This window comes from Garra rufa, chromosome 20, assembly GCF_049309525.1.
Source record: "Garra rufa chromosome 20, GarRuf1.0, whole genome shotgun sequence".
In the NCBI taxonomy this organism is placed as follows: domain Eukaryota; kingdom Metazoa; phylum Chordata; class Actinopteri; order Cypriniformes; family Cyprinidae; genus Garra; species Garra rufa.
Genome location: NC_133380.1, coordinates 20031996 through 20104084, shown reverse-complemented (window position 1 = coordinate 20104084; position 72089 = coordinate 20031996).

Below are 72089 nucleotides of genomic sequence, written 5' to 3'. Positions count from 1 at the left end.
GCAGCATAACTGTTTTCAACATTGATAATACTTCAGCATATTAGAATTATTTCTGAAGGATCGTGCAACACTGAATACTGGAGTAATGGCTTAAGAAATAAATTAGATTTTTAATGTATATTAAAATAAAAGAACATTATTTTACATCGTAATAGTATTTCACAATATTACATTTATTTCTGTATTTTGATCAAATAAACGCAGCCTTTATGATCATAAGAAAATCTTACTAATCACAAACTTTTGACCAGCAGTGTCTTTGCTATCACTTTTTTATCAATTTAACACATCCTTGGTGAATAAAAGTAATAACTTCTATCAAAAAAAAAAACAAAAAAAGAAAAAAAATTTTTTTAAATAAATGCTGTTATTTTTAACGTTTTATTCCTAAAAGAATCCTGAAAAAAAGTTCACAGGTTCCAAATAAATGTAAAGCAGCAGAACTGTTTTCATAATTGATAATCAGGGGCGCCGCTCGCAATTTTGTGCCCTATGACAAAATATGAGGTTGGGCCCCCCTACCACACCAAAGCAGATATCTGGGGGCCCCTAAAGGCCGTGGGCCCTTAGAATTGTCCTAACTCCAACCCCCCCCCCCCCCCCCACCACTTAGCGGCGCCCCTGTTGATAATAAATCAGCATATTAGAATGCTTTCTGAAGGAAATCCAGCTTTGCATCAAAGAAATTAATTATATTTTAAAGTATATTAAAATAGAAAACCATTATTTTAACTTGCAATAATATTTCACAATATTACTGTTTTTTCAGTATTTTTTAACAAATAAATGCAGCCTTGACGGTCCTTAAAAAAAGTAAAATAATATTTATTTTTCTTAAAATGTGTAATAACCCTTTGTGGCCCTGTAAGGGTCCACGGGCCCCAAACTTAAAACCCCTGTACTAACGTGCATACAAAAATTACCACAGTCTAAGGAAATGACACCAAAGGTTTTGAATTTAATTCTACGTTCGTTTTATTTGATCTGTTTTTGACCTGTGCGTCAAGACCACCTTATTGAGTCCCGAAATTATAGGTAGACCTACATTTAATGAATTACAAATCAAGTTCTCTTTCCGCCAGCAACAGGGCCAAAAGATCAATCGGATTGTCTTTTGTTTTTTAAATAACTTCAATATCTTGAGACTTTCCCATCCCAAGTTTTTTTCTTCAACTTGATTAACCTCTCTAATCAAGTAGTGTGTTTCTGGTTTAGCATGTGATTATCAGGGTTTTTGTTTTATTTATTTATTATTTTTAACACACTTTAAATAGATCGGCCTGGTTTTAGACACTGTCCTGCTATCAGTGCCTGCAGTGAGACAGGAGCGCTGGACGCGTTCTCATCCAGAAGCCCTCCCCTCTCATCCCGCCCTCAGCTATCCCAGAACCCCCTCAGGAGCGGTGGACTCACAAGTACCCCATATCCAAATAATTAATCCAAAGCAATTACTCACTGCCTTCATCCGTCTCTTAGCCTGCTAACAAAACATTTCTACGTATGTCCTCATCAGTTAACTTTAATTACGCCGACTACAATTTATCAGCCTCACATTAATGAAACATGCTGCACCAAGATACTCACAAAAATGTCCTATTTTCTCTCTTTTTTCTGTAATGGAGGAAAAAAATAATAATTAAGAAACCCAACAGTGAGGAGCCTCATGAGAGAGCCAGCAGGAGTTGGGAGATATCACTTTTTTTTCTCCTCTACTTTGTTCTAATCAGGGAACATAGTTACCGTCACCAACGTGTCTTCTTTATTCAGCACAAATGAAAACAAGCACATGAGACACTTTGCACAATTTTGCAAAGATTTAAAGGACCTGTTTTGTAATGCTATGTTTCTTTACCTGGGAGTTAAAGATAATGTAAAATCTGAATTACTTTCATGATGTAAGTTTTGTTGCAAGTTTTGTTGTTGAATGCAGTGGAAGAACTTTACATGCACTCAGTGTTTTGTGATTCCTAAGGCAGCGTTAGAATAAGTTTGAGATAAAATGTTACTTACAGAGAGATTGATGACAAATGTAAAAGAATGCTCACTAATCACATTTCATTATGCAAATATTATAATGATGTCATTGCTTTTGGTTCAATTTTGAACGGCGAACATTTTAACAGTCAAAGTCAATAGGAAATTTTCAAACTTACAGGTACACTACAGAACTCTGTTTTATATCTAAAATAACATTGCAGGTTATTTGATATGGAACATTTTTACATCAACACACCTGACTAAGCCAAGCTAAGATCACTGATAGTAGGATATCTCTATCTACTATAATAGCTAGACCTTACTTTCTTAACAGATGTGATGTGAACATGGAAGAACGAATGATGTAAGCCTGAAATTTGTCACTAATTTGAACCCAACAGCTTTAAAACATATGTTTTATAAAACATAATTGAACACTTATCGTACTGTCAGCAATTGTGGTTTTGATCATAGATTTTTTCAACATAGGCTCATTGGAAATACGTGCCTCTATATACTTTTCTGCAAAACTGAAAAAAAATTTACCTATGTGTACGAATCACTAGAGGCAGTAAAACTCAGTAAAATGGGGCTAAATGCACACTCTAAGAAAGGGCACACAGTATTGATACAAATACTTAAATACTTAAAACAATCACTTTAGCAAAGTTTGTACTATTTTTTGCTTATTTTGATAAATAAAATAATTATTTTTTGTTCAATAAATATGTTAATATAAAACATATTTTAAAAAACAGAAACAAAATAATTTTAAAATGCAAATATTCTGAAAGCATTGACTGATATCTCATAGTAATTTAATATAGATTTACATTAGTAACAACAAATTATATTTTATTATATGATATGATTAATAGCATGTTTTTAAATATGATGGTTTCATTCTAAACATGGTGATTATCTCTAAGATGGACACCCAACATAATATATGATATTTACCATCTGATTCTAACAATGTCATGTCAACAAATGGAAAAATCAGCCTTCTATTAATTATAATGTTAATTATTGTGCCTTTTAGCCCCAACAGCAGGGGTGCTTTATACCCCAAATACCATACTTTTACATATTCTTTCGTTATTTAAAAACTGTTGCTGTAATTATCTTAAACAAAACTGAAAATCATTAAAAATACCTTTGTCTCAAGATATATTCAATAATTTTAGTGATTCTCATTTGCTACTTAAATCTACAACATTTTTAAAAACATCAAATTAGATCAAGTAAGCACAGAATCGACTCTGCGCTTTCGCCCTCGTTCTCGTCAAGCATCAGCCAAATTTTCACGTGTATTTTGAAAAGCGGATGTTTTGGAAAGTGCTACGCCACATTAGTGGTTTAGAGGGAAATAATATCAAAGGAGCCCCGGGACGCTTTTAGCCCCATTGTGCCCTATTTTGATTAATAAAGCCTAATTTTCACACAATTACTTGCAGAATATTATGTTATGACTTAAAAATTTTAACATTCTGCACAATTTGAAAACTGGTACAGCTTCGTTGCTGAGTTTTATAATTCAGTAGATTCGTTTGGTAGCTCACACGATACAGCGCTGTACTTGAGTGTTGAAGAGCTCCGGTATGAACTCCGTGAAACTACGGTTCGACAAATAGGCTCAAATCTGCATAGGGAAGTTAAAATAGCATGTCTTCATCAACAAATCCATTTTTATAGCACTTTTGCACTTGTCAACACTATTGCGTTTGGTGTAGGGGATATTTCCAACGCGATAGAAATGGGACACCTATAACTGAGACAGAGTGTGCCATTCACAAGCAGTTGGAGCAATTAAATAATAAACCGTCTATTTTTTTTTTTTTATGCCATTATAACATCCTCCGTTTTATACCGTTCTGCATCCCCCATCAGCCAGAGAGGAGCAGAGCATGATGACAGAGCGGTAAGACTCCTATGCTGGGATGCTGCAGCCAACCATTCTTGTTTGAGGGGGAGCTAGTGTTTGGAGGGGGCTCATCCTTGCTTTCTCGGCCAAGGGCAGCCTGGGAGCAATTTGGCAGTGTAAATTGTTGCCACACATGGGGCCGGTTGCTGGCAGGGTCAGAAGCCCTTGATGTCACACCCTGTCATTTCAAATTAAGTTATGCAAAGCGAGGCAGCCGCTTAATTTTCTTGTAAGTTGGACCACGGGGCCCCTTGGGCATAATGAGCAGGAAGTTATAATTGGACCGAGCTGTTGATTGCGATAATTGCTACTGTCTGTACGAGGTAGCCTGGCCTGCTCTGATCAGCTTGTTACCAAGGCATGACAGCATGCTGCAATTCTGCCTGGACCAAACGAAGGAACACGGGAGGTGAGGAGGGGGTAGAAGTGGTGCTTTTGGAAGCATCTGTGTTGTGTGGGTTTAGATGGGAGTGTTGGCCGTTCCTGGACCGGTCTTTTTTTTTTTTCTTTGCAACAATGCTCTTCATCCTCCCCCCGCTGACCCTTTGACATCTGCCCACTTGTTGACCTTAATTCTGTGGTCTTTGAGGAGGGGAACGCAATAAGGTCACTGGTCTTTGTTCTCTGCTGAAAGGTAGGAAAGGGCCATTAGTGTCCACAAATCCTCTGACATAACTATGGATTCACAATGCCTGAGATCCTAAAAAGCAGGATATATATTGCAGACTGCTTAGACTGGCATGAGTCAGTAAGATTTTGTTTTTTAAAAGAATTACATTATTTTGGAGGAAAATTTTGTAGGATTTCTTTCTATATAGTGGACTTCAATTGGGATCAACGGGTTAAAGGTCAAATTGCAGTTTCAGTGCAGCTTTAAAGTGCTCTACATAATCCCAACAGAGGAATAAGGGTCTTATCTAGTGAAACAATTGGACATTTTCTTACAAAAAAAAAAAAAATTAAATTAAATATTATATACTTTTTGCACTAGCTTGACTTCACGCATTACGTAGTCATGTTGAAAAGGTCACATGTGACATAGGCAAAAGTGTAAAGAAAATCATACGCCCTTCACAAAAAAAGGTAAAACAACGTTAAAACATCAATGTCGGGCAATTTTAAAACGGAAGGAGAAAACGATCTCATGACGAAAACATACCTGTGGGAACTTATTAGTAAAAAAACACGTGAAATACGTGAAATACACACCGCCATGTACGTTTTGTGACATATTCAATGTGAAATGTCCACTGGGTGGTGCTAAAAGAGTGTTCGTTTTCTGTTTGTCTGTTCCCGGAACAGACAAACATACATATGGTATGCAGTATGCAGTGATATTTACTTATTGATATGTATTTCGCGTCTTGTGAAAAAGTTCCCACTGGTACAGTTTCGTCATGAGATCAGGTCGAGTTTTTCACTCTTCCACCCGCTGAGCCCCACTGAAGTCCACTATATGGAGAAAAATCCTAGAATGTTTTCCTCAAAAACCTTAATTTCTTTTCGACTGAAGAAAGAAAGACATCTTGGATGACAAGGGGGTGAGTAAATTATCAGGAAATTTCCACAGTTCCACAAAAATATTAAGCAGCACTGTTTAACTGCTTGTGGTGAAAGGGCAGGTCGTGGTGAATGGGGGAACTGGTTGATGAAAAGTCTGGTTCTCCCATTCTTGAGGAGCTATCTGTGATGCCTGGAGTGTGCTTGTACGTCTTGGTGCCATTCAGTAGATCACACTATTCAAAGGGCCTTCAATTAACATGGCAGACATAAAACATGAAGTTTCTTGCTCATGTGGAGTTGAAAAATACCACAACTGCATGCACTGTGTGAAAGATTTATCGTGTTTATAACTCTGAAAATCTTCAAACAAGCCATTATTTATTTACCTGAGTGATAATTCAAAATAATAATGAAAGCTGATAAATGATAATAATCATGCTTCTTGAGCACGAAATCAGGATATTAGAATGATTTCTAAAAAAATCATGTGACACTGAAAACTTAAGTAATGCCTGCTGACAATTTACAATAGGATGAAGAATATCTAAGCAATACATTCAAAAAGGTTAGGGTGAGTACATAAATAAAACTGTTCATATTTAGGTGAACTACTGCTTCAATGCTTCACTGAATATAACATCCTTCAGAATCTCCTTCAGCATGGGTCTCACGGCTCGCACTACAACACATCAGTGAATCAAACTCTCATTACTTTCCTTGGATACTAAACAGCATTAGCCATTCTAGGTCATTAGACTTCAAAGGCAAGGGGTGGATTATTTACTAAACTTCTGAAATCACATGGCATGGCTGCCTTGTCGTTCCAGATGAGCCTCTAATGAGATAAACACTAATTCAATCTGAACAAAATAGCAGAATCTTAAATATTTACTGTTCCTGTCTGTGAACCACGATTAATCCTGAGAACAATATTAGAAGGCACGTATCTGAGTCAACGGCAAAAGGATTTGCTTTCATTATTGTTTTGAATTATCACTCAGGTAAATTAATAATGGCTTGTTTGAAGATTTTCAGAGTTATAAACACGAGAAATCTTTCACAAAGTGCATGCAGTTGTGGTATTTTTCAACTCTACATGAGCAAGAAACTTCATGTTTTATGTCTGCCATGTTAATTGAAGGCCCTTTGAATAGTGTGATCTACTGAATGGCACCAAGACGTACAAGCACACTCCAGGCATCACAGATAGTTCCTCAAGAATGGGAGAACCAAACTTTTCATCAACCAGTTCCCCCATTCACCACGACCTGCCCTTTCACCACAAACCCATTTCAAAGGTCACTACGGGTTGTGCTGAAGGGGTTTTTGAGAACCCGTTCCTATTATTGCATTTTCAGGTACCAGCATCTCACTTCCATTCAGGTTTCTCTGAATGCAGCACTCGACACTATTCCTGCAGGGTCACGCGAAAGCAAGAAATCAGTGGGGAAATGTTTTCAGGTATTTATTTATTAACATTTTTAGCTCGCTCATCCCCGCTTTCATATGTCAGGAGTAAACACGTACCCGATGACCCATAGCGATTAGGCCTATTCATGCCCATCTTGACAGTCTCGAGTGGTGCTGAAGCATCAGGGGCAAGGGCTTCCTGTAAAAGCCAAATGTTGCTTTTCATGGAAAGGCAGCGGTGATGAAGTAAAAAAAGAAAACAAGATGATTACCGCATATAGACATGTGCACCCTTGTCTTTTTGTTTAACTTTCCTCTATAATGTGTTTAAGACTGTTCCACTCGTGGATCTGAACAAGCACATACTCCGAGTTCTAATTGCCAGCGTTCGTCAGGTTTTCCCCTTCGAGATGCGACTGCGGAGCGGCTAACGATGCACAGCTACAAAGGGAGAGCAGCGGCGGGGTTAACATGTCTCAGTGCTCTCCCTGGAAGCGGGATTTTTGGGGTTTAGACACCCACTGAGAGAGAATAATGAGTATATGTTTCTAATCTGGGCCCCTAGGAGATTGCAGCTCCCTTGTCTTTTCACACTGGTGGAAATCGGCAGGCTTCTCTTCTGTGTTTTTTTTATTTTTTTTCACAGGCTAATTTAGAGCTGTCTTTGATGCTTTCTCTCCGGAGCTTCTGTTTCAAATATCCAAATGCAAGGATTAGTGGGCTTTTGTGCCGTAAACCCCAATTTATCCTGTTTTCTTTCCCGTTTTTTGTGTTTTTTGCAGTCTTCCGACCTTAGAAACTGCAAACAACGACAGGCTGGCAACCTCTGCGCTGTTTGCTATGTTTGTATATTTATTTGCACGTTTGTCTGCATGTCTATTCTAGCCATTTCTGTGCTCTCGCACAAGAGACGCAAGCGATGCAACTAGAGCAATTTAGGCGCCATATCTTGTTTTAAGATTCATTACCAGGAATAATGTGAAATAATAAGGACTGAAGCGTATTCTCTCGGTGATATTACAAATCCCTTTGTCAAGCAAAGCACTGTCACTTCTAAGTCTGGGTCTGATGAAAGAGAGGAATAAGGAGAAGACACATGCAGCATGCACCCGTCTTCTGCTAACTGAGCCGCCTTTGACGACTTTCAGGATCCCGCCACAGATCCTCGGATGAAGCTTTCACTGGAGCTGGCAGCTTATATGGCACTTTGCCCGTGCTTGCATCCCTCTGCCGACTTGTTGCATTGTCACATATTATGTATTTAAATCCCCTTGTGTCGTTCTGTCACAACACACCCTCGTTCTCAGTGTCTCTGAGGTGACTTTACTGCAACAGGCGATAAGATGCTCTCCGTGACTTCAGGAGGACCCAACTCAGATTAATCTTAGAGAGAGAGGAGCAATTATTTAGATACCAGTCATGCTGGAGACCTGAAGGGTCAGATGACAAATGCAGAATGGCCTCACCTAACAGCTGCTTGTGATTTAATACAAACTACACATTCAATGTGCATAAAATGAAGGCAGTTTTTATTATATATATATATATATATATATATATATATATATATTATGCCATAAAGTCTGCCTTAATTGTAACTAGTGCTGTCAAAATCAGCATGTTAACGTAGGCGATTAATTTTTCCAGTTTAATGGCGTTAAAAATGTTTAACGCAGTTAATGCTGGGGCGGGCCTAGGTTGGCCACCTCACTCACAACTGCTGTTTCTGTCTTTTTTTCTTGACAAGAATTGTGTTTATGTAGATGCAGAATGTCTTTACGACCACATCAAACTTTTCAGACGCTTCCTCAGCAACAGGCTCTAGTCAAATGAGCATGGAGACAGTAGAGGTGACGAGGGAGCTTCAGTAGAACAACAGTAAACTGTGGTTGGATGAGATGTTGTCAGGCCATATGTCAGTAAAAACAAATTTACCTTTCCTGTCAGCTGTTATACTGTGCTCATAGCGTGTACACTTCAATTGCACGCACAAAAACAGCGGCACGCACTGTTGCCTGTATCATTTTATTAAAGCGCGAATGAGACTACAAGCATGTGTGTCAGATCCGTGTTACATTCAGCAGCGGCAGCTCTTAAAGTAATAGCAGCCAAATAATCTAATAATCCAGCTGCTGTGATGTCTGTTAATGAAAGAACAAAAAAAGAGGAAATAAATAACTTTTGTAGATTTAAGGATTCATCTATATTTAATTTAGAACATTTATACATCAGTAATATTGGTACAGTGATACTCCACTTCAGTCATAAAAAAGAATGCCATTAAACAAATATTATAAATGCACTGTCTTTATGTTGTTTCTACATTAATTTGAAGATTGAATGTGAAAATATTTAAATATAAAAGAACTTATTGTAACCCTCCATTATTTTCCATATGTTTTGCCATTGTACTCTCTGTTATTGATGCTGACCTTTGATCTTGGGTTGATGTGTTCAGATGTGTTAATGTTTGTGGTACCTGGTAACCTGGCAGTGCTGGATGTCTTTATTTGGTGTGATTATCTTCGTAATGTTTTGCTGTACTGACTGAAAAGGTCAGAGTATGGCATGTATTTGGAGATGAAGGCTATAGCGTGCCAGCAATGTCACCATTCTCACTTTGATAAAAAGCACTCACTTACCTCTGCGTCACACAGTAACAGTAATGTACCTGACAGCTGTACAAAATAGGTCATCATTGTATGCCAAAGTATCAAAAATTAACATTTAGTTAGTGTTTTTAAAGAGTGCTGTTATAGAGACCTTTCACCCTGAATTATGTGGTTATGATAGTGGATTTTCCCTGGAACTGAGTGCTTCTAAGGTGTCTAATTAGTCTGAAATGCAGATTACATGATTCCAACTTATATTTAGCAATAGGTATGCACAGATATCAAAAGTCTGGCAAATACCAATGGACTAATAAACCACATTATAGCTGATAATCAGTAATTGGCAGATTATTAAATTCTGCTCTATTTTATACAAATAACTAATAAATGAAACACTAAACATGACTAGCGGGTCAAAAGTAGTGGTCACTAGCTCTTTTTAAAGAAATTTTAATTTATTGAAGATGCATTAAATTGATCAAAAGTGACAATAAAGACATTTATTATGCTTCAGAATATTTATATTTCAAATAAATGCTGTTTCTTTGAACTTTTTATTAATTAGAGATCCTTGAAAAGAGAATTAAAGGGACCCAAAAATTAAAATTCTATCATTAATCACTCATCCTCATGTCATTTCAAACCCATAAAAAACATCTTCAGAATTTTTTTTTTTAATAAAATCCAAGCACTTTCTGAACCTGCATAGATAGCAACACAACTGACATGTTTAAGGCCCAGAAAGATAGTAAGGACATCTTTAAAGTCCTTTATCCCCATTATTCAAAAACAGTGAAAAATCTTACCGACCCAAAATTTCATTAGTAGTGGATAAAACATTATACTCAAATTTCAATCAGCTTTGTTTGTAATTAGTATTTTTATTTTAAAAACTGCACTCTTTAGTGTTATATAAGTAAAACTTTTCCATAAGTTCCACTTCATGTGTCATATAAATGTACTTTCTGGATGACGTTCCTGCTCTGGCTTTTGGATGTCGTTGGTTGACAGTGTTCTGCTCTTCAGCCTGACTGATCAAGGACATCTCCCTCTCTATGGCCTATAAGGAGATCTCCCGCACCTGGCAGACCATGTCACATGAGTGTTATATGCTGACAGGTAAGGGAGATCAGGGCCGTTTTCTCTGTTCTTATGATGGCAGGTATAAGGAGCAGGTGACAGGTTACATGAAGAAAGGGGGACTAGTAGATCCATCATGACCTTACCGCTTCTCCGGCAGCTAACCAAACCAAGAAAGACCTTTTAGAATTAGCGAAAAACATCCGAGTCGCTCTCACTCCCTCCCCTGCTTACCCTTCCAACCAACAACTGTGTGCTTGTGTTTGCTGTTGCCTTGCTACCCGGATTAATTTTAGAGGCAGAAGGAAGGGGCAGGAGGAAAAAAATACAAAACTGTCATGCAAGTCGACAGGCAGTGATTAAGGTTTTAACTGATCATCCTCTCCCTGACAGCTAACCAGCTATTATCTTAAAAGAATCAAACGAATGTTCAAAGCCCTCGCCGGGCATGGAACATGAAAGGAGACGTCAGCCTCTGGCAGCTGACAAGCCAGGAGGAGAGCCAAGGAGTGCACGAGGAAGAGTGAGAAACCGAGAGAGAGAAGGAAAGACAAAGGAGGGAAGAGAGATCTTTATTTTCATTCTACTACAGGGAGTTTTGACAAACTGATCCCTGAGCACGAACGCTGATGTACTAGAACAACACAACACAATGGCTTGTTTATATTGTGGGAAATGGCATGGATGAAAGCAAAGGATGTGCAAAACTGCATGTTTTTTCTTCACATCGTGAGTTGCCTGAACGAAGAGTCGACTAGTTGGTCTAAAGGAAGCCATGTATAATTAGGTTGCTTTAGGTCCCTGAGGACCCTCAGAGTAACAATAATTAGTAAAAAATTAACACCCGTTTCTATTTCTATTCTAAGTGCTTGTTTTCTGTTTATTTATATAAAAAACTTGATCCTCTAACACTTGCACTCTGTATTCTATTTCTATTTTATTTACCTGTTTTCTAACTTGCGCTCTCTGTTCTACTTCTATTCTATCTGTGTTTTTTATTTATTAAAAAAATGTGACCCTCTAACGCTTGAAGTCTCTATTCTATTTCTATTCTAACTGCTTGTTTTATTTTTATTTAAGAAAAAACTTGACCCTCTAATGCTTGCAGTCTCTATTCTATTTCTATTCTAACTGCTTGTTTTATTTTTATTTTTATTTAAAAAAGACCCTCTAACACTTACACTCTCTATTCTATTCTATTTCTTTTCTATCTAAATGTTTTATTTTTATTTATGAAAAACCTAAAAAAACAATGACCATCTAACGCCAGCACTCTCTATTCTATTTCTATTCTACCTGCTTGTTTTATTTTTATTTAAGAAAAAACTTGACCCTCTAACACTTGCAGTCTCTATTCTATTTCTATTATTTTTATTTAAGAAATACTTGACTCTCTAACACTTGCAGTCTCTATTCTATTTCGATTATTTTTATTTAAGAAAAAACTTGACCCTCTAACACTTGCATTCTCTATTCTATTTCTATTCTACCTGCTTGTTTTATTTTTATTTTTTTAAAAGTTGACCCTCTAACACTTACACTCTCTATTGTACTCTATTTCTATTCTCTTTATTTTTATTTATTTAAAAAGCTAAAAAAGCTTAACCCTCTAACACATGCACTCTCTATTCTATTTCTATTCTAAATGTTTGTTTTATTTTTTGTAAAAATTGACCCTCTAACACTTACACTGTATTGTACTCTATTCTATTTCTATTCTATCTTTATTTTTTTATTTAAAAAAGCTAAAAAACCCTGACTCTCTAACACATGCACTCTCTATTCTATTTCTATTCTAAATGTTTGTTTTATTTTTATTTATTAAAAAAATTGACCCTCTAACACTTACACTCTATTGTAATCTATTCTATTTCTATTCTATCTTTATTTTTATTTATTTGAAAAAGCTAAAAAAAACTTGACCATCTAACACATGCACTCTCTATTCTATTTCTATTCTGTTTGTTTTATTTTTATTTCTTTAAAAAAGTGACCCTCTAACACTTACACTCTATTGTACTCTATTTCTATTTTATCTATTTATTTTCTTCTTATTTATTTAAAATGTGACCCTCCAACACTAGCACTCTCTATTCTATTCTATTTCTTTATCTAAATGTTTTTTAATAAAAAAGCTAAAAAAGTGACCCTCTAACACCAGCACTCTCTATTCTATTTCTATTCTAACTCCTTGTTTTCTTTTCATTTAAGAAAAATTGACCATCTAACACTTGCACTCTTTATTCTATTTCTATTCTACTTGTTTTTTTATTTGTTTTAAATAAATTGACCCCTAACACTTACACTCTGTTGTACTCTATTCTATTTCTATTCTATACTTTTCTTTTTATTTATTTTAAAAAATGTGACCCTTCAACACTATCACTCTCTATTCTATTCTATTTCTTTTTTATCTAAATGTTTTATTTTTATTTACTAAAAAAAGCTAAAAAAAAAAAAACATTGACCCTCTAACACCAGCACTCTCTATACTATTTCTATTTTAACAGCTTGTTTTATTTTTATTTATTTAAAAAAAAAATGTACCCTCTTACACTTGCACTCTCTATTGTACTGTATTCTATTTCTATTCTACTTGGTTTCTTTTTATTTATTTAAAAAAATGTGACCCTCAAACACTAGCACTCTCTATTCCATTTCCAAATATTTTATTTTTGTTTATTAAAAAAGATAAAAACACTTGACCATTTAACACTTGCACTCTCTATTCTTTTTCTATTTTAACTTCTTGTTTTATTATAATTTATTTAAGAAAAAACTTGACCATTTAACACTTGCACCCTCTATTCTTTTTATATTCTAACTGCTTGTTTTCTTTTTATTTATTACAAAAAAGTGCCTCTAACACCAGCACTCTGTATTTTATTTCTATTCTAATTGCTTGTTTTATTTTTATTCATTTAAAACAATGTACCCTCTAACACTTGCACTCTCTATTGTACTGTATTCTATTTCTTTTCTACTTGTTTTCTTTTTATTTATTTTAAAAAAACTTGTCCCTCCAACACTAACACTCTCTATTCTATTCCATTTCTTTTCTAAATATTTTATTTTTATTTATTAAAAAAGCTAAAAACACTTGACCCTCTAACACTTGCATTTTCTGTTCTATTTCTAACTGCTTGTTTTCTATTTATTTAAGAAAAAAACTTGACCCTCTAACACTTGCACCCTCTATTCTTTTTCGATTCTAACTGCTTGTTTTATTTTTATTTATTAAAAAACTGACCTATTCTATTCACTTGTTTTTCTTTTTATTTATTATCCAAAAAACATTGCTATGTGTACTGCATTAGACTAACCACGACTTGTCACAGCACTTACATATTGTTCCTCTTTTGTTGGTTTTGATTGCTTCTATTGTCCTCATTTGAAGCTCGCTTTGGATAAAAGCATCTGCTAAATGATTAAATGTAACATAAATGTTATTCTGTAGAATATATAGTAAGCACTTTTTAAAACGTTTGTCTCTGTCTATCACTAATATAGATTAATAGACATTGTGGTTCATTCACAGTGCATCATATTTGAATTTGATCCATTTATTAGTAGATTAATAAAAAGTAACATTATAAATATGTTTGCTGTAATTCTTCTGCTTCTATTAATGGTGCTGTAACTATTTAAATCATTAACTGCTTTATCTACTAATTCTGCGTACCTCTAACACTCTTTCTCTGAGTCGCCATGCTCGACCCACATGTTTATACTATAATTGAGATTAAAATTGGCTCCACTTTCCCAAAACTTTTTTTTGATGTGCTGCAATGACAATCATGCCACCAAACCTGGGGGAAATGAGCCCGGAGGGTATCCAGCGGTCCACTGATGCGTTTGAAGTGTTGAGAGGGGATTTAAGAAAGAGACCAAGTCGCTATTTGTGGGAAGGAACAATCTAGAGAACATAAATATGGAAAATAGTTCATTATAAGTTTGTGGAAGAGCCGTAGATTGCGCCATGTCCTCGCTTTAAGTTTGTGTTCTTAGACCCACTTTACTCAAACTTTTAAGAAAACTTCCTGAATTTTTTTCAAGTGAAATAACACAATAATAAGAAAGAAAAGGAGTTTTTGTTGTTCACTGCTTTGCTTTCGCAATAAAGCACTTTGAATTTGGGAGCGAACACGCTCACAAGGTTAAAACGCCCACTGAACTAGCATAGAAATCACCTGTGAAAGAACACAGCTACAGTAGTTCTGAAAGCCAGGTCTTTTACAGTTCCTGTTCATCTGCTTGCAGCGATCACAGTGACCGCAGGGTCGAGCTTATTGTGGAGTATGCAGAGTGACTCATCATAACAGACCTGTTCATACAGATGGAGAGCAGGCCTATTAGATTAGCACCAGGTTCAGCTCTCATAGCCTGCGGGTGCGATAGGATCAGCCTCAGCTGTGGCATTTACTGTTGTTCTCCGTTAACCACTATTGTGTAATGAGAGACTCTCAACTCGCGCTAATGACATTTTAGCCGACACATCCGGAGCTTAATGTCCTTCACTTTCCCTGCGTCAACTTTGTTTCCATGCCAGGCACCAGATTGACACTTTGATATTTGCTTTGATGGAATCATTACGGAATAGTCTGCTTGGGCCCGTGAGCGCGTGTGTTTCAGTTTAGGATTTTACAAATGCGACAATCTAATTGCTCAGAAGTAGAAAACAGCTGGCAAACTTAGAAAGTCTCATTAACTTAGAAAGGAAGAGACCACCTAAAATGAAAATTCTGTCATTAATTACTCACCCTCATGTTGTTCCAAACCAGTGAGACCTTCATTCATCTTAGGTACCCAAATTAAGATATTTTTTGATGAAATCTGAGAGCTTTCTGACCCTGCATAGACAGCGAAACAACTACCACATTCAAGGCTTAGAAAGTTAGTAAGAACATTAAAATAGTCCATGTGGCATCAGTGCTTCAACCGTAAGGTTATAAAGCCACGAGAATACTTTTTGTGTGCAAAGAAAACAAATATAATGACTTCATTCAACAGTTTCTTATCTTCTGTGTTAGTCTTTTACGCACATTCACAAGAGTACCATGACACATGTTGTTGCAATGCTGAATATGCAGGGTCAGAAAGCTCTCAGACTTCATTAAAAATATTTGAATCTGTGTTCTGAAGATGAATGAAGGTCTTACGGATTTGGAAGCAGATTGACACTTTGATATTTGCTCTGATGGAATTATTACGGAATAGTGTTGACACGAATCCAACATTTTGAATTCGATACGATACCTGACTAAATATCTCACTACTACTAATAAACCGATACTATGACAAAAACATAGAACAACAGGAAAAGTAACTGAATAGTAGATGATCTAAATGTGAATACAGTTATTTTACGTATTAAAAAAGCATTTAATCCTGCTTTTAAAAAAAAGTCACATGCCAGTGCCACTACGCAGGACTACGGTAAGCAACTGAGCTTACAGGTACAGTATGTAGAGATCTGTGCTACAGGTCAGTTAGCTAAAGGGATAAAGCCAAATCTTTTTTCATAATAACAGTTTATATCACGATATAGTCATTTTTGATATTTTATCTTTGTTATTAATAAAAAGGACATAAATGCTAGTAACAAACTAAAGGATAAATACAATAAAACAAAGGCACAAATCTGTTTTATTTTTTTCCAAATTCCATTTTTTTCTGGTTTCCGTTTGTTTCTTCTTCCCCGTTTTAATTTTTCTCAACTCTATTTTAATGGTTAGATTAAAAATATTAATCAAAAAGTATGTCTAACTGAAAGTATGTGTAATAAATCATGTAACTTACACAATTTAACAGCAATTTATTGAAATAAATTTTATGAAATACATTTTATTATTTTCCTCATATTCAGTTTTATTTTGATCGAATTTTGAATGTTTTCCATTGATTTTCTGGATTACATTTGAATAGTTTCATTAAGTTTATATATAATAATAATCAAAAGCATGTCTAATTAATTTATAAAGATGAATTAGATTTTAATTATATTATTTATTTCCTTATTTCATAAATACTGTGTAGTATGTGTTCTGGTAATTCTGGTAAATATTCCTTAAATATTGTTTTTATAGTAGTAGCACTATCTTTACAGTAATATTTCTGCCTCGTTAAACCAAACTTTTATTTTGACGGGTTGCTGTAAAGACCTTTACGTTTCATTTCTATGTTGAATGTTATACAGTAAATTCTAGTTTTATTAATGGATCCCGTGATTGCATCTGCGTTTTACACTTCGCAGTAATCATATAGGGCCCTAAATAAACTGTTTTACTTAGCAAAATGCATTCTTAAAGTACCAGTACTAGTAAAATGCGGAATTGTACCGTTTTTAAAAACAGGGTATCGCAAATACCGTTTTAGTATCAGTATATTGTGCAACACTACTACGGAATAGTCTGCTTGGGCACGTAAGCATGTGTGGTTCAGTTTAGGATTTTACAAATGTGACAACCTAATTGCTCAGAATTAGAAAAACTGGCAAACTTTTTTTTTTACTTTAAGATTGTTAAATCACATTATGTCAAACAAAAGTCTCATCCTTATTGCTGGTTATTCTGGCCAAGAAATTTAAAAGGCAATCTAAAATGAAAATTCTTTCATTATTTACTCACCCACAAGTCATTCTAAACATCTAAGACCTTCGTCCATCTTCAGAACACAAATTAAAATATTTTTGACGAAATCCAAGAGCTTTCTGACTCTGCATAGACAGCAACGCAACAACATGGTTCTCTCATAAATGTGCGTCAAAGACTGAGACGGAAGAGAAGAAGTTGCAAAATAAAGTCATTATTTTTGTTTTATTTGTGCACAGAAAGTGTTCTTGTAGCTTCACATGTCACATGGACTATTTTAACGTTGTCCTTACTACCTTTCTGGGCCTTGAACGTGTCAGTTGCATTGCTGTCTGTGCAGGGTCAGAAAGCTCTCAGATTTAAAACATCTTAATTTGTAAAAAAAAAAAAAAAACTTCTTAATTTGTGTTCTGAAGATTAACAAAGGCCTTACAGGTTTGGAACGACATGAGGATGAGCAATTAATGACAGAATTTAAATTTTTGAGTGAACTATCTCTTTAAAGCTGTGCCTTTAAAGGAATAATGATTATAAATGGCTGAGTAAATATTCTTACTTGAAACATTGTAAAGGCTTGGACTTGAAAATAGTGTTACGTCATGACTTAACAATAGGATAAGGAAATCAGGTAGTGACTGGTTTTCCTTAATGATTTTTGTGTACAACTGCGGATGGGCTGTGGATGTGCTGAGACAGATAACCTAAAGGTTTTGCATTTGAACTGTACAAATGAATAGCCCGTAGGACTGCGGATATATATAGCCTATATATAGCCTTAAGAAATCATTTTCACCTCAACTTGCTCCTTCTAAAGCTTTTTTTGGCCATTACACTACTCGGAGTGAGAAACATTAGTGCAGGGATGTTGGCATTTAATCCAGCACACATCCGTAAATCAGTGTGGGGACAGGAGCCATGCCTTCTAATTGTCCTGTTAAGTGCTCCAGAGTGTGACATGTTAAACACCCGGTGTCCTTTACAACTCTGGATAACCTTGCAAGAGCTCTCGGTAGTAGCCACTGTTTCATTGTCCACTACCTGTACAGAGATTTTGCCTTTGTCCTATTTGTTCTTTTGTAAGTATTAGATTGTGTCTCGTATGTGTGTACCCTATTTTCCTCTACTTTTAATCTCACTGGAACATGTGCTCCCTTGGCGTGCAGTTTTTAACACGTTTTGTGCGTCTAAAGAACTGTGGTTGTCCCCAGGTTAATGCTGGGAGAAGTGAGGGCTAATAATGGAGACTAGTTCATCAGGCTCCTCTGAGCCTCTGAGTCGGAGAACCAGCGACCCACTTACCCAACACACAGAGCCAGGTACTTTCAGCCTTATTTAGCTACAACTTGCACAATGTCAATGTAATGCCAGTGTAATGCCAATGTAGCAATAATTTAAAATTCTAACATGTACTGTATTAGTAGAAATACTGGGGTTGTAAGCTGGCCTCACAGTATTATTGCTTGTAGGTCTATAAAATCTATCATCTTCTACATTTGCATTTTAATTGCTCCACTGTTTGGACCAATTTTGATTTTGACATGTCTCAGTATAACCCGTGCGTTTGAACAAACAGTAGCGTCTGATGTGTCACATGTTGTCATTAATAGTAAACCCTTACAGCAACTCAGGAGATGTTGATAGCGTGATAATATTAATTGATGAAGCCTTGTATTTGATCATCTGGTTTTACTAGCAGTAGCGCATTTGATAGAAACCCAACAATAAACTTTTATTGTTCTGGTTCTATTAAAAGTGTGTTCGGTGTAAATAGAAGCTCCAGTCACCCATTACATTACATTTTTCCATTTGGCAGACACATACAGTTGAAGTCAAAGGTTTACATACAAAATGTTAATTATTTTACCAAAATAAGAGGGATTATACAAAATGCATGTTATTTTTTATTTAGTACTGACCTTTACATACACGCTCAATGATGCTTTAGAAGGAAACAAAATGCCTTAAGAGCTTTTGAAGATCAGGGTAAATTTAACCTATTTTGTCTTCTGGGAAACATGTAAGTATCTTCTGTAGTTTCTGAAGGGCAGTACTAAATGAAAAAAAGATTTTATATGTAGGGAAAATAAGAAAAATGTACACATCTTTATTCTGTTCAAAAGTTTTCACTCCCCGGCTCTTAATGCATCATGTTTCCTTCTGAAGCATCAGTAAATGTTTGAACCTTCTGTAATAGTTGCATATGAGTCCCTCAGTTGTCCTCAGTGTGAAAAGATGGATCTCAAAATCATACAGTCATTGTTGGAAAGGGTTCAAATACAGAAAAATGCTGGAAAACCAAAGAATTTGTGGGACCTGAAGGATTTTTATGAAGAACAGCGGGCAGTTTAACTGTTTAGGACAAACAAAGGACTCATTAACAACTATCACTAAACAAAAACAAAACAAAACAAAAAAAACAGCTGTGGATCAATTTAAGTAACAACACAGTTTTAAGAAATAAGTGTATGTCAACTTTTGAACAGGGTAATTTTTATAAATTCAAGTATTATTTTCTCTTATTGACTATATGTAAATGTCTTTTATGTGAAATATCTTATTCTGGTCAGTACTAATTTAAAAAACACTTGCATTTTGTATAACATTTGCAGATTCTGCAAGGTGTATGTAAATGTTTGACTTCAGCTGTACTTTCTATTACTATATACACTTTCTCAGTTCTTGCATTTTCTCTAAAACCAAAGCATGAATTTGATGCCATACCAAATTTAGTGTGACTGGTCATTAATACTGGCAAAAAAAGAGGTTTAAATGAGTCTCCAGGTAGTACTTTGCCTTTCTTTCATTTACTTCAGCATCACTGGTATCACTTTGACTCTTAGCAGTGACTAAAAATTCTTTAGCACTTACTGTCCAGGCTTTTTTTTTAAAACTCCACTGTTCTTCACAAATTTATGAGGCTTAGTTGAATTATTTCCAGCATATTCTGAACATCTTGTGTGTGTTGAATAGAGTAACTTTGGCACAAACGTTAACTGATCTGATCAATTATTTGCCCTAATTTTAACACAAAAACACATGTCGAATGGTGTCTGTCACCCGATCTAAAGCAGATTTATGAAGCAGTTAAGCTTGTGCTGCTGTGCTTTGTCCTTGACTGTGGAAACAATTGAGGCATGAAACATTAGTTATTCTCCATGTATTTTAATCAGGGTGGTTTCAAATCCAGTGTCAAAGAGGAGCTGCGTAGCTCCAAGGCAGTTTGTCCCCCTCGTTATGTGGTTTTGGGCTTTGTATGGTTGACGTTTGTGTGGCATATATATATATATTAACACAGTTAACGCACTGGGCCCACCACCAGACCTGTACATCGTCTTATATTTCATATAGTTGACTGTTGACTAATATGATGCAAGGCAATAACTCCATAAATGCAGTTATGCCCTAAAATTCAAGACTTGCACAAAATGCCCTTGAATGAGTTTTTGTCTCATATTTATATCATATGAGAAGCGATATCACACGAGCAGGGAGGGCAGTATTACACAAGTGCTGATTTCTTTTCTGATTAGCACAAGTTTAAATGTGATTTTATTTAACAGTTCAGTAAATAATTTAATATTGTGTTCTATTTTAAACACAATATTATGTTTTGCTCAGAACAAAATTACCTTTAAAGCGAAAGCAGAATTTTTGCTCGTCTCCGAGTGAATGTATAGATCCGAAATGAATTGTGCGTTTTAAACGATTGAGCTGATGCAGTGATAGGTTCGCCGTTCTCTCCAACATTACATAACCATTTAAAATTACCTTTATTGAAGCTCCGCTGAACTAGGAACCGGGCTTTTTTTTTATATATATCAACCAACCTTTGTTCCTCTCAGTGGCCGAGTTCCACTCACGCAGGGGCGTAATTTCCACTGGGGACACGATTTTCAAAGTCCTGTTTGTGTCCTCCGACTTTCAAAAGGTTTTGTTAAAGTAATCTCTTGTATTGTAGAATGCACGCACAGCGCCGCCGAAAGTTTCGCGCAATCGTTAAAACGAAAGCAAAAGTAAAACGCGCACCCGCATTCAAAAGCAATTTTAATACCCCACGTTTAGAGAGCGACTCCTCAATGCGCGCAAATTAGGCTACATAAAATATCTAGGCTGTCATTAGTATGTGGGCTGTAATAAGTTGTTTATAACTCTGAATCATACTTAAAAAAAATTTGCACTTGAGACTTGAAAGAGCTGACTACTTTGATTATGGTTGCATTTATTGTCTACACGTCTAAGAAAGAACTGTGTCGTTTATTTTTTTGTTATTTCTACTGTAGATTGTTTTAAAATGCAGTGGTTGTCTCTACTTTAAATGGCTGTACCTATAATAGAGAAAATAAACATCTTGTTCATGTACTCATATTTTCATTCATTCTTGTCCCTTGCTTAAGGCGTAAAATAAATATATAAAAAAGGCTTTCAGAATCAGCCCATTTGATTTGCTTGGCAATCAGAATCAGCCATGACGAATCAAGATCGGTGCATTATTAAAAAGAAATTGGGTGCTCCTAATTTTTTTTTTTTTGATGCTCCTATACCTTTTTGAAGTTTAATAGTAAACTTTTTGTCTAATAGTATTTTTTTTAATTTAATTTGTGAAATAATATTTATTTTTATTTTAAAAAAGGCAAAAAGGGAAATATTTTGTTTAAAAGATACTCTTGAGTGTACATGCTACATGTAAATAAAAAGTAATGTCAGAATATCTGCCGAGGTTAAGTCATTCATAGTGTTTTAAAGTCAAAATTTTTGCAACTTCATTGACTTTTTTTGTTGTTGCCTGAATTACATTTAATTTGGATGACAGACGAATATATATTACCTGTTTTTCATTTTATTATGATCATTTTTTTTTCATTTTATTATGATCATTACATATGTAAATGATAAAAAAAAAATAATAATAATAATTATTATTATTATTATTAATACAATTATTTAAAAAAGCATTTCTCTAGGGAAATGTTATATCGCAAGAAATATCGTTATCGCAATATTCAACACCAATATTGCATATTTTCCCAATATCGTGCAGCCCTAGTGCTGTTCTTCAGAAATGTCCTTCAAGTCTCGCAGATTCTTTGGTTTTTTAGCTTTTTTGTGTATTTGAACCTTTTCCAACATTGGCTGTATGATTTTGAGATCCATCTTTTTACACTGAGAACAACTGAGGGACTTCATTCAGTTAACAACACAGTATTAAGAATCAAGTGTATGTAAACTTTTGAACAGGGTAATTTTTAAAAAATTCAACTATTATTTTCTCTTGTGAACTATAAACGTCTTTTATGTGAAATATCTTATTTAGCTCAGTTCTAAAAAAAAAAAAAATAACTTGCATTTTGTATGATCCCTCTTATTTTGGTCAAATAATTAACATTTTGCAGATTCTGCACGGTGTATGTAAACTTTTGATTTTGAACTGTAATATCAATATATAATGTTTTTGAGTTAAAAGATTTTTTAATAACACAGCTATGTCATAATTATTCAACCCTATTCAGCATTGCTGTTTTTATGTCAAACCTCTTATATTTAGCTCACAATCTTACCCACTAAGCTGCCACCACCATCAAACTATCAGGTTGTATTATTACACAAGTTACATGTCAATGCATATCTCTGACTTGCAGTAATCAGACAGCATTTGCAAATAAATGCCCCACCCCACTAGCCTCGACGTAATCCCTCAATACCCTCAAAAAGAATAACACAGCCTCATTTATCATTATTTGTTTCCCCCCATCGCTTCCCGCAATTGATTGACAAGGGCACCGCCGGGGTAAGGGGTATGAATTACCTCACATTGAAGTTATGGATAGTAAATTATGGGTGGCTAATCCCCCATAGGGAAACTCAACCCTTCTATTCAACCCTATTATTCTGTAATGGATGTCTGATTTGAGAATAAGACACTCTGCCTGTCGGGCAAGAGTTGATATAGCGCCGGGCCTGCGGACAGGGAGGGGTCTCCGGCTATAACTCACCCGCAACTTGATCAACGGCATATAAATCTGCCGCCGGCTTCCTGCAAGATGCGCTCGGGCCCCCTCCTCCTGCAGAGTTCTCCCTGAGGCTATGGGGAAAGGGTATACCGTATCCCCCCGGACCCCCGGCTTCCTGTCACTATCTGATGTATAGATACTGTATGGCCACTGTCACTCCTTGGAATCCTGTAATCTTACTTGGGCTGCCTTAGGGCGGAGGGCTATGTTGGCTCCTTGGTTATACCTTTGAATATCTGGACATCTCTTTTATATTTAGCATTTTGTAGAATATCCTAATCAATGTTTTTCTAATAAAAGCATTTACCTGGTAATTTTGAGCTGTCCTCTTGCTTTACGCCTTTCCAAAGGGTCAAGTTTCATTTTCTGTTGCAGAAAGTGGAAGATTATTTTTATGGAAGTAGGGCACAACGCCATGTTCAAGTTGGAATCACACATCATTATTTAATTAGCTAAAATTCTTGATCTTATGCACCGTAGCTCAAGCACACTACTTTGCGGTTGGACATTGCAAGAGCACAAACCATTTAGATGAAGTGAACCTCTAGAATATAATAGGTCATTCTCTTTTTCTTCATTTGAAGGATAATTGAATACTTGCATAGCTCAAGTTTGCCTAAGATATCACTCTTAAAAATGCTCTTAAGTGTAATAAATAAAGCTTCCTTTGAGGAACAACTTTATTCTAGTCAATGATGCTTACTTGAAAATCCTGTGCTGTGTATTGATGAAGGCCGTTTGAAAGATTATGCTCTTGAAAAATGCTCTTGAATTTCTTAGGAATACAAGAACAAGCACACACATAGTATGATTAAGACTGCGGACAAAGTCATCTGGGAATACATGAGATATTGAGACCGTAGTTATTGGCAATTCAATTTTTTTTTTCTTATTTTTATTTATTTATTTTTGTTACGTTTAATTTATTGATGTATTTAATTGTTGGAAAATTTTTGTTTACTATGGAAGCCCATTTCCACCACTGAATAAGAAAGAAAAAAAAGGAATTGGAAAAAGGAAATGTTTTATCTCATAATCCTGACTTATTTGCTCAGAATTGTGATATAAACTCACAATTTTGACAGTTTTTCTCAGAATTGTGTGATATAAACTCGAAATAAAAAAAAACTTAGAATTGCGTGAAATAAACTCACAATTGTGACTTTTTTTCTCAGAATTCCAAGTTTATAAACTCGCAATTGCAAGAAAAAGTTATCTTGTAATTCTGACTTTTTTTCTCAGAATTGTAAGATACAAACTTGCAATTCTGACTTTTTTCTCGCAACTGCAAGTTTATATCTCACTATTCTGACTTTTTTTCTAAGAAATTGTAATATAAAATCGCAATTGTCTCGCAATTTGGACTTTTTTTCAGCAGAATTGAGTTTATGTCTCACAATTCTGCTGAAAAAAGTCCAAATTGCGAGACATAAAATCAATTTTGAGAGGAAAAAAAAGTCAGAATTTTATATCACAATTTCTTAGAAAAAAACTCAGAATTGTGAGATATAAACTTGCAATTTCGAGAAAAAAGTCAGAATTGCAAGATATAAACCTTGCAATTGTAAGAAAAGGTCAGAATTGCGTATTGATATCTCAATATTTTGAGAAAAAAAGAATTGCGAGATGTAAACTAACAAAGTTCTGAGGAAAATAAAGTCAGAATTTCAAGTTAATATATCTCAATATTTTGAGAAAAAAAGTTTGAATTTCTCACAATTCTTAGAAAAAAAGTCAGAATACCAAAATCTAAACTCGCAATTCTGTTGCGAACAAAAATTCAGTTTAAATCTCAGAATTCTGAGAAAAAAAGTCAGAATTGCAAGTTTATATCACAATTCTGAGGAAAAAAGTCAGAATAGTGAGATTTAAAATTAATTCTGACTTTTTTGCTCACAGAATTGTGAGTTTAAATCTCGCTATTCTGACTTTTTTAAAATTTCACAATTCTGAGAAAAAAGCCAGAATACCGAGATATAAACTCACAATTGTTGATATCAATATTTTGAGAAAAAAGTCTAAATTTTGAGTTTGTCAGAAAAAAGTCTGAATAGCGAGGTAAATCTCAGAATTCTGAGGAAAAAAAATGAGAATTTAGAATTTATGTCTCACAATTCTGAGAAAAAAAAGTCATAATTGTGAGATGTAGACTTGCAATTCCCTTTTTTATTCTTTATTCAGTGGCGGAAATGGGCTCCCATAGTTTACCCTTTTTTTAATGTAAAGTTAATCTTTTAACTCTCTCAAATATAATCTTTAGCAAATCTCATAAGGAATATCCAATTTTTATATTGTACAGTACATTATAATGTTCACTTGTAGTATTTAAATGGATAGTTATTAATGTTTTATTACTTGTTCATTAAAAAAATATATGTATTAAAAAAATTAAAAAATAGTATAGATTAGTGGATAGCAGAATTTTAGTATTCCCAGTATCATCTTATATTTACTGCCAGTCACATTTTTGTGTCTTTGGATGAAGCAGCCTGACTGGACAAGCCAATCTAAGTATGTTTACCTGATTTAGAAAGTTGAATACATTCTGTACACTGATATATCACTGTAAGTCCTGGAGAAGTGAATCAGGACGCCTTGGTGGGTAATTGACAGGCTGATTCACAGCACCAGTGTTCTGTCAGTTTCAAAGCCCTGGTCTTACCTGTGGATTAACTCAGATCAAGTAATGATTGACATGGACTCAGACAGGAGGTAAGAGCGGGGTGGGGATGTTCATGCGCCGTGTTTGGGGCTGGCGGTGAAACGCTGGCGTGAAACCATGGCTACAGAGCGCTGAGTGAACAGACAGAGACGAAGATGAAAGATTTGGCCTGTCTGTCTCTGTCATGTTTTACAAGGCAGCTCTGCCCATACTGTTATTACGTATTGATTCTGACTGCAGTTTGCCAAAATGTAGGGCTCTATAATTTTGCGGACAGAATTGCCAAATCTGGTCATAAAACCAGAATGTACTGTATGACGCGGAATGTCACGGGACTTGCCAAATTTTGGATGAATAAATCAAAACTAGGTCATTAAGGAGGTTGCAATAGACTTAAACTTTTTGACGGACAGGGTCGTAAGAATTCCATCATAATCTGTTATTACCCATCATTTTAGTTTTTAATGACAGCAAAGCCTACTAAGAACAACAAAACATGCTAGGGATGGTTTAAAAAAAAAAAAGATATTTCAATTTTAATAGATTTTCATTTTTATGAACCAATATCATTTTCTAAATCGATCTTTTGGTCTATGCTGTTTTCAGTTGATGAATGAACAGTACATAGTGCATCTCCCATCCGATAAATTGCAATAGGCTAAGCTCTGTGCATTGATACTTTTGATATGAAACAAAGTCTCAGATCTCAAATTCTGTCCATTTCATTAGAAAATTCAAGCAGTAAATACCATTTTGGCGCTCTTTAATGTGGCGTGATAGATCGATGTAGCGTGCAATCAAATGCATAGCAAAAGATTCGTGACAGTTTCATTTTTGTTCTGGATCCCGTCCGTGCTCTGTTGCCACACTGGAGCGCACTCGCAAAAAAAATTACTCTCACTCGTGGAAATTAGTTACAAATTACAATATATTACATACAGTGTGCTCTGTCAAAGTGACGGATAACCTTCAGATTTTTCCGTCACTGATAAAAAAAATCCTGTAAATGACGGACAATTCTCGGTTAACCTGACCTCTGGTCAGTACACTTAAATTAAAACATTAGTGTATGTAATATTAACCCTTTCAGTGGTGAGTTTAAAATATTCTAGCAGACCCCCGAGAGTGAGTTTTTTTTTAAGTGACCGTTATTTTAGAATGTTCGTCCTTATTGTTTCCATGGCGACGCGTCAATCTTGTCATTGACACAACACAGACACAATAACACTGTATGACCGATAGATTGCTTTTATTTCGTTTTTCCTTTTTTATTCAGAATACTCACACACTTGCTTACCTTGTCATGAACTGTCTGATATTCCGATTTACAAATATGTGTGAATTAGTATGTTTCGTCGTTTAAAACCCTATATAAATGCTCTGGATCGTGATCGGTAATGTGAGATGGGCGGCGCCATGTTTGTTCGCGCTGCGGTTCAGAGAGTCCTGTCAGCCGGCTTTACAGCAAGTAAATTAATCCGTTTCTCCCGAAATACATGCAAGTAAGTGGCTGGTGAACTAGGAGAGGTATAGAGTGAACTTTTTAGTTACTTAGCCTATGTGTATGTGATATGAATAAAACACATCGGCAAATCATATTTGAATAGATTGTTATTTGCTGCTTCCATAGACATATGTGTGTATTTTACAAACTCTAAATGTCTCCTTTTACTAGTACTTATGTGTATTTAAATGTCTGAAATCTAAAATAAGCGTTGTGTGGTTAAAAACACTGCATAGTTGTGATGTCACCGAACGTTCTAAATCCCATATGTGGGACCAGAAATTAGAATCCCATATGTGGGACCGTACCGCTCAAAGGGTTAAGCCACAAAAGGGTATTCAAATATGAATCCTGCATGTTCTGTATGTCTCTGTGTGAATGAATGGCGCAGATGCGCTGTTTAGTTTACTACACATATTGAAGCGCATGTGACGCTTGTGGTGTTTTTAGCCTTTGTCGCCTCAATATATGAGTACAGTCGTGGCCAAAAGTTTTGAGAATGACACAAATATTAGTTTTCACAAAGTTTGCTGCCAAACTGCTTTTAGATCATTGTTTCAGTTGTTTCTGTGATGTACTGAAATATAATTACAAGCACTTCATACGTTTCAAAGGCTTTTATCGACAATTACATGACATTTATGCAAAGAGTCAGTATTTGCAGTGTTGGCCCTTCTTTTTCAGGACCTCTGGGCATGCTCTCAATCAACTTCTGGGCCAAATCCTGACTGATAGCAACCCATTCTTTCATAATCACTTCTTGGAGTTTGTCAGAATTAGTGGGTTTTTGTTTGTCCACCCGCCTCTTGAGGATTGACCACAAGTTCTCAATGGGATTAAGATCTGGGGAGTTTCCAGGCCATGGACCCAAAATTTCAACGTTTTGGTCCCCGAGCCACTTAGTTATCACTTTTGCCTTATGGCACGGTGCTCCATCGTGCTGGAAAATGCATTGTTCTTCACCAAACTGTTGTTGGATTGTCGGAAGTTGTTGCTGTTGGTGAGTGTTTTGGTACCATTCTTTATTCATGGCTGTGTTTTTGGGCAAAATTGTGAGTGAGCCCACTCCCTTGGATGAGAAGCAACCCCACACATGAATGGTCTCAGGATGCTTTACTGTTGGCATGACACAGGACTGATGGTAGCGCTCACCTTTTCTTCTCCGGACAAGACTTTTTCCAGATGCCCCAAACAATCGGAAAGAGGCTTCATCTGAGAATATGACTTTGCCCCAGTCCTCAGCAGTCCATTCGCCATACTTTTTGCAGAAGATCAATCTGTCCCTGATGTTTTTTGTTGGAGAGAAGTGACTTCTTTGCTGCCCTTCTTGACACCAAGCCATCTTCCAAAAGTCTTGGCCTCACTGTGCGTGCAGATGCGCTCACACCTGCCTGCTGCCATTTCTGAGCAAGCTCTGCACTGGTGGCACTCCGATCCCACAGCTGAATCCTCTTTAGGAGACGATCCTGGCGCTTGCTGGACTTTCTTGGATGCCCTGAAGCCTTCTTAATAAGAATTGAACCTCTTTCCTTGAAGTTCTTGATGATCCTATAAATTGTTGTTTTAGGTGCAATCTTAGTAGCCACAATATCCTTGCCTGTGAAGCCATTTTTATGCAATGCAATAATGGCTTCACGCATTTCTTTGCAGGTCACCATGGTTAACAATGGAAGAACAATGATTTCAAGCTTCACCCTCCTTTTAACATGTCAAGTCTGCCAATCTAACCCAATCAGCCTGATATAATGATCTCCAGCCTTGTGCTCGTCAACATTCTCACCTTAACAAGACGATTACTGAAATGATCTCAGCAGGTCCTTTAATGACAGTAATGAAATGCAGTGGAAAGTTTTTTTCGGGATTAAGTTAATTTTCATGGCAAAGAAGGACTATGCAATTCATCTGATCACTCTTCATAACATTCTGGAGTATATGCAAATTGCTATTATAAAAACTTAAGCAGCAACTTTTCCAATTTCCAATATTTATGTAATTCTCAAATCTTTTGGCCACGACTGTACGTTCATCTGTTCCAGGGAGAAAAACCGAACAATCTTTTAGTGCCACTCTGTGAACATTTCAGATTGATTATGTCACAAAAAGTACATGGCGGTACGTATTTAAAATCTTGATCGGGTTGTGCATTTCAGTTCTCACAAAGTCAATTTAACAAAGTCAGTTGAAGCCCCAAGAAGCATCTTTGACCTGTTCACGTAGTGTGTCTCTAAACTCCAACTGAGAACTATCCATGTAGCTGATCTGAGGTTAGTGCTTGATGCTAATGCACTGGAAATGAAGGGTGTGCCTGGATACTGATCATCTCTATTCATAATCAGCTCATGTGTTTCCCTAATGATGCATGCAGCAGCAATCACTACAGTCTCTCAGTTCTTTTAGCCAGCTCAATGCTACCTTGAGTCTGACATTTAAAGTCATGTGTGACTCAAGTTTCCAATTGGTTTCCTTCAGTTCCGCCCAACAGGCCAGAGGACGTGCTTGCCTCCAAACACTCAAATTAATTGCTTTTCAGCAATGGGCATATCTCTTTTACCCAGCATTTAACACTGTAATCAATCAGCATTCAGAGTTAGACTGTCGTTAAACTTTTTTTTAGACCAAATAATTGATTGTCCTTAGGTTTTTTTTTTCTTTTAAAGTGAAAGACATACAACAACATTTTAAAATATATACAATGTTTAATGACTAATTATGAAAATTTTTAGAGTCACGTATCTAATATATGCTTGGTTTGTATTCACGTAGTCTATATACTGTGTTATTGCTTTTGTTCATAACAAGCAGCGGACGTGCAAATCTGAAAGAACTAGCTATATTTCATTTGAAAACTCCTACAGTAAAACCGCAAGCTCCCATAATGCCTTTCACTTTTCGAGCATTCCCCTCAACATGTGTTCTCTATCCCGAGTCAGAGTGAAACATTTTCAGCCATATTAGCTTAGAATCACAGAGCAGCTGAGGTGTGCACTTGCAAACACAGAGATGTTTATTTTCTTAAATTAAAAGGGGAATAGACGCTTAACCCAAATAGTTCCCAATCTTTCTGTCCTTGTCCTGTTGTATTGTTATTATTATTGTGGCCTTAATAGGGGCCAGATGGCTAATATTAGATGTAATCTGTTGAAATAGTTTTGTTTATGTAATTCTATTTTTCTAGGCAGTTGTTTCCAGTTAGGATATTTGAAAGTTTTAATTGAATTAAATTGCAGATTTCTATATGCAATGGAATGGTATAGAAAAACACTGCGGGTTGGCCATATGTGTGGTGATGTAGTCGAGTATGTAATCGGACTCTGCTGCCTATGTTTTATTAAGCATCTACAGTCTGTCTGGCAGATGTGTTAATCTGTTTGGTATTGTATCCAACAAGCTGATTGTGTACATTAAAGAATGAGAGAGAGAAAAAAGAAATACACAGTGTGAGAGTATAATTTTTAAGATTTTAATAAATATATTTAGTAAAGATAGATAGAGATTAATTGGGTTGCAGTGACATGGCATTTTTGGGTTTTGGCCGAAAGAGAAAAACGGATAAAAAATATGAGCTAATATTTATTAAATACAAATAGTAATGTTTTTAGTATGATTTGAAATATTTGAATAAATGAATAAACTTGAAATAACTTTAACATGAAAAATAACTTAATACAATGAAATAACTTTATTTGTATATTAATATACACTGCTGTTCATAAGTTTGCGATCAGTATTTTTTAAAAGAAGTTTCTCCTGCTTATCAAGGCTGCATTATTTGTTTTAAAAACCCAGAGTGAAACGGTAATATTGTGAATATATGTAAATATATTTTAAAATGTAATTTATTTCTGTGACGCAAAGTTGAATTTTCAGCATCATTACTCAGTTTTCAGTGTCACATTATGGTTCAGAAATCATTCTAATATGCTGATTTATTATCAGTGTTGATAAGTGCCGCTTAATATTTAGTTGGAACCTGTGATACTTTTTTCAGGATTCTTTAATACATAAAAAGAACTGCATTTATTTAAATAGAATTCTTTTGTAACAATATAAACTACCATTTAAAAGTTTGTGGCCGGTAAATTATTATTTCTTCCTTTTTTGAAAGAAATCTGTACTTTTTTTTCACCAAGGATGTGTTAAAAATTTATAAAAAAAAGTGATAGCAAAGACTTATGTTGTTAGAAAAGATTTCGATTTTGATTAAATGTTGTTCTTTTTAACTTTTTATTCATTAAAAAATCGTGAAAAAAGTACCACAGGTTCCAAAAAATATTAAGTAGCACAACTGTTTCCAACATTGATAATAAAAGTAATAAATCAGCAAATTAGAATGTTTCTGAAGGACTATGTGACACTGAAGATCAGAGCAATGGCTGATGAAAAGTCATCCTTGCTTCACAGGAATACGTTATTATTTTTTTAATATAATAAAATAGAAAACCATTATTTTAAACTGTAAAAAATATTTCAGAATATTACATCTTCTTTGTATTTTTCATCAAAATTTGAGCAAAATAAAATTTCATGGTCATTAGGAAGTATTTATATGCAAAGTTTTGACATCAAAAAATTTAACATATTAAAAAAGTTTAATACAGAATGTATCCCTGTACAATAGAATGTGTCTTGTTTAATTTCTTTCTTTTTAAAAAAAAATAATGTCTGTCATACATTTTTTACCATGATTTACAAAAGGCACCCACTAAAATGTCATTCAGTCAACAGTAGTTCATATAGCAAAAAACTTGTCATTCATATTTAGAATGAGAATCAATAGATTTAATTAAATTCTCTATTTAAGGATCACAATACAGAGCCCAAAAACGAATTCATTTTTAATTTTTCATCTTAACAAATCTTTTCTACTATCATCATACCACCAGATTTATTTATTTATTTATTTTTCTCATTTAAAATATAAAAAGATTTATAATGATTTAAAATGTTCTTTTATATTTTGACAAGTACAGGTCAGAATAAATATGTTGTTTGATTTTAAACACTTTATTAAAGTAAACACTATTTGCATGGGACATCTCTTACATAATGATTTGAATAAGTTTTGCAATTTAACCATCATATGTAGTAGTGTTTACCACTCTGTCCACCAGAGGCACACAATGACAGGTGCAATAGACCCCCACTCAGTGATGCCTTTACTAGTTCAGCTTGTAACCACTTAAAATTGCACTAGCATCAACTTTCAGTTTTAAGCTAACATCGCATCGGTTTACTTCAAAGAATTAAGTCAGCAAAACAACAACTGCTTCCACCATCTTCGCTCTCTCTCACTTTTATTTTTTTCTCGACAGTCTGCACATTCTTTTCAGTGCAGCTCATACTGGGGTTGGCTTCTGGTCGTTTGCACAATAAAAGAATTGACAGTACACAGAGGGAAAACCAGGGGCCTTTGGCCTGAGGAGGGGAGAGGAGGAGCCTGCGGGTTGCTTTGACAGCAGCCAAGCGAATATTGAAAAGGAACTTTGTTGTTGGTAATGTTCATCCCTGTTTGTTTTGGACTTCACAGGGAAAGCAAGAAATTCGCAGTGAGTTGCCAGGTTACTGTCAGAGGGGAACATGGTATCAGGTACTGGTTATAGCTCAGCGAGATTGTTTACAAAGGCAGCGACCTGTCAGATGTCCTGGAGAAAACGAGAGCACGTTCGACAGCATTCCATAAGAAAAGAAAGTGGGGAAAAAAAACAATATAGGAAGGAATAACAAGTATCCCCATTGCGGGCATGGAAATGACTCGCGTTGCATAAACACATGTGGAGATCTTTGCGAGAAGCTGAATGCTGTGCAGTAATTTGTTTTCTCACTCTGCTAACTTTAATATGGATGATTTAACGCTTAAATGCAATCAGTGTTAAAACGTTCCCAAAAATCCTCATGCAGTCATAACAAGTTTGGGGGCTGTTTATAGAGAGAGGCACAATGCGGAAGACAGATGTGGAAAACTTGCGCCCACCAGACAAGGGCCTCCTTCAGTCCGCTGTGCTCTTTTTCAAGATGGAGGGCTTAAGTTACAGAACTAACTTCCTGGATTACATCAAACAGAGCCTTTCCCTCCTCCTAGTGCTTTACCCTCCTCTTCTCTTCTCTTCTCTTCTCTTCTCTTCTCTTCTCTTCTCTTCTCTTCTCTTCTCTTCTCTTCTCTTCTCTTCTCTTCTCTTCTCTTCTCTTCTCTTCTCTTCTCTTCTCTTCTCTTCTCTTCTCTTCTCTCATCTGTTCTCTTATTGCCTGTCCTGGTCTGGTCTGGTCTCTTTGCAACCCAGGCTCATGAAAATACGTGCCTCATATATATATTATATTATGTATACAGTGGTGTGAAAAAGTGTTGGCCCCCTTCCTGATTTTTTATTTTTTTGCATGTGTGTCACATTTTAATGTTTCAGATCATCAAACAAATTTAAATATTAATCAAAGATAACACAAGTAAACACAGTTTTTTTTTTATTATGAAGGGAAAACAAAATCCAAACCCACATGGCCCTGTGTGAAAAAGTGTTTGCCCCCTAAACTTAATAACTGGTTGGGCCACCCTTACCGCATTTGCGATAACTTGCAGTGAGTCTGTTACAGCGCTGTGCAGGAATTTTGGCCCATTAATCTTGGCAGAATTGTTGTAATTCAGCCACATTGGAGGTTTTTTGAGCATGAACTGCCTTTTTAAGGTCATGCCACAGCATCTCAATAGGATTCAGGTCAGGACTTTGACTAGGCCACTCCAAAGTCTTCATTTTGTTTTTCTTCGGCCATTCAGAGGTGGATTTGCTGGTGTGTTTTGGATCATTGTCCTGCTGCAGAACCCAAGTTCGCTTCGGCTTGAGGGCATGAACAGATGGCCGGACATTGTCCTTCAGGATTTTTTGGTAGACAGCTGAATTCATCATTCCATTTATCACAGCAAGTCTTCCAGGTCCAGAAGCAGCAAAACAGACCCGTACCATCACACTACCACCATCATATTTTACTGCTGATATGATGTTCTTTTTTCTGAAATGCTCTGTTACTTTTAAGCCAGATGTAATGGGACACACACCTTCCAAAAAGTTCAACTTTTGTTTCGTCAGTCCACAGAGTATTTTCCCAAAATTCTTGGGGATCAGCAAGATGTGTTCTGGCAAAACTGAGACAAGCCTTTATGTTCTTTTTGCTCAGCAGCAGTTTTTGTCTTGGAACTCTGCCATGCAGGCCATTTTTGCCCAGTCTCTTTCTTATGGTGGAGTCATGAACACTGACCTTAACTGAGGCAAGAGAGGCCTGCAGTTCTTTAGATGTTGTTGTGGGGTCTTTTGTGACCTCTTGGATGAGTCGTCACTGCGCTCTTGAATAAATTTTGGTCAGCCGGCCACTCCTGGCCATGTGGGTTTGGATTTTTTTCCCTTCATAAAAAACCCTTCATTTAAAAACTGCATGTTGTGTTTACTTGTGTTATCTTTGATTAATATTTAATTTGTTTGATGACCTGAAACATTAAAGTGTGACAAACATGCAAAAAAATTAAAAATCATTAAGGGGGCCAATACTTTTTCACACCACTGTACATTTCTATATACTATATTCTATATACACCTTACTGCAAGTTTCACGGCAGTTTCAAAGTGAAATATCCAGAGAGTGGCGGTAAAATACATGTTACGTTTATTTATGTGTTACGTCTTTATTACGTTGTTTGAGGTACGTATTGCTTCTGTTCAGAATTCAAATACCCAAGGAGTGTCGCTAAAGGTTAATGCTCTATCGTGTTGCAAAAATCCCCTACGCCAAACCCAGCCCTAAACCTACCCAATAGTGTTAACAAATGCAAAAGTGATATAAAAAGACATTTGTTGATGCAGCCGTGCTATTTTAACTTCCTTATGTGGATTTGAGCTGTTTTGTCGAACTGTAGTTTCACAAGGTTTGAACCGGAGCTCTTCAGAACTCAAGTGCAATGCCGTATCGCGTGAGCTACAGAGCAAACCTAGTGAATTAGAAAACTCATGCATGTGAAGCTGTATATGTGACAACAGTGTTCAAAAGTATCAGTTTTTAAATCGTGCAGAATGTAACATAACATAATATTCTGCAAGTAATTGTGTGAAAATTTGGCTTTATTAATCAAAACTCTGTACTGGTAAATCATACTTTGTGTAAAAAGGACTAAAAGTTGTCAGAGTTTTGCTGCCTCATTTCAACTGGAATCTGCAGTGATTTGTACATATAGGTACGTTTTTTTCGGTTTTGCAGAAGTGTATATAGAGAGACATAGTTCCAATGAGTCTATGTTGCAACTCATTTCTTGTCTCATTGCTTCTTTTCTATTCTTGTCTTGTCTGTTCTCTTCTCATCTAGTCTCTTCTTTTATTATTCTCGTCTCTTGTTTCTTCTCATCTTCTTTTCGCTTCTCATTAATTATATCCTACTGTCTCTTGGTCAACTTCTTCCACCTTCAATTTTAACTATTTCTTCCCATTTCTGTGCTCCACATGTGTTTAGGGCACATGGCTGTAGGCCCCACAGAACCCACCTTTATATGAAAAGCACAGTGGTGGAAACTCAGAGACTCTGTCAGGTTTGTAGAGCTTCATGACCCCAGGCCACACAGGAGAAGAGAGAGAGTTGTGTATGTGGAGGAGGGGCGAGAGGGTCATGGGATGAGACTGTGAAAGTCAAAGCGTCGCTATGATCCGCTCAAGCATGAAGAGAGCTGATCCCAGTCTTAGGGGAGAAAAGTGGATGCAACGGGTCGGGGGGCAATAAGGGGTCCTGCTCAGGAAGGGATGTGGCACGTTATCTGGCCAAAAATATGCAGCTGTATTTACCACCTCTGTTTGTTGTTCCCGTAGAAAGCTCCAGGATGGGAATTTTCTGTGTCACTGCCTCAAAGGATTTTGGCTGAGGCTTTGTTGATCCTGTGTTGTTGTAGAAAAGGGGAATAAGATTTAAGCATTAGCCATGTCAGGCAGGATTTAACACTCTGGTCCCCAGACCTCTCACCATTTAGGCTACTCTTCCCCAAGCGCTTAGCCCTCTGCGGCATGCCTGCTGGCCCGCCGGGTGGAGAGAGACAAGCTTGGTTCTCTCTCTCTCACACGTTTCCGCTTTTCCAGCATCCATCCAATGGAAAAATAAGGTTCGAGCCACTTGATTTTGTGTCATGCTTCCTGGAGCATGCCAACTTTCAATTACAGCACCTCCAGTCCACCTTGCACTTTGGCCATGGCTATCTGACAGCTCCCTTGCTGTTGTTTGTGGCTGGTGGCCAACTGATTCCCAGCGCATTATGTTTCTCCGACCAACTGAGAGATAGTTGGTTGTTTTCCATTAGGCTATAAGTTATCACTATCTGATGGGGCACTCTAACCTTGACAGACGCCTGGCTGAATCACAAGGATGAACAGGGATGTTGTGCCTCAGAGTTCATTCGCCGTCACCTCGACATGGGACCTCTTTGTCATGAGAGGTTGTTGATGCTCTGTTAGTGTTTTACAGAATACTATATGTATATATACAGTTGAGGTCAAAAGTTTACATACACCTTGCAGAATCTGCAAAATGGTGATTATTTTACCAAATGCATGTTATTTTTTTATTTACTACTGACCTGAATAAGATATTTTACATAAAAGACAAAAGTGAAAATAATAGTTGAATTTATAAAAATGACCCCGTCCAAATGTTTACATATGCTTGATTCTTAATACTTTGTTGTTACCTGAATGACCCACAGTTGTGTTTTTTTGTTTAGTGATAGTTGTTCTTGTTTGCCCTAAACAGTTGCTCGCTGTTATTCTGAAAAAAAAAAAAAAAAATCCTTCAGGTCCCACAAGTTCTTTGAATTTTCAGCATTTTGTGTATTTGAACCCTTTCCAACAATAACTGTATGATTTTGAGATCCATCTTTTCACACTTAGGACAACTGAGGGGCTCATATGCAACTATTACAGAAGGTTCAGTACCAAATACTAAAGTACTAAATAAAAAATAACATGCATTTTGCAGATTCTGCAAGGTGTATGTAAACTTTCGACCTCAACTGTACATGCATGTTGCCAGAAAGTGCTTGAAAAATGCTAATCGAGGCTTGCGTTAGTTCATAATGAGAAGAGGAAAAAATGCTAATGCCTTTTCATTTTGTGTAACTTTATTTACTAGTACACAGGGACTAAAATTAATCCTAAATCAGCACTCTTGCTTTTAAACTGATTATGTTTTCATGAGAGACTTGATTTGATCTCTATGTATTAAGCTTGTATTAAGCCATCATGGTGTTTGATTAAGATTTGATGTAGTCCCATATCTCATGATTACTTCTGAAAGTCTGGGGACACTAGAATCATGTAAAAGAAGGACCTTCTGTGATTTTCTAGAAATAGCACTCACAAAAGCTTAAAATAGGAAAGAAAAAGCTGAAAAGCACACTGTGCACCGTTTTATTATTTTATTTATCAAAGCCTGATTCTGTTTCTGCCGCCATTTCAGGTAAAAACTAAATCAGGTAAATGTGGGGTATATATATAATACATATTTATTCAGCAAAGATGCATTAAATCATTCAAAAGTGACAGTAAAGACTTTTATATTGTTACCAAAAATTCTATTAAAATAAATGCTGTGCTTTGAAACTTCATTTAAAAAATCTTTAAAAGTGTACAGTTTCCAAAATTATTAAGCAGCTGTTTTCAACATTGATAACTGATTATTTAAATATTAATATTTTATTTAATTTGGAGTAGCAAATAAGCATATTAGAATGATTTCTGAAGAATCATGTAACACTGAAAACTAGAGTAATGCCTGCTAAAAATTCAGCTTTGCTATCGCAGGAATAAATTACTTTTTAAAATAGATATTTATTTTAAAATGCAAAAATATTACTGTTTTTACTGCAGCCTTGGTGAACATAAGAGACTTCCTTCAAAAATATAAAAAATACACAACAGGAATGTACAAATTATCAAATTGCATGACTCTTTTAAATATTATTATAATACAGATGACTATTATTTGGCATATGTACATTTATTGAAATGTCTTTTTTTTTCTTCTTATCCATAGTTGTCTTTGGTTTGGCTCACTAGGGTCTTTAAGTGATGGTATACTGTAAAGCTTCTTTCAAAAACAATATGTATTGTAAAAAATGTTATATTCCATACGTAAATTTAAATTTCATGTAAATACATGAAATTTGTTGTCATATGAAGTAAAACATACAATACATACATTTTTAGGTCTTAATATTTGTATTGTGTGATAACTTTTGTATAACAATACTGTGAATAAGTCAAGGCTGAAGGGGCTGTAGGCACTTCACTTCATCCTGTGCCTAACAACACCCCTTAGCCTTGACTTATTCACAGTACAGCACAGCCTCTTGTACCTTTCATACATGTAGGTACTCATATGGCAAATCTTGGTATAGAGCAGTCATTTATTATATTTCTGTTTATACAGACATGCACGATGATTGACAGAATGAAACAAACTCAACTTAAACTTCCATTTAAAACTCACTCTTCATCCTACTTTGAGCTTTATTATATTCTCCTGAAGCTTTTCACCATGAAAGCACCACCTGAAAAGCAACCAGCTGTTGAAGTTCCTTCTAGTCCAAGGTTATCATCAGTTTCTGATTTAAGTTTGCCTTCAATCATTGGGAACTAAGAGTACTGATAAAAAGCTATTGATTAGTGATGTCCAGGTTATGTGTTTTACAAAAGAGAACCTGTTCCATATGAAAGAGTCCTTTTGTTTATACTATACAGAAGAAGTGTCTCTTTGACAAGTTCTGAAAGAGTTGGGGAAGGCTGGTGTTTGAGGACGCAGTGGGCGTTTCTGTGCTGTTCTTTCCCCCCTTATGGCCTTGGTTCTGCCTGGAAAGCTCTGCACGGGCCTTTGCTTGGGTCACCTGCAAAGGATTAGGCTGTGGCTGGAGGACAGTTGTTGTTTGAGGAGCGTCTGGGCACGTCAGGGGTACAGGAAAGGGGAGGATCGGAACGGGGGAGTGGCCCGGTGAGTCGTCTCGCCTCCAGTTGCCCAGACCTCACCCCTGCAGGGAACAGCACACCAGGGTACAGCAAACACAACAATCAGCCTCTCAACACTTTTGCTTGTGAAAAGGAATGGATGAATTCATGGGTGTTTTTTTTTTTATTTGGCCGTGGAACACAAAAAGTGATTTTGCAAAAGTATTCACACCCCTTTATTTTTGTCACGTTTTGTTGCAGCCTTATGTTAAACTGTTTTAAATTACCTTTTTCCACATCAGTCTACACTCCATACACTATAATGACAAAGTACAAAACATGTTTGTAAAAACTTTGCAAATGTATTAGAAATAAAAAAACTTAAATTATTTCATTGCATAAGTATTCATACCCTTTTCTGGGACACTTGAAATTTAGCTTAGAAGCATTATTATTGTTTGTAGATGTTACTATGCTTCAAGTAGAGTTAACTTGTGCCAAATTTATTTAAATGAGTATGATTTGGAAAGGCACACACCTCTTAATAAGAGGTCTAAATAACAGCTGAAAATGCATATCAGAGCAAAAGCCAAACCCTGAGGTCAAAAAAACTGTCTGTTGAGCTCAGAGACAGGATTGCATCAAGCCACAGATCTGAAGAAGAGTTCAAACTAAATTCTGCTGCATTGAAGATTGACAGAAGCATGTAGCCTCCATTATACATAATGGAAGAAGTTTGGAACAACTAGGACTCTTCCTAGAGCTGGCCTCCTGGCAAAACTGAGCAATTGATGGAGAAAGGGAAAGAGTAGTGACCAAGAAGCTGATGGTCACTCAAGTTGAGCTCTATGATCATATGACAGGAGACAGGTAAAACTTACAGCAGAAAAATGTCATTGCAACACTCCACCAATCTGGGCTTTATTGCAGTGTGGCCAAACTCGATGCTCTTCTCAGTGCAGACACATGAAAACACACTTGGAATAGGCAAGAAAGCACCTAAAGAACTCTTAGATTGTGAGAAACGTGATCTCTGGTCTGATGAACCTCACTGCTGATCACCTGCACAGTAGCATCCCAAAAGTAAGGTGTGCCAGTAGCAGCCTCATGTTTTTTTTTGTTTGTTTTTTTTAGCGGCAGAGTAGAAGGAAAGCTCAACTATGCAAAATATAGAGATAGCCTTAATTAAAATCCAGTCTAGAGCTTTTAGAACCTCAGACTGGGCAGAGAGTTCACTATCCAACAGGACAATGACCCTAAGTACACAGCAAGAGTGGCTTATAGACAACTCCGTGAATGTCCTTGAGTGGCCCAGCCAGAGCCTGGGCTTGAACCCAGTCAGTTATCTCTGGAAAAAACTTGAAAATGTTTGCCAGCCCCCATCCAAGCTGACAGAACTTGAGAGGTGAAGAGGTAAGGAGAAGAATGACAGATAATTGCCAAATGCAGATACTCAAAAAAAAAAAAAAAAAACTTGAGGCTGTAAAGGTGCTTTAAGTACTAAGTTAAGGGTATGAATACTTATGCAATGTGCGTATTTCAGTGTATTTTTTTTTTATAAATTTGCGAAGTTGTCACAAATCTGTTTTGTCACGGTATTACTATATTTGCTATATATGTTTTCTCTCCATACTACTATATTTGCTATATTTCAAGTCTTCTAAAGCTTTGTGAGAGGTACAGACTGAACTCGAAATATATATAATTATAATCATAATTAAGACAAAACATACACTACCTTGAGTAGTTGGAGGTCAGCAAGATTTAAAAAAAGAGATTAATACTTTTATTCAGTAGGTATGCTAATTACATTTCTTTAGCAATATTGGACTTCCTATTTGTCAAAGAACCTTAAAAAAAGTAGCATGGTTTTCAACATTGATAATAGTAAGTAACGTTACTTTAGCAGCAAATCAGCATATTAGAATGGTTATTTGAAAGATCATGTGACACAGGAAACTGGATTAATGGCTGCTTTGCCATCACAGGAATAAATTGCATTTTAAAATATATAAAATACAACACTTTTTTTTTTTTTCAAATTGTAATAATGTTTCACAATATTACTGTTTTCACTGTGTTTTTTATCAAATAAATGCAGCCTTGGTGTGCTTAAGAGACTTCTTTTAAAAAAGAAAATACCAACCCCAAACTTTTGAATGGTAGTGTATAAACATAGAATTAAATATACTGTATAATTAGATAAACAGAGGGACGTTTTGACAGAATTCGTTTTCTCAAGTATTTCTCAAGGAATGTTGGCCTGGGACTGACTGTTTAACTCATGAATCCAGATTAATAAACGAGAATAAAAGAAAGAGAAACAGAAGAAACAAAAAGCGTATCCCTAAGCACAAGTGTCAGAAACCTCTGGAGGGAACACAAGATTGAATATGCTGCGGCTTCTGTACTCTGTGCCAGAGAGGGGTGCGCACAAAGCGCGTGGAGAACCGCATCACTACACCCGCCTCTGTCAATAATGACAAGACAGCATTCATTGATATTCTCATGGAAAAATAATGTGTTAATAAGGACCCTCTCAGAAGATTACCCAACCTCGCCCCTCTAATCAGCCTCTTTGTAAAGGTCCATAAATCACCAAACTAATAGCGCGGCGGATATTAATAACTCAAATTATGATTTATATCTTTGTTGTCGTCTGTGAAAGGATCCCCCCTCACCTCCTTACATTTTCAATCAATATCATCAAAATGCTAACGAGCGAATGGCTGTAATTACCTTTAAGGGGGGACAACACTAATTTAGTTCTCTCTTTTTTCTGAAATGCTATGAAGCAGACATGTGGGTACTTCCTACCTGTTGCACAAACAAAGCAGGCAACGTGTTAGTCCACGAAAAAGACATTAGCCGTGATATTAGCTGTCAAATCAGGGTCATCCTACTTTTTGCTTCTGAACAACGTTGATGCAAATAAGACATCAGTGAAAAATCATCAACTGCACAGTGACTATAGCAGGAATCTATTACAATAAATTACAAGATGGAAGTTTGGCATAGCTGTACTTGACATACTAATCTGTTACACTTTACAATGATGTTTAGTTTAATGTTAGCATTTGATCCCCCGTGATGTAGTAAGGGGATCATATTATAATATTACCACCTCTTAATCTGCACGTTTCATCCCACGGCAAAAATTTTGTTTTCGCAAGCAACATTGGTGTTCCAGTTCTAACACCATGGCAAAACTGTTCTGTCTTTGGCTGCACAGACAAGCACAGAACAGAATTTAGCCTCAAAGGAGACAAGAAAGAAGTGGATGTATTGATTTATTTACTGTATATTACGCTGCAGCATTTTTTTGACAGTTTAAGCGCAAAAAGACATGAAAGAGAGTTAGTTTAGGACTCACATGCTGAGTGACAGCCGCTTTCTGAGCGTGTGCTTCGGATGTGTGTGCTCAGGAAAAAATCTATCTAAGTTTAAACTGGCTTTAAAACACATGGTTTCAGTTTGATAGACATGATAATCAAAACCAAGCTGATATTTTTTTGCAGAGTATTTGAGCTATTAGCACGAAAACAGTGTGTTTCTGCTTCCACTCAAAATACTCATTTTTAAAATGATATATAATAAATGATCCGTGGGGTACTTTAAGCTGAAACTTCGCAGACACATTCTGGTGACAGCTGAGACTTATATTACATCTTGTAAAAAGTGGCATAATAGGTCACCTTTAAATTATTTTAGTGTTTCTAAGATGTCTTTGGGTGATTGACTGTGGCATTGCATAGGTGACCTTTATTTCCTCTGAAAAGGAGTTTTAATGAACTTTTGCTTTGAAATCTGCATACATATACTTAATGAAACATTCATATATGACTATTAAAATGCACACTACTGTTTAAACGTTTGGGGTTGGTAATTTTTTTTTTTTTTTTTTTTTTTTTTTTTAAAGAAGTCTCCAGTGCTCACAAAGGCTACATTTATTTGATCAGAAATAGAGTAAAAATTGTAATATTGTGAAATATTATTACAATTTAAAATAACAGTTTTGTATTTTAAAATGTTTTTAAAATGTAATTTGTTCGTGTGATGGCAAAGCTGACTTTTCAGCATTATTACTCAGTTCACTGCACAAAATGCTTTTCTTACTTAGATTTTTTTTGTCTTGTTTCCAGCCAAAATATCTAAAAAACTCTTAAATCAAGGTTTTTCTAGAAGGTTTTTCAAAAATATCTTATTTCAAACAGAAAACAAGATTATTTTTCTTACCACATTGGCAAATTAATTGCTTGTTTCAAGCAAAAACGCACCTAATTTTGACTAGTTTTTTTCTGAAAACAAGACAATAATTTATACTTGTCTAGAAAACCTTCTTGATTTAAGAATTTTTAGATATTTTGGCTGGAAACAAGACAAAAAAATCTAAGTAACAAAAGGATTTTTTTGCAGTTTTCATTGTAATATACCATTTTTTGTGCTAAAAAATAATTTCTTATTACTATTAATGTTGAAAACATTTGTGCTGCTTAATGTTTTTGTAGAAACCATGATTCAAAGAATATCAAACGAATACTTTATTCATTCATTTTAATTAGACCAGACTTTATTGCATCCACCTTTCATTAACAATTAAGTGTTTTTATATTTAGATTTTTTTTTTATAATTCTCTTACAGTTGAGTCAAAAATTTGCATACACCTTGCAGAATCTACAAAATGTTAATTATTTGACCAAAATAAGAGGTATCATACAAAACATTTTTATTTAGTACTGACCTGAATAAGATACTTCACATAAAAGATGTTTACATGGTCCACAAGAGAATATAATAGTTGAATTTAGAAAAATTACCCTGTTCAAAAGTTTACATACACTTGATTCTTAATACTGTGTTGTTACCTGAATGATCCACAGCTGTTTTTTTTTTTATTATTTGTTTGTTTAGTGATAGTTGTTCATGAATCCATTTTTTTCCCTGAACAGTTAAACTGTCTGCTGTTCTTCAGGAAAATCCTTCCAGTCCCACAAATTCTTTGGTTTTTCAGCATTTTTGTGTATTTGAACCTTTTCCAACAATGACTGTATGATTTTGAGATCCATCTTTTCACACTGAGGACAATTGAGGGACTCATATGCAACTATTACAGAAGGTTCAAACGCTCAGTGATGGCTCAGAAATAAACACAATTCATGAAAAGCCGGGGGGGCATCAGTGAGCATCAGTGAGCGTTTTAACCTTCTGAATAATAATAATTAACATTTTGCAGATTCTGCAAGGTGTATGTAAACTTTTTTACCTTCAACTGTAAGTCATTTTTCCCCCCCCAGAAGCCATTTTCATAATTTTTAAGCTTATGAGGTCCTCATTTATTGTAATTGTGTGGAAAAGAGTGACTAGTACATTCCTAAAAAATTCTCCTTTTGTGTTCCACATAAGAAAGACAGTCATAAAGGTTTGGAAGAACATTTTATTTCATTATTAAAATAGTTGATTTCTTATTTAGCACGAGTCACCGTGTGAGACTGAGGTTTAGGGTCTCACCTCATTCGACAATGCTGTGATTCAGATATGGGGCCAGGACTTTTTCTGTGGCCGGCGTGATGTCAGCCTCAAGCTTTTGTCAAAGTCTGATAAGACCGCTAACACAATAGGATCTTCTGGAAGGCTGCTTGAATGATAACCCATAACAAAAAGGAACTGAGGAAGAAGGGAGTACGGCAGTTTAATGAAAACTTTCCCCGCACTGGGATTTCAAGGCTTTTTCTGAGGTGACTGAGGTTATCGGTCTTGTTTTTAGCCGCGTGAGCTGCCCAGCAAAGCAATCACACAAACAAATTAATTAGTCTCCCAACAATAGGGCCTTGATAAATTGAGCCACTTGCATCTCATAGACTGTCGTTCCATGTTGCCTTTTTTAATCTCAGTCTTTTCAACACAGACTTGAGAGCGCTGTTTACATTTAGTCTTTGTAACGAGACATTGCACATCGGTTTGCAATAAACAGCTAATTATCATATCTCTGGCTACAGCTTAATTATATTTGCATAAAACTTCTTTGTCTAGCTGTCTCAACAGAGCCTGCGTTACCTTGTCTTTTCATTGCTCAGTTATTATTTACATGCCTCAAATATGCTCAGATTTACACATCTTTCTTTTTTTTCTCCCTTCTCGTCTTGCCTTAGGTTGCCCCTAAAAGAAAATGTGAAGGTTGGGGACTGTTTCGCTCTTATTTTCATTTTCAGCCAGCTACACTGGTTTAGAGATTTGTGCAAAGTTGCTGTTTTTTTACTCATGCATGTTCAGTTATTCATTTTAATTATTCTTTTTTTTATTATTATTTAACAAGAAGTCGCATAGTTATCAGTGTCTTCATTTTTTTTTTAACACAAGTGCTTTGCATGAACACACGGCATGGGAAATTAGTAAAAGAAGGCATTAAAAAGAAAAAAAAATGCATTCAGCTTCGGAAATGTATTTACAAATTATTTTCTCAGTGCTTTGGCTCAGGGCAAAAGGAGACTGTGTCTTCATTCAATTATCAACTTTAAGCGGAGTGCAGTCATTAAAGCAAGCTCATTACAGGTACATCCCACACGATTTAACCCTTGACTGACTGTTTGCTACATTACTTCTCACATACACTCGAAAACCAAATGCATGGAGTTGCTTAATCTGAGATGCTTAAAAGTAATAGCTTACCCAAAAATTGAAATTCTGTCATTAATTACTCACCCTCGTTCTTTTTTATCATCTTCGGAACACAAATTAAGATGTTTCTGATGAAATCTGAGAGCTTTCTGACCCTGCATAGACAGCAACACAACTGACATTTTCAAGGCCCAGAAAGGTAGCAAGGACATTGTTAAAATAGTCTATGTGACATCAGCGGTTCAGTTGTAATGTTATAAAGCTTTATGAGATTTCTTTTTTGGAAGACTGACATGGAAGAGAAGAAATTGTTCAATAAAGTTGTTCTTTTTGCTTTCTTTGTGCACAGAAAGTAATGAGGGTCATGCGATTGCAATATATTTACAAAAGGTCTTAGAAAAGGCAAAAATTAATGGGATGTTGCAAACTAAATTTAAACACATATGTGCAACCGCACAGCAAGCAGGAAGTATCTCATTCACTAAAATCACATAAACACAAAAACATCTTGTTTACCCAATGTCACATGTCAGTGTTTCAGTCTTCCAATTGCTCTGAATAAGGTTAAAAGAAGGTGGCCCAAGACTTCACATCCACCTTTCTTTTTTGAAAGTACTTGTCAGCGAATTAAGGTAGATGGGAGCTAAAAGCAAAGGTGGAGAAATGTATTTATGAACGTAATTTCTCTGAGTTGCATGCTGTGTGAGAGTAATTACTGCAGCCTCTATAGGCAGAGTTAAGGGGATTGACTGTAATCACGGGTATAATGAGACTCGTGGCAGAACTCTCTCACACAATATAAGGTCAAACATGTCGTCGTAGGCAGCCTTTCATTTTCTTTTGGAACTGTCAATGCTTTAATAGTTCCCTGACTGACATTAACAGAAAAAAAGGACCTTATTGCTCAAATCTATGATAACTCGAGAAGAATATGTGAAAGTGGAGCACGATTCAGAGTGATTGGTGGGAGAAAGTCAAACATTTTTATACTGGCCCAGGCCCTCTGTCCACACGTGTGAAACTAGTCTCGGATTACAATGAAAAGTCAAGCTTTCCTACTGACTTGGATTTAGCTACCATACTAAGAGATATATTATAAATTCTTTAATTTTACTTTAGATTTAAATACCTCAATTTCTCAAAGGCATGATGTTATGATGTGTAGAATTTCTCTGCAGATTCTGAACTATCTGAGACTTTGTTCTTGTTTTCCGAGAGAAGTCTGGAGGCTATAGAGAGAGCATTTGAAAGACGTGCTCTATGTTTTAATGTATTTACAACCCTCATGATACCAGTTTTCAATAACCTTGCTGTAATGTCAGCTTAGATTGTTTGCTTCAAAGCTGCGACCTGCCGAGCAGAGGCAAACACAATAAACAGGCTTCTGTGCGTTATTCTAAGCACTCTGCAAGACCTGATTCAGATTGGAAAACGTGGCTTAATAAAACTTTCATATGATTTGGCAGCTCCAGCTGTGTAGCATGCTAAATGGTATATTAAGTCTGTTTCAATGGGATTTATTGGTACATTAGATGGGTTGTGCAGAATTGCAATGAGAATGCTTTTTAATTTCTTTAAATTTCAGAATTTTAGTTGAATTTAAATTGAAGACTTGTATGGCTTAATATAACATAAATTATGTCACTTACTGAAATATGTAGTAGAAAACCCATAAAAGATTTGTGTTATTTCAAATATCCACATTGTTTTATAGATATTTTGTACTATGGGTGGCGCCATTATTTTAATAATGTGAAATTTTTGCACTTGGTTGAGTTACTGGCACTACCTGTTGCTATTTTTACCACAAAACAAGTAAAAAAAATTAAATACTGATATGATGACCACAGCTACTGAAAGAGCTTACAGGTGGCTAAACGCACCTGGATATCGAGTGAAATCTGTGCTGAGAAACTCCTTCAGTGGATGCAGTGTTATGACAAGTATCATATGCATGTTTACATTCTGCAAGGATGGCATCTAGCATCTCTGCTGTTTGTAATCTTTCAGTAGCTGTGGTCTATGAAAAGCATCAAAGGCATCAGGGCTAAAGTGGAGAGAACAAATACGCAGGTCTTTAGGAAGTTTTATTCATCCACAGGCATCTTCATATTCTTTTGTCCTCTTCTTAATGCTAGGAAAGCAGTGAAGACTTATATCCCTTCTCTTGTTGCCCTTCGACTGAAAATTACAACCAAAAGCCTAAAAAAAAAAAAAAATATCAAAAGATAGCTCACGGAGTGCAACCATTTTACATCACCAAAAGTAATATTTGTTAGAATGGCCAAGGATCAAAAATCTCCATGTAAAACTGATCAGGCAGACCAAATCGTATGTCGTAGAGACTTGTAACATGGAGGGATGGAAGTACTTACACCGTCTACAACGGCTCGCCCCAATCGGCCTGACGGGGGCACTACAGCAATCCAAAGTACGAAATTGCTTATGACTTCTCAACTATTTAAATTTCTCAACCGGCGGAATTTTGGGGTATTTCGCATTTTTTGAAAAACCTACTTTTGCGAACTAGTCCTAGATTTTTCCACCCGATTGGAACCAAATCAGTGCAGAAAGATTCTCTGGTGAGTGAATATCAATAATTATCAAAAAAAGTTTAACTTTCGACCTTCTGTCACAAAGAAAGGCCAAAACATTCGTAAGAAGGAGGGCCACTTTTACTAAACGGCTATACCTTCTAAACAGAATGAGATATCTTCGCCAAACTCACAACACGATAAGGACATTTGCATATCACAAAAACCATGACCTTCTCGTTTTGAACGGCTTTGCCTCTAGAACCACTGCTGTCAATCAAATCATTTGTTAAATGATTGAGAAAATTTAAAAAATTACTTTTGCAAACTAGTCCTAGGTTTTTTGCTCAATCTGAAAAAAAAAAAAAAAAAAACTGTACAATTCTCTGGACTCTCTAGTTTATTAATTATCAAAAAAAGTTGAAATTTACCCTTTGGGAAGCTATAATGGGGTCGTTTAGAAAAGGGGCCTGTCCAAACATGCAAAAAAGCCTATAAAGCCTAAACGAAAACTCAAAACTTCACGAAACCTGGTGACCAGATGCGGCAGGTGATTCTAAACAAGCATTCAAAGTTTTAGGGAGATCAGACCACAGCTGGCGCTATAACAGTCTTAAACAAAAAACATCATATTTCTGTGGCACATTTATGGCACATTGAGATATATATATATATATATATATATATATATATATATATATATATATATATATATATATATAGTTTTTTTTGTTGTTTTGTGGAATGTTCGCTTGAAATGTTGCATGTGTTACCTATAAAACATAAGAAGCCCTTGTGACCTCTGACCCTTGAGTGATGATCAAACTTAATTTTGGCTCACACCACTCCACCAGAGGGGTGTTCCATAAAACAAATTTACCAAATAAGCCAGGCTTATTTTAGTTAGTCTGACTTATTGTCATTTGATTTGGCTCAAAATAAGTCAGACTAACTGAAATAAGCCTGACTTATTTGGTAAACTTGTTTTATGGAACACCCCCCTGAGCTCCTCTCATGTTTCTGAAAGCTCATCTGTATTTGATACAGCTCTGTTTCAACAAACAAATCTAATGTGGCACAACAGTAAACACACTTCTGGAAAGCGTTAAGTCGGTGCGCTGTGGCTTAAAAAAATGAAGAGTAGCAAACAAAGGCCAGAGTTGTCATGAGACATAATGTGTTTGTGAGATCTACCAATCTGTGACTGGATTTGATACTCTGCCAATGCTAATACAGAGGCGTTTCGCTTCTGCCGGGAAACAATGATGCTAAGCTAAAAGAAGCTTCATCTAAACCAGACGAAGCTCTTTTTGAAGTGCATCAACTTCGTTTTTCTTGAGTGTAACCAAACATGTTAACTATGGCTCGCAATGTTTAGACTGTGGAAACCAAAACTAGAAAACTTAACAAAAGCGTCGGATGAAGGGAATGACTAGAGAAGAAAGGAAAATGGAAGAGAAAAGCAGCCCAGACGGTTCAATTAATTTTATTCATCATTTCTCTCTGTCCAAAAAAAATCACTGAGGAGCAAATCCATTTGTCTTTACCACACAGAAACATGAAATTGGTCCCAGTGACCTATTTTTCAAGGTTTTCCTCATTCTCCTTGGTACGAAGCCTTTGACTTCCACAATGTGCCTCTATTGTCTTTATGCAATGGACCTTTTTCGCTGCTCACCAGGTGAATGAAAACCAATCGACGGGTCTGGCGTTCCCTCACAGAAGTCATCGGGAAAAAAATATTACCTCATTCCGAGCGGCGAAGAATCCTCTTTTATGGAGACATAATGACTTAAAGTTTAATCTCTTCCGTGTTCACCTTTATGAAAAGAGCACAATGATCCATTTGAAGTAAGTTAAATTACACATTTAAATGGAGACGTGTAATATACTTAGTTAAAGTGGGTTTGACCACAGCACCAGTTAATCAGGGGCCGCCCCATTAAAATTGGACCCGAGCCCAGGTTCTGTGACCATATTTTAGCGGTTAGAAGGGGGTTTTCTGCTGTGTGTGTGTGTGAGAAAGAGAGAGAAAGTCCAATTTCCCTGTTTGTCCACACCCTTCTCTTTGAGCTGTGTATCGCAGAGTTTTGAGTAGAAAGAACTTCAAAGCCATTCAGGACTGACACTTTCTTTTCCCCATCTTTCAGAAGTCTTAAATCCTGCTAAAGCTCAAAGCCCGCTCTGTCCGGTCTTGGCGTGCTCGGAGCAGACAGGTTTCAGGTCTGACTTCAGGACAGGGGAGACAGAGCGCCTCGGGGCCTCTCTTCTTCATCCCTCCACGCAAACATCTCAAAATGGCACATAGTCAGGCATCAGAGACCTGTGACATCCAGGGTCTGAGTGACATGCTGCTCCGAAGAGCCACATTGCTCTTTGATTCAGTAAGATGGCATTCGTGATTCATCTCGAAATGTCTCACCTCCCCCCTTTCCTTTTGTCTTATTGGAGAAAAAAATATTAATTTGATACATTCTTCTCCACACAATTACGGAGTCTGACACTTCTCCGCGGTAATCCGGTTTTTAATTTAGGAGGGTTTTGGTTGCGTTACATTAGACAGACTCGGGTGAAGTTAGTTAATTATTGTTACTGTTTTAAGATGGAAATGAAATGTGCCGTATTGTCTCTAAAAGATGAGCAGCTTCTAATCATATAAAAATAAGGTTCAGTTCATTAACATGAGTTAATGCATTGATAATACTTTCATTTCATTGATTAATCTAGATTCGTGTTCGTTTCTACATTTTCTAATTATAAATGAACATAAGCATATTTATAAATGAACACTGACCCTGATTATGTTTGAATAGACTCTATGGTGAAACAAACAATAGCAATTCATTGAGCAAGAAACCACATGACTGAAATAATTCTATAAGATGTAATTACTTTTTATGTTCCATACTTGTCTTTTTTCAAAGAATGAAATATTAGTAGCCACATATTTTGATCTAATAACATGTTTAATTCTGCTAACACAAATCAGCAAAGTGTCAGTACCTATAATTATAGTTTTTCTCTGTCAATTTTGTTACCTAGCAGTTTTTGTTACTGAATTATAATAGCTGTTCTGTAAGCAATATAAGAGGTTACTTATGCTTTGTTCAGATGGGCATTTTTTACCAACTCGAATATAGTCTGAACGGGGGAAAAAAAAGTGCTACACTTTTGTAGCTGGTCTGTATTCTGATTAAATTCTATTTCTGTTTATGCATCTCAGCCTGAATGATCAGATTTCAGTTTTTTGGCTTATATCATTTGAACCTTCAAACCTTGTGGTTTGAAATCAGATTTGGAAATGCATTTCAGTCTGAAATATTACTTCAAGGGTTCAAGCACTTTAAGGTGTTTATGCAAATATGGAAAAAGACATTACATATTGTTTAGCAAGCCTGTAACCACCTAAATCAATGACTGAAAAAAATCCAGTAAAATACAGGTAATTTGCCATAGAAATATGTTTTTTTTTTATGTTTATGACTGTTATAGTGCCATCTGTGGTCCAATTTTCTTAAAACTTTGCATTCTTGCCTAGAAACACCTGTCACATGTGCTCAACAGGTTATGTGAAGTTTTGAATTTTCCTTTTGGCTTTGTAGGTAAATTTAGACTTGCCACTTTTCTAAACGATTCCATTACAGCTTCCCAAAGGGTAAATTTCAATATTTTTTGGATAATTATTCAACCTTGAGAGTCAAGAGAATTGTACTGCAGTGCTTTTTCAGGATTGAGCGAAAAACCTAGGACTAGTTTGCAAAAGTAGGTTTTTAATCCTTTAACAAACTATTTGATTGATAGCAGTGGTTCCAGAGGCAAAGTTGTCCGAAATTAGGAGTTCTATCCTATGATACAAATATTGAATGTGAATGTGCGAAAAACCGTGCAATGTACACTTTTTTTTTTTACGATACCCTAGCGGCCGATTTCTTTCTAATTTCTCACAGACCTTTTGGGGCTGTGAGTTAAACAGGCGCACTGAGTTTCGTTATAGCTTCTGTTAACCTTGTCTAATAGGTGCTCAAGTTCTTCGGCCAATGGTGGCCATGTTTTTTTGAGATATGCAAATGTCTTTATAGACACTTGTGGCACTTTTGAACCAAGATAGGTCAAATGCTTGCATAGTTATAGCCATTTTTATGTTTTCTTCCTCTTATAGCAACACCAAGTGGCCAGGCTCCGTGATGTTTGTCCTGTGACCTCAAATTGAGCTTTTACATAAGTGTTCTGAGTTTGGCGGAGATATCTCATTTCATTCTGGAGTAATGTCCTAATTTTTATAGGTTATATTTTACTTACGGTGAGTCGAAAGTAATTTTTATTTTTTTTATTTTTGATAATTATTGATATTCACTCTCCAGAGAATCTTTCTGCATTGGTTTGGTTCCGATCAGATGAAAAACCTAGGACTAGTTCACAAAAGTAGGTTTTTCAAAAAATCGAAAATACCCCAAAATTTGAGCCAAAGATTCCAACAACATAAGACACTTGAGCAGTTTAGAAGTTATGAGCAGTTTCGTACTTTTGATCGCTGTAGCACCCCCATCATCGTTGTAGGCGGTGTGAGTACTACATCCCTCCAAGTTTTAAATCTCTACGACTTACGGTTTGGTCTGCACCATCAGTTTTACGTGATTGCTGATCCTTGGCCATTCTAACAATTACAATAGGTTTCAGTGCTACGAACCCCTAATAAGTCTGATTTAAGTTTTGGACAGTCTGCTTTTGATGGTTTCTCAATATCAAGAACACATCCGAATACAGTCATGCATCCCTTGTACTTGCATCCAAAAAAAAAAAAAAACTCAAACTTTTTAGTGTGTTTCACGTTTTCTCTTCGGATGACTTTGAACGTCAGTAGTAGCTGCGTCGTCTACATTTTATGATGGGTGTTTGAATATTAACAAGGTGGATTATTTACAATATTAGTACAAATTCACTCATTTTTGGCTTATACATACACTATTCTATAAAATATGTGAGTGAGTGGTTTTGGAGAAACAACATATGCTGCTGTCACCTCATGAGTTCAGAACTACAAGCCGAGGCAAACTTTCTTGTTTTCCATGGTCTCCTTCCACTGACTTTTATGTCTCTCTCTAGGCATTACTATGGAAACTAATGTAGACATATAGATAATTTCCTGCACTGTCTGAACAAATGGATGTGATTCTTTTTATCTCGCACAGTGCTGCTTTCATCGTCAGCCCCGTTTCTTTTCCATTAAAAACTAGTAACCGCGTACCGTGTAAAACGGTCTTTTGCGCCATGCACTGAATTTGACCATATCACCTTTTAGATACAATGTCCATGAAGGAATGAACAGGTGTGGGACCCTGGAGGACAATAAAAACACGGAGATGCTCAAGAGAGCGATTCGTCTAACAGAGCGCGGCTATAATTCACGAGCGCAAATGCTTTTTATCTGCTTTGTCCTCTCTCTGTCCCACGTCTCAGTCATTCTGACGGATTAGATGCTGTGAAAGTGTAAGTGTCTCCTGTAGTCACTCCCACCTCTGGTGACCAGCGCTTTAGCAGAGGGTTTTCAAGGTCAAGAAGCATTTTATCATTTTCACCCTTCTTTATGAATGCAGTGTCACAATCAAAGATGAGAAGCACAAATTCGGTGAATAGGAACGCTCGAGAAAGCATACGCACGCTCGCAAATGGGCCATTCAGATCACACAGTCGGTCAATCAAAGGCGGTTATAATAAAGGGGCCCATGGGGCCCCCTGCATATATACACCACATCTGCACCTGCGGAGGCAGTCGTGACCCTCTCTCTGAAAAGCTACACTGTAATGATCACACGCAGATAGCATGTAATATCCAGCACTGCGTTATAAAATTGACCCTGAGGTCATAAATGTCATCAACACCTTTTAATACCTTCATGATTGTGGATTTTTTTTTTTTTTTTTTTAGTGTCGGTTAGACATGCTCTTTTCAAAGCACCATACAAAGTGACATTATAAGCAATAGTTTGCTTCTTTTTTTTTTGTTGAGAAAATAAACTAGCATAACTTACCATCAGTGCTTAGTGACTAAATAATAAGGAAGGTTGTTTCCACCACTGAATAAAAAATTAAAAAGGTAATTGCGACTTTTTATCTTATAAGACTTTTTTTCTCAGAATCCTGTAGGGCTGCACGATTAATCGAACGATGTTGTGAGGTGCGTTTAGTCAATGAAGCCGGTACTTTGACTAGTAGTAAATCTCCATCATGTGCGTTCAGCTGGAGCTTGGCGTAGCTTGTCAGTGATCTACGTCTCTGTGTATTAATTGCCGCTCCAGCTGAACGCACGTGATGGAGATTTACTACTAATCAAAGTACCGGCTTCATTGACTAAACGCGCCTCACAACATCGTTCGATTAATCGTGCAGCCCTAGAATCCTGTGATACAAACTTATAATTTATACTTTTTTTTCTCAGAATTGTGAGATATAAACTTGCAATTAGTTTATATCTCACAATTGTGACTTTTCTTTCTCCGAATTGCAAGTTTATATCTCACAATTCTGACTTTTTTTTCTCATAATTCTGACTTCATAACACGCAGCTGTGAGTTATAAAGTCAGAATTGGTGTATAAAGTCGCCTTTCTGAGAAGAAAAGTCAGAATTCCGAGATAACTTCGGACTTTTTTGTCAGAATTGCGAGTTTATATCATGCAATTCTGAGAAAAATAGAACTGCAAGATGTAAACTTTGTGAGATACTTAAAAAAACAACAGCTGTGTTATAAAGTCGGAATTGCGAGAATTGCGAGAAAAAGAAGTCAAAACTGTGATATAAACTCACAATTAAAAAAAAGAGTCACAATTGTAAGATATACACTCGCAATTTCAAGAAAAAAAGTCAGAATTGTGAGATACAAACTTTAAATTGTAAGAAATAAATTCAGACTTTTCTCAGAATGGTGACTTTATATGTGACCCTGGACCACAAAACCAGTCATAAGGTTAAATTTGACAAAACTGAGATTTCTACATCATATGAAAGCTCAATAAATAAGCTTTCTATTGATATATGGATATATGGAAATATATTTATTAGGATAGGACAATATTTGACTGAGATACATCTATTTGAAATCAGAAATCTGAGGATGCAAAAAAATAAAAAAGACTGAGAAAATCACCTTTAAAGTTGTCCAAATTAGGTTCTTAACAATGCATATTACAAATCAAAAATTACATTTTGATATGTTTACAGTAAGAATTTTACAAAAAATCTTCATGGAACATGAACTTTACTTAATTTCTTAATGATTTTTGGCATAAAAGAAAAATCTAAAATTTTGACCCATGCAATGTATTTTTGGCTATTGCTACAAATATACCCCAGCGACTTAAGACTGGTTTTGTGGTCCAGGGTCACATATTTATCAATTCTGATTTCATAACTTGTAAAGTTTGTATCATGCAATTCTGAGAAAAAAAAGAATTGTGAGATGTAAACTTGAAATTGCGAGAAAAAAAGGCAAAATTGTGAGATAAAAAGTCGCAATTACCTTTTTTTAATTTTTTACTCGGTGGTTAGAATACATCTATTTAAGGTCAATGACTGTTTTTTCATCTTTTAATGTATTAAATACGTTTGAATATTAACACGTCTATACTATTGTAAGCGTATTTTATTGTATTTTATTTATTTATTATTTATCATTTTTTGGTGGTCATAAAGTCAAATTGTGACTGTTTGTCAAGGTCAGCCAGTCTCCTAAAGTATCTTTTTTTTTTTTGACAGGACAAAAATAGTTGTAATAGTTGTAAAATGTCATTATGGTGCGACTCTTCAAAAAATGTAATAATATTTCTAATTACAATGATTCATTAAATAATCATATTTATAATAAATCAGTTTATACTTTTTCCCTTGAAATCCATTTAGATTAAGATGCGACGATTTATAAATATATTCTTGCATTTTATTTGATGGCTTCACCACATGACATTTTTAGATCATTTGATTTAAATTTGACTTAAAGGATTAGTTCACTTCCAGAATGAAAATGAAAATGAAAATTTACTCAACCCCATGTCATCCAAGATGTGCATGTCTTTATTTCTTCAGTCAAAAAGATTTTTGTGGAAAACATTCCAGGATTTTTCTCCATATAGTGGACTTCAATAGGGATCAATGGGTTGAAGGTCGAAATTGCAGCTTCAGTGCAGCTTCAAAGGGCTCTACACGATCCCAGACAAGAAATAAGGAACGTATCTAGCAAAACGATCAGTCATTTTCTAAAAGAAAAAGACTAATTTATATACTTTTTAACCAGAAATGCTCATCTGAAAGACATGAACATCTTGGATGACATGGGGGTGAGTAAATTATCAGGAAATTTCTATTCTGGAAGTGAACTAATCATTTAAAAACCATTTGTGTTTTAAAGATTTTCAAAGATTTTTCCTTTCCTTATCACGGACAATTATTTGTCGTTGATCTTCAGTGATTTATGCATCTGTCCGTCGGCCTGTGTTGTAACACGTAAGACGTATTGAGACAAACTGTAGCAGAAGATCTATGAGCCCCTTGATAATGATGTCACCTCGAGCCACAGGCCAGCCTGAACGCATGAATGGGCTTCAAGCAGATTGAGTGTCTAATAGCTCTCATGTCCGGATTATTACATATTTCCTCTTAAGGGCGAGCTGAAATTCTTCATAATCTTGAGAGCATTTGAAACTGAGGAAGTGTCAGCGGCTGTGTTATTGCATCAGGCCTTGTAGCCTGCAAAGAAGATGAAACGAACCATTTCACATCTGGTTTATAATTTAATTTGTGATCAATAATGGCATAATCCGATATAACTTCAGCATGCTCTGGTATATATGGCATCCATGCGCTTTGCTCTGTATGTGCGCACAAAACCATACGTGTTTGTTTTGCTTCGTATGTGCTTGCGTGCATGTGTGTACTATTCCAGGCCCCATCCCTTTGGGAGCGTCCCGGCGGCGTAGAGCTCCTGACATCGCAGAGAGGCTTTCAATAGCCGCCTTTCAATCCTGATGCAATAATGATGCCGGGTTGCATTTCAGCAAAGTGGAAATTAGGGGACTCAAAGAGGAAAGGCAGCCACCAGTGAGGAGATCCTCTCTCGCTCCCCCTCCTCCTCCCTCTGGCGCAGGGGGGACGCGTGGGCCCTGAACGCAGCCTCTGTGAGTGGCAGGCCTGCTATCACCACCATCACACGCTGCTGCCTGTGTTAATGGAGAATGCCCCGGACTGCCAGTGTCTTTGTTTGCCGGGCCACAGCAATAAATATGCATGAGGTTGAGTGGTGTACGTGTGTGTTTAATGTGTGCGTGTGTGTGTATGTGTTGTGGGGGGGTTCACTAATTACTAGATTCCTATCATGAATATGTATGGCCGCATCTTTTATTACGGGATTGGCTTAAACATATCACAGGCCGGCGAGAGGGCCTGCACAGCATGCGTAATTTAGGCCTTTTGGAGTGTTTGACTTTGATGGCAGTAAGATGCTTGACAGAAAGAAAAAGAGAGGGAGAGCGAGCTTAAAGGGATAGTCCACCCGAAAATGACAATTCTGTCATCATTTACTCACCTTGTGTCATTACAAACCTGTAGATTTTCTTTCCTTTGTGGAACACTAAAGGAGATATTTTGAAAAATGTGTAAGTGGCTTTTTTTAGGCATATGAAGGCTACTGTATTATATTTGATACACACATTTCTGAGGCCTGTAAATTATTAACTCGATCAAAACTTTTAACAACCTGTTGTACACAATCTACTAAACACCTTCTGTTGTCTGATTTTATAGCTTTTTAGCAAGTCAAAAGCCTCTTCGTATAATTGTGTTTGCTAAATGAGGTGGTTTTAGCTGGTTTGTAGCTATTTTTGCTAAAACCCATCAGCTGGTTTTTAAGATTTTTTTTTTTTGCTGTTTTTTTCTAAATCAGCTGGTTTAGCTATTTTGAACTTTTTTGTTGTTAAAACAGCTGGTTTTCACTGGTTTTAGATGGTTTTTAACTTAGTTGGTTGCCAAATCAGTTGGTTTTAGCTGTTTTTTTTTACTCTTTCTCTAAATCAACTCTAAATCAAAGTGTTTTTTCTTATGTAGCTGTTGCTGTTAAATCAGCTTTTTCTAAATCTACTGGTTTTAGCTGGGTTTTGCTGTTTTTTGTTAAATTAGCTGGTTGTAACTGGTTTTTAGCAGTTTTTGCTAAATAAACAGGTTTTAGCAGTTTTTTAGCTGTTCCTTTTTTCTATAACAGTTGATTTTAGCTGGTTTTTGCAGGTTTTTTTTCTAAATCAACTGGCTGTTTTTTTAATCATCTGGTTTTAGCTGTTCCTTTTTTGCTAAATCAGGGGACATTAGGAAATTAGGGGACTCAAAGAGGAAAGGCAGCCACCAGTGAGGAGATCCTCTCTCGCTCCCCCTCCTCTAAATCCTCTGTTCCTTTTTTGCTAAATCAGCTTTTTTTTTTAGCTGTTTTTATCAACTGGTTTTGTTGAGTTTTAGCTGTTTTTGTGAAATCAACAGTTTTAGCTTATTTTAACTGGTTTTAGCTGTATTTAGCTGGTTTTTGCTAAATGTACTGAACAGCTGAAAGAAAAAGAGATAAAATTTGCCAAATTTGTCAGTTGCCAAATAAACAGATTTTAGTGTTACAGCTGTTCCTTTTATTCTAAATCAACTGGTTTTAGCTGGTGTTTTTTTCTAAATCATCCATTTTTAGCTGGTTTTTAGCTGGTTTTTCTAAATCAACTGGGTTTTTTTTGTGTGAAATCAGCAGTTTCAGTTGGTTTTTGCTGGTTTTTGCTAAATGAACAGATTTTGGCTGTTCCTTTTATTCTAAATCAACTGGTTTTAGTTGTTATATTCTAAATCATCCAGTTTTAATTGTTTATTTATTTTTTTGCTAAACTAGCTGGTTTTAGCAGGTTTTTAGCTGTTTCTTCTAAATCAACTGGTTTTAGCTAGTTTAAACTTCTTTGTTGTTAAAACATGGTTTTCACTTGTTTTAGTTGGTTTTAGCTTTTTCTTTGCTAGAACACATGAGCCTGTTTTAGCTGGTTAAAACAGCCGATTTTCGCTGATTTTGAGCTTTTTTGCTAAATCAGCTGTTTTTTAGCTCTTTTTCCTAAATCAACTGTTTTTAGCTGGTTTTAAGTGCTTTTTGTTAAAACATCTGTTTTTGTCTGGTTTCAGCTGTTATTTACAACATGAGCTAGCTTTAGGGTTAGCTGTTTACCTAATTTAGTTGGTTTTAGCTGTTGTTAAAACAGCTTTTTCTAAATCAACTAGATTAGCTGTTTTTTGCTGTTTTTAAATAGCTGGTTGTAACTGGTTTTAGCTTTTTTTGGTTGCTAAATTAACATGTTTTAACAGGTTTTTTTATCATCTGGTTTTAGCTGTTCCTTTTTTTTGCTAAATCAGCTGGTTTTAGCTGTTTTTTTCTAAATCATATAGTTTTAGTAGCTGTTTTTTAATAAATCAGCTGTTTTAGTTGGTTTTAACTGGTTTTAGCTATTTTTGCTAAATTAACTGATTTTAGCGGTTCCTTTTTTTCTTTTTTGCTAAACTAGCTGGTTTGAGCAGGTTTTTAGCAGTTTCTTCTAAATCAACTGGTTTTAGCTAGTTTAAACTTTTTTTGTTGTTTAAACATGGTTTTCATTGGTTTTAGTTGGCTTTAGCTTTTTCTATGCTAGAACACATTCACTTGTTTTAGTTGGTTAAAACAGCAGATTTTTGCTGGTTTTGAGATTTTTTTTTTTCCTTAAATCAACTAGTTTTAGCTGGTTTTAAGTGCTTTCTGGTTTTAGCTGTTATTTACTAAATAGCTGTTTTCCTAATTTAGTTGGTTTTAGCTGTTTTAGCTTTTATTAAATCAGCTTTTTCTAAATCAACTGGATTAGCTGGGTTTTTGTTGGGGTTTTTTTTTGGTTAAATTAGCTGGTTGTAACTGGTTTTAGCTTTTTTGGTTGCTAAACTAGCTTTTTTATCATCTGGTTTTAGCTTGTTTTTAGCTGTTCCTTTTTTGCTAAATCAGCTGGTTTTAGCTGCTTTGTAGCTGCTTTTTTCTAAATCATATGATTTTAGTAACTGTTTTTGTTAAATCAGCTGTTTTAGCTGGTTTTAACTGTTTTAGCTGGTTTTGGCTAGTTTTTGCTAAATGAACTGATTTTAGCTGGGGTTTTTTAAACAACTAGCTGTTCTTTTTTGGTAAAATAGCTGGTTTTAGCTGTTTTTTTGTAAATCGACTGGTTTTAGCTGTTTTTGTTAAATCAGCTAGTTTTAGCTGGTTTTAACTGGTTTCAGCTAGGTTTTATCTGTTTTTTTGTTTGGTAAATAAACTGGTTTTAGCTGTTTTTTCCTAAACCAACTGTTTTTTTTTTTTCTAAATCATCTGGGTTTAGCTGGGTTTTAGTGGTTTTGGTTAAATCTGCTGGTTTTAACTGCCTAAATGAACTGGATTCAGCTGGTTTTAGCTAGTTTTGTCTATCTGGCTTTTAAAACTACTAAATTAAAATTTAACTATTTCAAACTGAAAACCTTCCATCTTCAAGCTTTTAAACATATACTTCAAAATTTCTGTCTAGGCTTTTTAAGCCAATTTATAGTTTGTCTACAAACTTTTTTTTTTAATCTAGTTCTACCAATGCTTTTCATATTAGAGTAAGAATTTTGATCTATCCCAATGACTGTTGACCAAAAAGATTTGTTCACTGATTCAATAAATGAATTATCGTTCATGTGTTATTATTAGTCAAAAGCTATGTTTCCATTTTTTTCTCATATTTTTTATGTGCATTTCAGAATATTGCATAAAAAAAACACATTTTCTATCCGATATGAAAACATGCATAAACTATAATGGAAACACATTAACTGAATAAATTCCACAGTGCGCATCAAAAAAGTCATGTGACTTTGCATAATGGGACAGCATTATTGGATTGTATATATGTAAAAAATTAGAGTTCTTTATTTTTATTTTTTTGGTAAACATGAGGCTCTTTTATATTTGTTTTTAACATGACAGATGCAATTCATCTTTTACTTCTGCATTTGCCCCAAGAAAAAAATATGAAAACACCTGCACAGCATGGAGCTGAATCAGGGTCCAGTATTTTCTCTACAAATATCTGTGACAGATAGCAAGAAGGTCATCAATTCCTAACTACGCTCTCATCCATCTAGGTGTCGACGGGTTCCAGATCTCTCATTTCCCCAGGAATAAAGCCCCCCGACCCCTCCCTCTGCCACTCGGCTCTCGCTCCGCTATGACGCTGCTCTGTCCGCGACTTTATCCATTAGATAGATAAATCTCTTTTTCTTTTTCTGTCGTGCCAATGTCCATTTGCCGTGTCCCACTCTCCAAAGTTATTACTAACCTCAGAACAAGAGCACCGTGCAATCTACCAAAAAGCTAGGGAGCTCCTTATCTGTCTGGTTTATGGCCACAGTGTAATAGATCAATCGAAGAAGTTAACTGGAAAGAAAGGAGCTGCTTTTGGCCTCATCTAACCCCTATAATGCCAACAATGTCTCTGTCCGCAAAAGTCCATAAGACATCATGCTCTGATAAAGGTGTGCAAGAGAGAGAGAGAGAGAAATAGAGAGACTCTCACATTGTCATCTAATTTGAGGACAGCGAGGTATTGGAGAAATCAAATATAAATTGAAAACCATGTTTCCAGCTGTCAAGCTGATGTCATTTTATATTCATTTGGTCATTTGTCCAATCTTTTGAGAATAAAGGTACCTGTCAAATAATTACAGATGAATAAACAGTTTATATTTAAGAATTAAAAATTAAAATTAAATATTTTTATGTTTTGTAAAATTTGAAATTGTTCTTCCAAACATAATTTTTTTCAGCTTTTATACACCCTTTTGCCATTCAAAAACCCAGTTGGTCAGTATTTTATTTGACTTTACTGAAAAAAAGGTTTAAATTTTCATGTGTTTGTCATAGTAAGCAATTGAGTGTGTTTCTCTGGAGCTTTATATAAAAGAGGGGTTTATGCCCATTATATATTCATGGTGAAATCACTATTATACATGGCCCTTTGTGACTTATTGCTGTAATAAAATTCATATTTTAATGCTTAAAATCACACAATACAGCAACAAGGTCAGATCATAGTTCAGGAACTGTTCATTTGTCTTCCATCATAATGTTCACATGTAGCTCGACTGGACGGAATGATTTCATCAATTGTTTTATCATTTGTGACCCTGGACCACAAAACCAGTCTTAAGTCGCTGGGGTATATTTGTAGCAATAGCCAAAAATACATAGTATGGGTCAAAATTATTGATTTTTCTTTTATGTCAAAAATCATTAGGAAATTAAGTAAAGATCATGTTCCATTAAGATTTTTTGTTAAATTCCTACTGTAAACCTATCAAAATGTAATTTTTGATTAGTAATATGCATTGTTAAGAACTTAATTTGGACAACTTTAAAGGTGATTTTCTCAGTATTTAGATTTTTTTGCACCCTCAGATTCCAGATTTTCAAATAGATGTATCACGGCCAAAAATTGTCCTATCCTAACAAACTATACATCAATAGAAAGCTTATTTATTGAGCTTTCATATGATGTATATATCTCAGTTTTGTAAAATTTAACCGTATGACTGGTTTTGTGGTCCAGGGTCACATTTATCAGAGCGCTGGGGATATGAGATGTGGACTGTTAGCTGTTTAGCAGTTATTGTCCCCTCTGTGAGGCGATTCCATCCAGAAGCTATTGAGTTTATCAAGGCTATGACAGCTGGTGTACAGCTCAATTGTGTCCTGTGTGAGTTTGCAGACAGTGTCATTTCAGATATTTGATATTTCAGTACTCAGACTTTCATTATTGCTATTATTACTGCTACTCTTATTGCAATGATGTGCAGCACTTATCAGGAAAGGAACTAATTAGAACTTTAGCATTTCTGTTAGGTCGGGCCATCGAGACAATTGTTGCATTTAAGTCGTAGCTGACTCGAATATGATATTATTCATCTTTGAAATGTCATGGTTTTAGTAAAATCTAAAAGACAGAACAGAATGGACAAATAAACCTACAATCAGTAGCATAACTTTACAATTCATTAATACAACTCTTTAGCTTAAAAGGATAGTTCACCCAAAAACTAAAATGATTTACTCACCCTCAAGCCATCCTAGGTGTATATGACTTTCTTCTTTCAGACAAATACATTTGGAGCTATATAAAAAATGCCCTTTTCCAAGCTTTATAATGGCAGTGAATGGATGTTGATATACTATATTCTGAGGGAAAAGTCGAATTAGAAAAGTACATCCATCCATCATGAAAAGTACTCCACACAGCTCTGGGGGTTAATAAAGGCCTTCTAAAGTGAATCAATGCAGTTTTGTGAGAAAAATATCCACATTTAAAACTTTATAAACCATAATCTGTCATACACTTCGATAAGAAGTTACGAGTGCAGAGGAAAGAGCAAAATAAAACACCATTCACAAATTAGAACAAAATGAGGTTTTGTAACGAAAATGTCAAAGGAAGCCTAAAGGAAACTGGTTTTCCAATGGTGTAAACAAGACTAGCATATTCTCATGTCCTACGTCATCTGCTGGAACACCACTTTTTGTAAATGTGTGTACGACAGTTAGCGGAAGCTAGAGATTACAGTTTAAAACGTTTTAAATATGGATATATTTAACACAAACATACTGATTTGCTTCAGAAGGCCTTTATTAACCACTGGAGCCGTGTGGAGCACTTTTTATGATGGATGGATGCACTTTATTGGACTTCAAAATGGACTCTGATTGTATTTATCTGAAAGAAGAAAGTCATATACACCTAGGATAGCTTAAGGGTGAGTAAGTCATGGGGTAATTTTCATTTTTGGGTGAACTATCCCTTTAAGATCAGACTTTGGCTGTTTATCGTGACCACAGCTGTCAAAAATCACCATAAAGGGCGGTCCATATCAAGTTTTCTGATGGTTTTTTATTTTAGATTTGTGTGAAGAACGATTTATTCACTGCGAATCTGCTGCGGTTCTCAAATCTCATCCTCTGTGTCACATATTTGATCTATCACATTGAGTTGGACTACAAAATGCTAGAACTATTGCATAACTTGACTTAAACTTCAACCTCTCAACCTTTCGAATAATATTATGCTGCTTGTGGATAAGAAGCATAATGCACAAGTGCAAGTATAATGCAAGGTGTTTTGTTATTTTTATTCTTGATGCACAGAAAAAAAGTGTATTAAAGGCGAAATCTTTAGTATAAAATAGTATAGTATTTTAATATCTTTGTTTTATTTAAAAGTTTTTTAAAATAAATAAATGATTTTTTTATTGCACAGAAAAAGATTGTTTAAAAAAAATCTTATAAACAGATTCAGACATTCGTTTACATCCAAAATAGCATTTTGACATCATTAACACCAAATGTTTGTGTTCACTTCAAAGAAGGAAAAAAAAAACAGTAACATTATTTAGAGTTTTACACTATTTCTAAGGGTGATAAATACTGATCCAATTTTAATTTTGAGGAAACTATCCTTTTAAATAAATGTTTATTTTCCAATCTGATCTCATGACGAAAACATACCTGTGGGAACTTTATTTTATAGTCTTTGCTTTAAGTCTCGTTTTGAATCAAATGACTCACGATACGCGCTTTAAAATCCCGGTTTGAATCAAATGATTTGCGATACATGCTTTAAAGTCCCGTTTTGAATCATGATTAGTGATAGACTCTGTAAAGTCACGTTTTGAATCAAGTGATTCACGATATGCGCTGTAAAGTCCACTTTTGAATCAAATGATCCGTGATACACGCTTTAAAGTCTCGTTTTGAATCAACTGATTCGTGATACGCGCTTTAAAGTCTCGTTTTAAATCAAATGATTCGTGTTACGCGCTTTAAAGTCTCGTTTTGAATCAACTGATTCGTGATACGCGCTTTAAAGTCTCGTTTTAAATCAAATGATTCATGATACGCACCTTAAAGTCCCATTTTGAATCAAATGATTTGTGATACGTGCTCTAAAGTCACATTATGAATCAAATAATTTGCGATACGCTCTTTAAAGTCCCGTTTTGAATCAAATGATTTGCGATACGTGCTTTAAAGTGCCATTTTGAATCAAATGATTCACAATACGTGCTTTAAAGTGCTGTTTTGAATCAAATGATTCACAATACGTGCTTTAAAGTGCTGTTTTGAATCAAATGATTCGCAATATGCGCTTTAAAGTCACGTTTTGAATCAAATGATTCACAATATGCGCTTTAAAGTCACGTTTTGAATCAAATGATTCACAATACGTGCCAGGCTTGTGCACAATTCAGAATTTCAGAATTGGCCGCCATTCAATTCATGAGTTGGAATTTGAATTGAATTGACTCCGCCCCACAGGAAGTTGAATTTGAATTGGAGTTGGAATGACAGGAAGTGGAATTAAATTCATGGCAATTCAAAGACATTCCACACAGTCATACAACAGAATGAATGTGTTGAATCTCACATACAATTACATTAATTTTGTAATTTAATAGCATAATTTCATTACACATAACTAGTCACTCCTCAACCCTGCATACATTTTGTTCCAACATTCACGATACGCTCTTTGAAGTCTCGTTTTGAATCAAATGATTCGCGATACGTGCTTTAAAGTGCTGTTTTGAATCAAATGATTTGTGATACACGCTTTGAAGTCCAAGTTTTGAATCAACTAATTCGCGATCTGATTGGAGCGCTTGTGAATAATTTTGCGACACGGTGACACAAAAGCGAATGTGACGTAAAATTGCAATCACAAGCATGTCGTTTTAGCTTGTTTATAAATCTCTCATCTTTCAGCTCTTTTATCGTGAGTCATGTTTTTTTAAGGAATTTGTATCCAATGATCCTGCATCCTAAGTCTAATTCCGTGTTGTTACATCTGGAAAGTGAAACATATAGAGCTCTAATCAAAACGATCACAAGTGCTCGTTGTTTTACCACCTCTGTGGTTATATCTGTTGGAAACTGCAGTGATATGTACTTATTGAAACATATTTGGCATCTTGCGAAAAAGTTGCCACAGGCACGTTTTCGTCATGAGATCAGGTAGACATTTTCTCTTTAAATCATTTTGTAATTTAAAGAATGCCGATTTTACATACCAAATTACCTACTATACAGCTATATTCATTTGCTTTTCTACCCAGAATAACTGCGTGCAGTAGATGGCCTCTGTGAGCGAGATTAATGTCTGTATGAATCCCTCTTCCGTCTCTTGCACACAATGCACAAATGGGCCCAATTTAGCTTAACACTTATGTGATCTGACATGTATACAAAATACCAGGCATTAAGTATTTTTCTTGTATGTATTGTTTTTCCACATGGACAAATTCGATTACAACAGCAGCGTCTCCAGCCATGGAAAATTTTTGCATGCGCACGTTAAAAAAAGAGCGGCGGCCAAGAAGCGGGGAGTGATTTGCTCTAAAAGGAGAGAACAAACATAAGAGAGACTCCATCCTCAAAGACAGACACAGCAGGTGATAGAGAGGGCCGTGTCTTTGCCAGAGTCCCATGTCGACTCTGACCTTGATAAAGAGGAAATAAGCACTGACGGCTGAGAAACAAACAGCAAAACCCTGCAAAGAAGACAACACTGATGTGTAGCCACGATAGCGGCCGTCATTGTCAACACAATAGCACAGAGCCGCCACGCATCTGTCAGTAGCTCTACCTGTGCGTTTGCTTTTGCCCTGAAATCAGAGATAGGACGGCGTACAACAAGAGCCCGTATGCCACGTCACTCCCATCCCTCCTCCTTCCTGTTCCCCTGACAGTTGTGCCTCCTGATCTGAAGGAAGAGAGAAAGGTATGGGATGGATTGTAAAAAAAAAAAAAAAAAAAGCAGAATGTCAACTGTCAGTCTTCCTCTGATGTCAGAATCTGTTGAAACCATCAAATGAGAGTGAGAAAGAAGAAGAAACACAGATAGAGACAAAACAATGAAAGAAAAGTCTCCATTTTGTCCAATAGAATGTCAGCTATTCAGGAAAAAAGTCCCAGCAGCCTGTGCGTCAATGCTTTAAAATGCAGCCTTGCTAGTCAGTTCACTGGGTTTTGGTCTGTGAAGTCTCCATACAAGCCTTTTTCCTAAACTCTGTCGGGAGAAATTATTAGTTTAATTGAGAAAATGTATGTTAGTCACCATGTTTTCCGTGAATAACTCCTGAGGTTAGTGGACGCATTTTCTCATCATTTCTATTCACCCTTATGTTGTTCCAAACACTTCTGGCTTTATTTCTTCTGCAGAACCCAAAAGAAGATATTGTGAAGAATGTTTCAGCTGTTTTGTCTATATGGACACTCAAAAGTGAAAGTTCTCATAGTTTTGTAAGCTTTTATTTATGTTTATGACTGCCACTATAAGAGGGATCATACAAAATGCATGTTATTTTTTTATTTAGTACTGACTTAAATAAGATATTTCACATAAAATATTTTTACATATAGTCCACAAGAGAAAACAATAGTTGAATTTATATAAATGACCCTGTTCAAAAGTTTGCATACACTTGATTCTTAATACTGTGTTGCTACCTGAATGATCCAGTTGTGTTTTTTTTTTTTTTTTTTTTTTTTTGTTTAGTGATAGTTGTTCATGAGTCCTTTGTTTGTCCTGAACAGTTAAACTGCCCGCTGTTCTTCAGAAAAATCCTTCAGGTCCCACAAATTCTTTGGTTTTTCAAACAATGACTGTATGCTGCTTTTGAGATCCATCTTTTCACACTGAGGACAACTGAGGGACTCATATGCAACTATTACAGAAGGATCAAACGCTCACTGATGCTCCAGAAGGAACCACAATGTATAAGAGCCAGGGGGTAAAAACTTTTGAACAGAATGAAGATGTGTACATTATTTTGCCTAAATATCTTCTTCTTCTTTTTTTTTTGAGGAACATGTAAATATCTTCTGTAGCTTCTGAAGGGCAGTGACAAAAAATATGATATTTAGGCAAAATAAGACAAATGTACACACATTCATTCTGTTCAAAAGTTAACACCCCTGGCTTTTAATGCATTGTGTTTCCCTCTGGAGTATTAGTAAGTGTGTGAACCTTCTGTTATAGCTGCATATGAGTACCTCAGTTGTCCTCAGTGTGAATCTCAGATGGATCTCAAAATCATAGTAATTGTTGGAAGGGTTTAAATACACAAAAATACTGAAAAACCAAAGAATCTGTGGGACCTGAAGGATTTTTCTGAAGAACAGTGGGCAGTTTAACTGTTCAGGACAAACAAGAGACTCTACAAGCATTTCTACGACTTTCCAAAAGAGGAAAAAAATTTAAGATTGATTATATTCGTCAGAAGAAAGAAAGATTTCAAATAGATGCTTTGCAATTATCTCCGCCAAATATTGTCCTATCCTAACATCCTAACAAACCATACATCAATGGAAAGCTTATGCAGGCTTATTCATTTCAGACGATGTATAAATCTCAGTTTCGAAAAATTGACACTTACGACAGGTTTTGGTGTACAGGGTCACATATAAGGTGTACTGTAATATTAGTTGATGCTTGAGGTTCGTGTTAAAATATTTGATGTAGTTTGAGTTCATCGATGATTTAGAATATACCATTTGAATTATATGGATTTATTTCACACTACCTTTGTCCTTATTGTAGCTTTTTGCTTCCCATTGACTTTCATAATATTTTATAGATCATTTCTGAATGATCTTTTCCTTTACAGTATATATTACTGTAGCTGATGTGAGGAAACAGCTCCCTCTACCCTTTCTGCATGAGTCTATGTTCCCATAACCAATTGAATGGAGGTAAGAGGAAGGCCCCAAAGCTTTTCTAGGTCTCGATTCACATATATTTCTCATCATTAAGCCTCACACAGAGACACTTGACTTGAACTAGTGTGGCTGCCTGGGTCAGGGCCATTTTGTACCCTGCCAGCAGGTGGCCTCTTCCCTCAGGCAGTGTGACTGACCCTGCCGCAGCAGGTTATTGGGCTTCCTGCCCCACCAGCTGAGTCATCCACCCTGGAGGGGTCTCTATGATCTTATGGAGCACACGGCTCGTCACTTCTGACCTCCTCCATGCCCTTACTGCACGTCTGACCTCTTGCAGACTTTGCTTACATGTATCCTTTTGAAAGATATATGATCTGCTCTGGCTGCATATGAATAGGAAATAAATCTTGAAGCACACTTGAGAAATATTCAATTACTGTTTCAGTACTTAATGGAGAGGCTTTTCTAATATATTAAGCTCCGTTACTGTGGCTTTATTAAATGCATTAACTAGAAAAATGGAACACAGTGAGGACTTTAAAGCAACTGTTCACCCAAAATTAAAATGGGTGAACATTTAGTTTGATCCCAAAATGTTGAGTGAACTATTCCTTTAAGAGTTACCCTGCATTATTATATATGAGAATGATGGCATGTTCACAAATATTTACAGTGGGACAAAATTACAAGAGATCATAAAGTACTCAAGATGCTCTGACCTTGACATGTCCACAGGATGAGAGCGACTGCCTGCCAGCTTCCCTTCCACATTCTCTGATGCTTCTTCCTCAGTCCTCCAGGTCTGACACTACACACACTCCTTCCTCTGGAAGCTCCCCGCTCCACTCCGGGAAGGGCTGAAGAGCGGGAAACACTCTCTCCTAACGCCAATGCGTAATAGCCACTCTGTTATTATTATCTGGAATATATCAACTTAATCACAGCTCCATTTTACTAGGCTTCCTCCCTCTACTCGAAAAGTAAAGAGTCGGAAAGAAAATGAAAGGGGAAAAAGTAGTATATATCACAAGGCCGGGGGTTGTCCGAGTTTAAAGATAAACCTGTTAATTTTTCATGGACATCCACCCTAATCTGTGTCCATAGTGCCTTTAGTGTCAGGGAGGGAGAATGATGGAAATTAATTAAAAAAGACTTGGAAGATTTCCCCACGTTGTTAAAAAAGTGAACGTGTTAAATATTAGGTCGTAATATCACTTCAGATTGCAGGCTGGACATAAGTGTTCGCTTGACTTTGATTATCAATTTTCATATAGAAGATATACATTTTAATTTAATGGTTTAAATGGACTACTTACACTAAATTTAAAGTTTTCCAATATGCAAATATAATTAAAGTGACTTCTTATATATACATGCATGTTAACATGAGAACTTAAAAAGTATGGCTAAGTATGGTGACTTAGTAGTGTTTTTTGAGGGTATTATGTTTAGAAAACACAACAGTTTTGTCTGGTCCTTGAATCTGATTGGCTGAGAGGAGTTTGATATTCTAGTGACATTAAAAATATGTTGTGAGTGGCAAACTATTAGTAGTGTTTTTTTATATGTATTATATTTTTTCAACAGTTCTTTCTGATCTTCAAATCTGATTGGCTAAGAGTAGTTTGATATTCTAGTGGCATCAGAAAAATGTGTTGTGACTGGCAAACTGTTAGTAGTATTTTTGTATGTATTATATTTGCACAGCAGTTCTTTCTAATCCTCGAATCTGATTGGCTGAGAGGAATGTGATATTCTAGTGATATCGAAACTCTAACCATTTTTCAGAGTGTATCACTCCCCCTGTGGTATTTCTCACAGTAAGTGTCATGGCGGATAATATTCTTTTTGTTTCACGGAATGTAGTTTTTTCGTCAAGAATGTACTTGTTTAGACTTCAGATATGTAGTTTGTTAATAAGGATAACATTTGTTTGAAAACTTGCTTCAATGTTTTCAGAGATTTGAGCTCCATTGCAGAAGGAAGTAGTTCTTATGTATTTACACACTTGTGCCGACATACAGCCATATATCACTGCCACTCGCGTGATATTGCTGACATAGCTTGAATTTGAGTCCAAAATTATGGATACTGTGGATTCAAATATTATTTTAGCTAATTTCAGTGTTTTTATTGCATATCCTCTTTCAGTTTGTTTCTATTTTTATATCTCCTCAGAATTTGAAAAGAAACCCCTGAGTCAAAGTTGATACTTACCGAGAACCCCATTACATCTCCTCAGTTATGAAAGAGGAACCTCTGCGCAATAAATCCCCTTTAGACCCAATCCTCTCCACACTCGCTCTGTTTCCTAAAGATGCTAGTTACATAAAACAGTCCGTATAGTGCTAGTGCTGTCACATCTGAACCGTTAAAGCCTTTCCCAGAGTGTTGTTTACACCCGGCCTTTAATCTTAAAGGTGAAGCACTAACATTTAACAGAGTGGAACCGAAAGTCGTTCAGCTCAGCCCGCTACGGACACACGCATCTGACAGAATAGGTTAATAATGAGGGTAATTGTGCGAATCTATTTACCCCATACATAACGCACCAACATGTTGTGCGCCTCATGCCCATGTAAGGTGAAAACATGGACGTTGTTTACACAGAATTTCTGAATCGCCAAGCCACCGAGGAGAGAAAGCAGATATGTGTTTTTCCCGACAGAGCTCGAGAATCGAGTTTAAGAGGCACAAAGCTTTAATTTAGAGCGATGTGAGGTGATATAATGTCGGGAAGTGGACCATTTCTGGCCGCAATCCTATGGGGCTATTTCCTGTTCACTTTATATTCTTGTCATACTTGTTAAATGTGTGATGACTATTTTTATCAAGTCCAAACCTCTCACATTTTGAGTTCTGCTCCTAAGGCATATGTGCTTTGAGTGAATCAGTCTGAATAATAGTGACACTTGTTCA